Consider the following 72,089-nt stretch of genomic DNA (forward strand, 5'->3'; position numbering starts at 1 on the left):
TTGGAGCCAAGCGCAGTTCTGAGAATGTTAACACTAGTCAATTGAATTATCTTGTGAATTTCTAGTTGATAAAGCTTTGCTAGCTTGTATACAACACAGCATTTTTTGGAATACTTTAAAATCAATTACTTCCTTCAGTCTTACGAGGCCACTTACATGACAAGAGAAGGCCTACTCCTTAGTAGCTTGGCACATTTAGACGTTATGCTTTGCCAAAGGGGGCAAAGGTCTCTCTTAAGAAGCCAGCTTTTTCTGATTACAAAATTGAATGTGATTCAGTGCCTATCTATCAGTATCCTTTTTTAAATCACAGTGATTCATAGAGAGTAACGCCTACATTTTATATCATGAAATAGTTTTACAATATTGCCAATGCAAGTTAGAGACGTGTTGTTTGTTTCTGGTTTCCTCAAATCCCTCAAAACGAAAATGATCCAGGTTTGAGGTCTACTAGGGCAAGTAGGCATACTGAAAATATCAATATATGATCATTGTCCATGAAAATTCTATAGATATTTATTCTGATTTTTATATTAGCAATCAGATGATAGCTTATCTTTCAGATTTTTATGCTTCTGGGGATTTTTTTTTTATTCAACAGAATGAAATAATCACTGCTATTTTGAAGGATGGGAGGTATTTTTAAGACTTTTTGAACAAAAAACATTGAAAGATAAGTCTTTCATCAGGATTAATTTTAGTTTCACTATATGGCGCCTCACAAAGCATGGATTGCAGTTGCCTGTAACTAGAAAACTGTGTGGTTTTCCTGCTCAAGTATTTCCAAGAACAATTTGAGGGTCCTTTCCCACAAGCTTTGAATCTGAGTTATAGAGCAGCGATTATCTCCGCAGCTCAGTGTTCTGTCACTCTTGTGACAGTAGTAGAACATTTTCATTTCTATCATGGAGGCCAACACTATATCACTTCCAGCATTTTGTAGTTGTGTTTTCCATGATTTTGAAGTGCTGTTCCTCTTAAATCTGAGCTATCTATCCATCTAAGAAGTTTTTCAGATATATAAATCAGTATTTCTTATGCATCTCTCTTCCACTGTCCAAAATTCTCAATTTCTATTTAAACTGTTATTTGAGCACAGCCTTGCAATCAATTTCTTTTATATTCAGAAATAACTTCATCTTTCATCAATATCTATCCAGTATCAGAATGGAACAAACTCTACATTAAATAATTAAAACAGGATCGTAGAATTTATAGCATATCTGAGTAGCCTGTGGCATTTTTGAGTTAGTTTCTCATTTGCATTTATATTTACAATGGTTTATGTTGCTGCAAGGGTATAAAATGCTGCTATTTCAAGTAAGAACCTAGGCCATTTACCATTTTGTGTGAATTCCATAGGCACAGAATAGAAAATATATTTTAAATTAAACAGCTCTATTATTCCCTGAATGGGATTTTTTAAATTTTGTGTTTCTATTAGCAGCTACCTCCTAAACATTGTAGTAAATTTTATGGACTGTGCTTCTAGTGATCACAGCTTGTATTTATAATTCAGTTATAGGAATAAAATACATCTCCTACTGATTTATGAGTTGCTTGCTTTTGACCTTTTCAATTGTTTGGATTTACACTGTTTCTCAAGTTTCTTCTGATGTTTTACTGGGCAGCCTTGCTGGAGGATGAATGGGTTGACTCTCCCCTTTCTTTTCATTTGGCTTTTTGAAGGATCTTGGTGTCACTGTTCTCTGCAGCCCTTACCCTTGGGTTTCTCAGCCTGGTTCTTAAACTGTTCAGTCTCCAACACTCCTCCATGGTTTGCAACGTGGAGTTGTGACAGAAACTTGCATCTGGTGGCAGTGTTTCAAGATGTTCCTGGGATTATCTGGTTTGTTGTCACGCCCATAACATTCCACTCAGCCCCAGCTTATTGCTTTTCATTCTGCTATCAGAATTTTGGTCCTGTGCTGGTTCTGCAGGTTAGTACAGCAGACTGTAAAAGGAGACTTTCATTAGCTCATACCCCTCCCACTCAATGATTAACCCTTGAGGTGTGCTTGTTGGCTGCACCCTGTCACAAGTGGTGATATAGCCCTCCTCTTCTGCTTAAAGATGTAACAAAATTTCATCTAGAACCACTCGGCTTGTTTTTATAGCGAATGTTTATTCCATTATTTGAAAAGTATGTTGCATTGTCTATGTTGCATCTCTTTGGTATTGTCAGGTATCTTTCCTAGTGGTCATGTTTATTTTTGTGTCGTGTTTATATGGCTTGAAGGTTGCGTCAGAGGAACGGAGAAGAAAATGCTGTCCATTGTCTTGATCTTGTGCTTGGAGTCAGGGCTGACGTTAAAAGCAGTGCACCAAATCATCTATAAACTTACTTCACTAAGTCACTTGTTATCATGAAACTCATTTTGACACTCAACATTTGCTAGAGGTATTTTCTTTGGTTTTGGAGGTAAATCAAGGGGGGCAGGGAACTTTAGTTTAGATTTCTCTAATTAAAACAAATCCATAAAGGTTTTGTTCTTTTGACCTGCAGTGAGCTCAATTTTAATTCCTGTAAATACTTTTCATAAATTCATACTTGAAAATTAAAAAAGCAGGTCTGCTGAGACAGTGGTACGAGCAGGAGTGTGCTAGAGTCCAAGGTGCATGCAGAAGTACTTTTGTTCCTCCTACAATACACAGTTCTAGGGTAGGAAAGCTGAAAGCCAATACTGAGTTTTCAAAAACTGTTTGAATTTACAGTACAGAAATTTGTCAATACTTATTCTATCATTTGCTTAAGTAAGCCTGTGTCCTTTTTCCACAATCACAGTAATTTCTAATGTGTAATTTGTTTGGAAAAAGACTGCTTTGGCTATTCGAAGTCCTACCAATACACTGCTGTTCAGTGCACACGTCATCATATAAATGAAACGATTTCTGCTCTGAATTATACCAATACTTTGAATATGTGCATGGATAATAAAAAGAAAAAAATCCTTTATCTCTGCTTCTTGGTAATGCAAACATAACAATACAAATTCAGTAATGGAATTTTTAAAGCAAGTCTTCATAGCTTTTTGCTGTTACATTGTTTTTCTTGCTGCAGCATACTGATTTTGTCAAACACTGGATTGGGGGTATCAGCCAACAAGTCTCTTTTTATGTACTTTTTTGCTTGTTTGTTTGTATAAGAGCATCACGGATTGTGTCAGCAGAGTTCTTGGAAAGAGGTTTTTTTAGTTATGTTGTGCTCCCTCTGCTGACTCTGCAGCAACAGAACACAAAGTAGTACAGGTCCTACGTTATGGAGTGGTTGTTAGATTTAAGAACCTGCAGACCACACAGCAGTTGTTTTAATGTATGAAATGGACTATGTCCAAAAGCTTTGAGTCATTGTCTGAAATACAGAAAAAGTGCATGTACATTGGTTTGTCCAAAACCAAATTACTTTTCTTTTATGCAAATATTGCCTATTAGGTAAAGTCTGCTATAATGACAAATACTATGAATGAAAAATATGTATTATTTTCAGGATTGAAGATGGTATCTCCTAAAAGCTTAAACTAAGCTTAAAACTTCATTGTATTCAGACATAATCAGGAATATTAAAAATTTGTAGAGCCATCCCTGCTGAAGAAGGTTGCTGTTTCAGTGGTAACACAGAGAATAGGCAGGGAGAGAAAGATAATATTCTTTCACTGGACAAGTGGAGAACTGAGACAAAAGTCTAACTAGCAGCATCTTCAGGAAAAATTAAATGCAGTAAGATGATGCTATTTTCTCTAAATGACCAGAAGAACAATGAATAGGACAAAGTGATACCGTTTTCCCAAGTCTTACTAGAGCTGATGACCATTTCCACCCTCCAGAGACATTATTCACTTTCTGAACACAGTGTATCACCAGACCCTATGTGTCACGTTTAGGACCTGAAAGCAGCGCTGGTGAAAATGTTGACTTGAACTGCTTGTCCATTGCCACATAGAACTTCTGTGTCAGAGGCAAAGAAAGAACTGAGTTATTGAAAGGGGAATGCAATTGTTCTATCACGAGACTGTCCTTTTGCAGCATTCTTTTCTAAAAGATCAATGAAGGTCTTCAATTCAGTGGATGTGGTGCCATCATTTAGCGTAGATATGTGTGCCTTGCAAATACACAAAACACTTCACTGTTCCTCTTAAGCAGAGAAATAAATTTAATACATGGGGATATCAATCTGACCTTTACCATCTCTAAAGCTAGGAATGGTTGTGTGATCTTAACCAACGTATATGCGACATCATTTCAGAGATGATCTGAACCTGCTTTAATTAAATTATTTAGCAAAAGTCACATTAAGTTCTGCAGCACTTGCATATGAGTTTATCTGACAAACTCTGACACGTTTACACATGAGATGAAATTCAAACTATTTCATGAAATATGCTTTAAGTAAAAACAAAACAAAAAAAAAAAAGTCAAAACCAAACCCAACGAAACCCAGTATTTATATCACGAATATATTTGTCCATATTTATGTTCATGTAGTATAATTATACCATTGCCTTGATTTTGGTAATGTTTCAAAGCTGAGAGGCTTGAGCTATTTCTTTTTCCGTCTGATTTTCTGTAACTCATATGAGGCTAGGATGTTCTGGTTGCTTCATTAAATACCTCTAGGGTCATATTTTGGTAGTTTTGTCTGGAAATAGCGTGTCTAGAATGTAGTGCAACAGGCCTTTCAGGTTAACTGAGCACAGGTAGTGTTTATGGTAAAGAGTAGCTTGTGATCCAAGATGTTTTTCATACCATGGTAATCTCTTAATGTACTATTCTATGTTTTCCTAATATATAAAAGTGCACTGAATAACCTTCTCTGGAATTGGAAATCAATTCAATTTGCAATGGCTACTGAATGGAGTAACTTAATGATTATGATAGTTTTCACAGTCAGCACCAGATTAGCTAACTGTAAACTGCCACTACGGCTGACAGTTAACACAGACATGTATCAGATGAGTTCATGTGCCTTCTTTTACTTTGTAGATAATAGCAGTTGGCTACATGAGATTAAATGAAAGAGAGTTAAAACAACTAATATCCTATCTCTGTGTTTAATGTTATCTCAACACCACTCTCACTTCTGGTCTTTTGCTGGCAAAGAATGATTTTTGCACATGAAAATCTTCTTAGCCAATTAGCTATGTTTTTATTACCATTACTCATGCGTGAGTTTTAAGAAAGAATCCTGGAGTAGTCTCTTGATTGGACTTATGCTTTGGATGTTTTAGTGGGTTTTTTAAAAAAAGCCATGAGAAGATTGCAGAGATAAATGTTGGCATTAGTCTTTTATGGGGAAGAGAAAAGACAAAATACACAGCAGAAATCAAGTAAAGGTACATGCAAAATAGATCTGTAACTATTATACATAAGAACAGCTTTCATGTTTTAGTTTTCAATAATGCAACATTAAAACTAGCACATAAAAGGTCTTCTTCATTCTAGTATTTATAATATAAATTAAAACTGAACAGTAAAATTAATTTTGTTTCCAGTGTAATAGCAAATTTTATTAAGTTGAACGGGATATCCATAAATTGACTAAGACCTAGCAGTTGTTTGAAGATTCCAACTCTAAAACTGTAATGAAATGCTTTGATTTTTATATCCAAAACCTGATCAAACATGAAAATTCTCAGAATTCAGAAATGTTTATGAATAATATTAATGTGAAATCACTGATGTCTAGCTGTTTTGTTGTATAAAAAAAATATTATAATGGGCATCTTGCTATGCAGAAATAGAGAAAGTACAAAACTGCTGTTTGTGATTGATTTGATCTTAGATACTCTTACATACAGAATTTATTACACTGACATCTTCAATATTCTTTTAGCAACTTTGAATTTACTGACATCTTTGAAAAATAGCTATTGATTGGTATATTTGTATACTGGGTCACATTGCTGCTCCTTTTTTTTTTTTTTTTAACCAGAAAAAACAGAAATATGTGCATAATGAGAGAAAGTAAAAAATTTTAGTAATTTTGTTGTCATAAAATACATAAGAAAACAATCCTTTACCACTTCTGTTCACAGACATCACAGTAAGTAGCAGAAATATAGTCCCTACAGCTAGGAGAGCACAGAATTTGCTTTATTTTATACAGCAATGAGGAAAGCCAAGATTAGGTAGAAGCCACACATTCTCCATCTCTCTTCACATAGACATACATGTGTATAAACACACATCTTGTCCTGTCTTGTGGTGGTGTTGTCAGAGAATGTTACATCCCTCAGAAGGGATGTATTTCCTTAACTGTGAGGCCTGAGAAGCAAAACATTTCTCAGCTGTGGTCAGATTAAATGTTCTATGTTCATGAGCCCTCCTAGGTACATGCTAGACTGGGGGTTGAAATTAAAATCCATCTGTATGGTACAAAGCTAAGACCTTGTCAATTTAGATTTACAATATAGCCAAACTTAAATTTTTCAATGGAAGGAAAGCAGTTAAGAATGTACGTGAAAACCTTTTTATTTTGTATTCAGCAAATCCTATCTACTTAAGGCATTTTACCATGCTAGAACCTTTTATTTTAACAGAAGACTTCAGATACACACACAGATATGTGTATGTATATATGTGTAGTATCATTGCTAGGTACCTTTCTGGACATCTTACACTAAATTATAGACAATATAACAATTTTTCAAAATATACAATAGACATTTTTTTTTTGTAGGGGAATGATTGAACAAAGCCTTTTTAGTTACCTGAAGATCAGAAGAACTGATATTGCTAGTCATGGCATATTAACCTCTGGAAGGGGTGGAGTTTATAGGCTTTTGCTCAAAGAATTGTAAATGGTTGCTGATTCCTGATTTTATTACCTTAGAACAGAAATATGAGTAGCATAAAATGGAATTACTTTGTGACCCATAGTAGCTGATAGGTACACCCACAATTCTCTGTTCTTCTCTTCAGTGTAATCTTGGCATTTTTATTTCCTCTATTCACAGCGTAGAGAATGCGTGTGATGTGAACAGGAGCACAGAAAAAAACCCAAACTATTAGTATGGAAAAACCAGCACTCATGAAAGACAGTCAATTGTATTAAGTGATTGTTAAAATAACATTGCTTTTATTTACTTATTTTGTCTTTTCTACAACTTCATAAAAATATAAAACGTCATAGTTCTAGGCTAGAAATACTTTTACAATGGAAGTGCTCTGGCATTATTGGTAGACTTGGCTGAAACAAGTTAGCTATGCTGACTGTGAAAACAGAAAATTCCTATGAAGGAATTGCTACTGTACCCTCTTAGCTTTTGGAGTTTGTCCCTGGCAAGCCAGACCTCTGGACTTACAGGCTTATCTGAGTCTTTCTAAGCTGTACTATATCTGTACATACCGAATTTCATGCACACACTGTGTTATAATGACTCAGAATTTTCAAAGAATTAATCATGTTCTATATAATCAAATGCTCCAAAGCATCACAGCCATTCACTGTTATAAAGTGAAACATAGACTAGCTTTACCTTGCTGTTTAGCTCTCAGTGGTTTGCAAAGTGGTCTTTTAAAGTGAAAATACAAAGTGATAACACCTCAAGATTGCGAGAATATTTTTATAGAGTTTTTATGGATGATGTTGGAAAAATGTTTAATTTTAACATCTGCTTTGTATGTAATACACAAACTGAGATCAGTGGCAAGTGATTGTGTGTTTCTATTCAGCGAGTGATTAAAGCTTGCACTTCTCTTTAAGCATGTACTCAAACCTCTTCAGCCCCTTCTCTAGTGCAGGGGAGGTGTCTACGTGCGCGAGGGCAGCCATCAGTGAGTCCTCCTGCCTCCTGATGACAGGGTTTCCTGTAGTTGTTTCTTGGCCACGCAGTAACCTTACCGGCACACTTGTGCATATCGAGTCCTGTGGACTCCACAGGGTGAACTTGGGCTCTAAGGGGAACCATGCTTGGAGGCATCCCTCTCCTTCACCCTTGAGGCAGCCCACAGGATATGAAGTGGACATAACTCTCAGTATCACTTGATTAAAGGAGTATAAGCAAATGTTTAAATTTGAGGTAACTGTTGATTTTGTGTTTTTTAAAAAAGTGTCTGGTTAATTACAAAAATGGACTCTTAAGAAGAAGTCTATTCTATTTTATTGATTTGTTTGGAAATCTGTTAAAGGAAGACAGTTCCCAGTGTTGATGGCCAGGGATTTGCACTTCGTCCTTACAGAAAAAATGACTCATGGAACTAATTGGAGCGAGGGACTCTGACAATGTATAATGTACTTTCACCAGAAAACTTTCACTTGTGGCAGTTAGAAATTCTGTTGTTTACTCATAGGCAGATCTTACTTTCATTAAGGATAACATGAGACTGTACATCCCATCCAATGGCTGAAGCCTTTGGGAAGGCAGAGAGCTGGCTGACCATTAGGCTAACCTTGCCAACAGTTCATCCTTAAGCACTGTTTGCATTACAGAACTCTTATCAGTCACGTAGTAATAGGAGTGACAGTATGAAGGAGCTATGGGTTCCCCTTTTGCTCTACTAGGGGCAACGTGTATGTTGTGCAGCATGAGATATGGTAGCATCTCTCTTGTTACCACTGAGTGAGAATTTCTTATCTGAAATTTAAGAAAGATATTTTAAAACCTTTATTGCCGATGTTCAAAGTAGAAGAACTAAAGGACTGTGCTGTGAGTTCTCGAAGGTGGAAGAATGATGGTGACTTTCCTGAGGAAAGGTTAAGAGAACTGTAACCATTTCTATCCATTACTACCTTAGCACTTCAGCATAGTTGATGGGGGGGGTGGGGTGGGGACAGTCTCTCTTTTACTTACTGTAGGTCTATCAAGGTAAAGGATGATCTCAAAAATATAGACTAGGTCTGTTCCATTATATTGATTTTTGCAACAACAGTTTTCTCAGTGTGACAGTAGTTTTGGTTCAAAATAGATCAAATCAAAGTTCTTGTTATCTAGAGGTTAAAGGCTACTTACTTGATTGGGTCTAAAGTTCAAATTAAACAGCCAAAGTGACCAAGTTATTTTAGTTTCATAACATCTATTCTATTTTTAGATTAGAATGTTATTTTTATACATCATGGAAAACTAAAGACAGATCCTAGTTATATTAAGTGCTTTGCACTTGCTGTTACTTACAGACTTTGTCATAGTTGAAATATATCTAAATCAAGGATTTTGGTTCAGCTCCCAGAAGAGGACTTGGAGAAACATTTTATATCTCAATCTAAATTCACTTGATTTGGTCAAGATTTTTGCATTTTGAAGGTTTTTTAGTTGTCTACTACTTTCAAGATCTGCATAAATACATATGGAATTTGGAAAGCCATAAATTAGATTTCCTTGAGCCTTGGGTTTAAGACTCTGGGATAAAACTTCTGGCATACTTGAAGGATTTGACTACAAATTTCAGATATTTCTTGTTATTTGGAGGGAAAACACCACTACTTAATACCAACTACTTCTTTTTTTTTTTTTTTCCCTTAATATGAAAAAACTTAAGATTTTCAGACATTTGGGAAGAATGACGATTAGAATTTGAAAAACTGAAAAATTAATTGTGGAAGCCTTCTAATTCTATTCACATGCATGTTATAGAGAGATGCAATTAAAGTCAGTGTTATCTGTCTGCTAAAAAAAGTGAAAATTTTTTTCTAGTTATGCTTCTTTAATTTCACCTCATTGTGTTTTTTTAATGACTTGTATGCTTACTAGAGCACATAAACTTTCTATAAAATATACTATTAAAATACAGTTGTATTTCATCAGGCCATTCATAATTATTCAGATTGTTATTTTTCCCATATATATTTTTGTCATTTGTCTAACTGAACCATTGTTCTGTGAGCCCACTAGTTGTCTCTGCTGCCTTCTGAAGGACATTATCAGACCAGTTCAGTCGAGTAGCATACCTATGACAGCCATTCTGTTCTAAGGTTAGCCTGAGCCTGGATGCGAGCAAATCTCATTTGCTCTTATGAGATGAGACATTAGAGCTTTCCTAAGAACCTCAAAGCTGCATTAACTGCCCAGTGTTAGCCATGCAATGCTACTAATGCATTATATGGTGACAAACTCAAGCCTGATGGTAGATGGGGCCTAAACAGTCCCCTAAAACCTACACTTGATTCAGAGTTTGCATCTCAGCGTTTTGGACATGAGAGAATTGGAGCTCAGCTGGGACTCAAACTCATTACAGAGATAACTAGCTTCTTTTAAAACGTCTGTTTCTCTTTTTTTGTTTCCAGGGATTACAATGGTTGACACAGAAATGCCGTTTTGGCCCATTAATTTTGGAATTAGTCCAGTGGATCTGTCTGCGATGGATGATCATACACATTCCTTTGACATAAAGCCATTTACCACTGTTGATTTTTCGAGTATTTCTTCACCGCACTATGAAGATATTCCTTTTGCAAGAACTGATCAGACAAGCATTGATTATAAATATGATATCAAGCTCCAGGACTGCCAAAGTATGCTTTTAATTATTTTAGTATTTCCTTCACGTTCACATTTGCTTCATTCTCTGGAAAGTGTACTATCAGCAAAAGGATTTAGAAGTATTCACGTGCCTAAATACTGGTATCCTGTCTCATTGGAGATGTTCACAAGATATTCTTGCGGGGCAGATAGAAAAGATAGAATACATATAGCAGACTTTCACCCTTCCAGAGCAGCAGATGGAGATTAGGCAATGTCCATAAAATATCTAAAATGACATTAAACACTTTTTATTAGACACATGAACCCCACTGTTTGTTTCTGAAACCTCCAGTCTCCTATTCATGTGTCTTGTGTATAAAGTGTTCTTTGAAGCTCTATGCACACAATGCACAATAAATATAATGAATGTTAAAAAATGCCCCAGCATACATAGCATATTAATTGTTAATATGTGTAGCTTGTAAATTACAAATGGACTAAGAAACTGATGGAGTAGAAATGCTGGCTACATCTGAGTCAAAATGTTGGCGTAACTTTTATCAGTGTTCCTAATGCAGGCATAACCTTGGAGCTTCAAGTGCTAGAATTATTTATATACTATGAAAAATCTGGGGTTTCACCAGTTACAGTAAAAAGAAATTACACGGAACTCTTAAGAAAGGAAGTGACCTATTCTTAAATAAGTTGTTACTGCATTCTTGCTCAAAGTAGGAGTGTGAGGGTGCTGTACCTAAAACTTTTTTAAAGATCCAGTTAGTCTGTTAAGATCTGACATCACTTTTGTTTGTAGTCATCTGTACAGGAATTCTTGCTAGGAAAATTGTGGAATTTAATTTTGGTTGTACAGTGAAGCAAGTGCTGTGTATCTCTGGGTAATTTATCTAATAAATTAAAAGATAATTTTCCAGCTAATAACTTTTTTGTTTGTTTAATTAAAAATGTCCATAACACTTTAATAACAAGCTAAGGAGTGCAGTAGAGTTTAGGTAGGATAAATCCTCTTCTTCTTTACTTAGAGAGTTTTCCACTTTTTTTTTCTTCCTATTTTACATAGGAAATAAAACTTTCTAGTTTATATAATGTAGCCAGTCTGGGGAAAAAAAAAAAAAATCACTTTATCGTAATGCTATGTCTGTTACATCACTCCTGCCATGTGATCTGATGTTATGTTATAGTACCAAATGTCAGAGCTTTCTTCTATGACCAGTAATGATTGCTTTAAAGGTATCGTCTTTGTTTCAGCTTGTTCAATATTACATATTGCTCTCTTAATTAGAAACTTTCAGAAGAGAAAATTTATCTCTAAACTGCATCCAGAGTGGAACAGTGTTCCCTAGCAGAGAGTTAAATTTCTTTAACTATTCAATATTATCAAATATATATATATATATAATCCAATACATATATTATACAATAATATGCTATTCAATATATATGCCTATTAGATACTTAAATATATTTTTTAGACTAGATTAGAAAATCCCAGTCCATCTCTCTGCAGTAGTCCTGAACACCTGGAAGTAATACAACCAGATTAGGGACTGAGAAAAGTAAGGCCTTTCAAGTATGGGGTCTCTACATGTAAATTTTTAATATCTCTATGTTCAAATCATTCAGTGCTACAGAGCTGAGAACTGAATCCATAATACACTTTCTACATCAGAATCTGCTTCATCAAGGTTTTTCAGCCTATACACTGCCAGTAAAACAGCATCTTAAGCTTATATCCCTTTACATCCTTCGTTTACTACCCATTTAGTATTATGAAGCAGACCTGTGAATCTGTCTGTTTACTGTGATTGCTTGTGATTATTCCTTTCTGCTGCTTCTTTATATTTAATTATACTCTGAGTTTACTATTTAAATCTTCTTTATACACAGGTGCAATCAAAATGGAGCCTCCTTCCCCACCCTACTTTTCAGAAAAAGTTCAGTTGTACAATAAACCTCATGAGGAGTCCTCCAACTCCCTCATGGCTATTGAATGCCGTGTGTGTGGGGACAAGGCCTCGGGATTTCATTACGGTGTGCATGCATGTGAGGGTTGTAAGGTAAGTTGTCACAAATGTATTTTTTCTGAAATAAGTTTTGATACTATTTTCATCTGAATAATCACTTGGTAAAATCAGAGATCAGTGCTTTTTAAAAAAAGTTTTAGGTCTTTAAGTAAATTGTTTCACATATACTGTGTATATTTATGGCTTAATAAGTGGGAGTTTTTTTAAATATATTTTGCTTTTTTTATCATGTTGCTGATCTATGTGAATTTTTCGCACAATTCTTCTACATTTGTCAATTATGCAATTAAATTTCACTCTTGCTGTCTTGGAGGTCACTTGTAGAATCTGAATTCTCAGCAAAAGCAGGCTCATGCCCAACTCCAAAGCTCAATACACTGAGCAATTTAAAATTCAGACTCTGTTATTCTGACTAACTAGAGTTTCTTTACCCAGTTTACACATTTCCAGGTGACTACAGAAAAGTCTAATGGTATTGAAGAATGTGGCTTTCTGCTTTAAAACTCCACCAGCTTTTTTTTTTATATATTAATGGTATAAAAATTTACCAACCTCAAGAACAAGAAAGGAAATGCCAGAGAAATACATTAATAATAATTAATTGAGTTTAAAAAAAATATAGACCTTAACGTGAAATTCTTATCTTCTCTATTTGCAATATCCTGAGGAAGATAACTACTAGTAAAGATCCAATGCAGAGCTTAAATAAAATCTGTAGCACTGAATTAGGAACACACATAAATCAATAAGAATGCTGTTGATTACTTAAATTACAGTGAATTTTGTAAATAAGACTTGGCATTATGCTTTTATTGTTAATGTTCACTGTGAGGAAAAATTAATTGTTACAAAGAACATTTGTGATAAATTTGGATAAAATTTATTTAATTGGTTATGAGTAATCTGAGAAAGTATCTTTAAACTGTAAAAAGATAGAATTGTGAATTTTCATAATGATTTCTGTCTTCACAGAACTTCTGTGCAATAATTTCTGTGAGTTTGGCACCAAGTTTTTGGATTTTTCATGTGCCAAACTTGTAATATCCAAACAATGGAGATAAATTAGAAAATAAAACAACCTGGAAAACAGAACCCAGAAATAAATATTGCAAAATTAGTTCAGCACTGTGAAAAAAAAAAACAAAAAAAACCCCAAACCAATAGGTGAAATATTATAAATTATCTTTAAGCTTTCAGGCTCAAAAAGGAAAAGAAATATTTGAAAGAATTTTAAAAAAATACTTAGTTGGGCAAGAAAATCTAAAAAAGCAGATAACCCATAAGTTTTTTATTTACTTGAGATCAAACTGCTCTTGGCATAATTTTTAGTTTGTTGTGATTTATTAAAAACTTTCTACATTGGTAGTGAACTTGAAATTTTGAAAATTTAATGTTCACTTTTTAACAAATATTCCCATGAGCAGTGGAACAAATGGAATTTCACTTCCTTTGGCAGAGCATTTCTCATGCTCAGCACATCTGTAGAGCTCCCGACGTCTCTAAAGCCCACTGATTCTCATGAGCTTCCCCTGAAAAGCTTCCCCTCAAAAATTTGAGATTTTTTTCCCCCTCTGTCAGACTAGGTTGGAAATGGCTAATAAGATCAGCACAGGGCCATGCTGACAGTGCGGTTACATCAAGGAAATGTCTCTAAACCAAAGTTAGATTCAGTGTGTACACAGAAAGGTGCTTTGCATGTACAGAGAAGTGAGACAATGACACTGGCAATTTGTTGCCTCCTTTTACATGCTTTTGTGTTTACTCCAGGGCTTTTTTCGAAGAACAATCAGATTAAAGCTAATTTATGACAGATGTGATCTTAATTGCCGCATCCATAAGAAAAGCAGAAATAAATGTCAATACTGCAGATTTCAGAAATGCCTCGCCGTTGGAATGTCACATAATGGTAAGTGTGCGTAGCATATTTTAAAAGAATAATTTTAATCTGAAAAATAACATGAAATATTAATATGATTACCGAATTTGCTACTTTAACATCTAGAGTATTCTGTTACTTTAGGCAGTTTAGAAATGTGTATCAGAGGCATGGCCTCTGAGTTTAGGAGACTATGTATGTGACTGGAGATTACTTTCAACATAAAAATCAGTTAAGCGGAGATCAGCATTTATCGATGTAATACATAATATGAGTTTGTTTTACTCTCCATCATTCTTGCTCATTACACTGTTGGTTGGTCTTCCTGAACATACTCCGGGTGTAATTGTTATTTTTCAGTTCATTGTCACCTTTTCTGGCAAGACTGTTTTGCACATTGTAGTTTAATATCACTTTCCTGGAAGTGGAAAATTTAATTATGAAAAATGGACTAGAGAATTCACTGAAAGTTTGTGAATAACAACGACTTGAATTTGATGCATAGAACACCTATTGAGGACTGTTAGCACCACTAACCTATTGAGGACTGTTAGCACCACTAAGTTAACGTTTCCTCATACTAGAACACAACATACTTGAAACGAATGGGTCAGACCCTGTGCTGTTTTAAAAAAAAACCCTGTCCTCCTCCTTCCCAGGATACCCACATCTGGGCATAGATTCCTATGTGTGGTGAGTAGGAGTGCAGTGTTTCTTAGCATGCTCATTCGGGTGTCGGCCTCTCATCATACAGTGTGCATAGCTGTGATTCCTGTGTAATATGCTCTGTCTGACCTCTCCACCACGCAGAGGTGAATATCCCCCTCCATCTGTGAACTGTGAGCAGCGTTTCCATTTCAAATGTTGTAGTCTTCAGTTTGGAAAGGTGTTTGCAATGTGTATGGTTCTGTGGTTGCCTTCTTTACAGTAAGTAAGCAGATAGAATTAGGCATGTGGTGATACTGTTCTCTTGCACAGAATTTAGAAGACAGTTCCTCTGAACTTTAAAATTAACAAATCAATTCATGTGGAAATACTTATGAATGTTTGGACAGAAGGACATAATGAAGATTCTTTGCTGCCTTGCTTTGGCAAAGTTGAGTAAAAACAGGAATTAAATGTCATAACATAGAGACTTATGTAATTCTAAGGGTAAAGAATTGCAAACATGACTGGGAAAATAATTTCCCTGTGGTTTTTTTAGAACTTTCATTATTTTCAATATAAAAAATGAGCGTACTGTCCCCAAGAGGAAAGCTTAACTGTGGTTTGTGAAGCTAATACATGCACTGAATGTAAATTGGTATGGGAAATGTTTTGCTAATAGAAAATAAGGTTTTCAAGTTCCTGGGATGCAACAGTAACACTTAAAAATAAATCTAATTTTGAAATGCTACTGTGGGTATTTTTATAGTAATTCAGGAGGTTTTATTATTAATTTCAAGGTGCATGCCAAATTCTCTCATAACCTAGCGACACAGCTTCCAATTATGTCAATGGGAACCATGTGCAGTTCTATCAAGAAGGGGAAGGCCAAGACCATTCTCTTTGACTTAGTAACATAAAGGGCCCAAGAAATATTTTTGAAATTAATATTTCACCTGCCATTTCTTCCTGTTCGGCCACTGCCAAGGCAGAAACTGTAGCCCCAGCAGGGGCCATGGTTATGGGAGTCCAGGGAGGCACAGAGAGGAGGGGCAAAGGGCAAGGCCATTTGTCCCAGGGCTTAAAGGAACACTTTCATTTATTCTCACCATGAGCTCAACTAATACAGAGTTAGTAGTGTTTGTGTTCAAGCATTGGCTTCTACATTTGCCTTTTTGCCCACTCTGGTTACATTACATTACATGAAACAATACCCTCATTCCTTCTCATTTATAAACACACAAAAAAAAATTAAAAACCAACTAAATTTCAACTCTGAAGACACAGGCCTATATGAATAAGCATGCAGAAATGCACACTGGACGTTGTCAATGACACTGAGACATATGTTGAATCTACAGATTAAAGTTCATCCACCTGGATAGTGAAATTATCTGAATTTTAATGCTTGGAGTCAGAATGTGGATTATTTGTGCCTGAGGGTTCCAATCTACGACTGTCTTTGCATAGATATATTATTGCAAAATGAATGGGGCACTTATGAAAACGGGGAATGCAAGGAGACACTTAGCAGCTACAGTCACATTTTTTCACGTATAAGCACTACATACCACTTGGCTGAAGGTTAAAAAAGACAGTAGTGTTCTCATGCTTTGAATATTGTTTTCCTTTCCTTCTCTAGCCACAGTGCTGCTCTGTGTTTAACCCTTAAGTGCTCAGATTGTGTTCTGAAATACCACTAAACACAAGCTCACTTCTTTTATTTTAGAAAATTCATTAATTTTTTTATCTTCTACTTAATGTAATATTTATATAAAACGAACTGCTGTAATGGAAAAAAAGGACCACACATGGCAATATGTCTTTATTATCAGTTCTGGGAGCAGTGAATTGCCCAATCTGGGCACATGCCTCCAGTAAACTCAGGCAGGTATCCACCCGGGCTCTGTCTTGTGTTTTCTAATGTAAGAAACTGTGTTTATGGTCTATCTGGGGACTCATTTATGCTCAAAAAAAAAAATCTATAATCTAGACAATCAGAAGAGTAGAGTGTACTACAGAATAGCCTCTAAGCAATCATAGTGACTTCTCCAAGCCATAAAAAGTGGCATAAGGTTAAGAGTTGTAATTTTTCCACAGAAAGGAAAAGAATTTAATGTAGCGTGTAGTCTCTTACTATATGCACTATTGATTTTATATCACTGACTTTTGGAGAATACTGTAAATGAAAGTAAATACAAAACTGCCAAAGGAAAGAGAGAGATATCATATATTACAGCTGCAAGTTCATGCCCAAACTTTCACGGTCTTCAATTAGCGTGAACGAAATGGCCACGTGAACCCCTTCCACCCTTGCAGCATGGGCAGTGAGCCGCATTCCCAGATCTCTTATACCAGCTCGTTGTCTTGTCCCTGTCCTTCCCACCCCTACAGATCCTGCCTTGGCCCACTGCCCAGGCTTTAGGGAGATGAGGAAGCTGGACCTGCTGTGAGAGTAGATGCAGGAGAGAGAAGAGTAGCAGGAGGATAAGTGGTCCAGGGAAACAGAGATGAGGCCAGGGTCATGGGAGGGAGGTGGAGAGAGAAGCAGAAAAGTGAGATCATGCCAGCCATCCTTTCAATTTCCTCAACCACCAGAAATGCTGTGAACTCTTATCCACCCTGTGAACTCACCTACTTCCACCCTAACCTCTGTAAGCATCACCAATACTTCCTACTTCTCCTCTCACCCAAAATCCCACTTTCCAAATTCCTTCCATAAGCCTCCTGGTGCCTGACTTCCTGATTTTTGTCTGAGTCGCCTGAAAATGATAATGACTTCGCCAAAAGGAAACTACTAACTAGTACCACAAAATTGAATTTTGCCCCAAATTTTGCTTGCAATATGCTAATAAACATTAAACAGAATCTGCTGCAACTAATATAATATTTTTAAAATATATTCTAAACTTTAAAAAAAAAGTTGAAAACTATCCTTTTGCCTATCAAATTATGATAGGAATATATTTTAGGGTCCTGTGCACCTTATGTTTAGGAAACTTTGTTCTCATAATTCATGAATTACATCAGAAATCTTCCAAGACATGTATTTTCATTAAATAAGGACAGTGTTTAGAAGTGGATCATCAAAAACCCACTGCTGTTAGTAAATCCTAAACCCACACATTTAGAAAGAAACACACACATGCAGAAATGATAGATGGTTAATAAATGTACAATCCATACAAAAATAAAGATGCATAACAAAAATTTTACCCCAAGCACAGTTTTCGCACACTAAACACGAGAAAATATTATGAGATTCCCAAGAGATTTCATTATTGCCCAATTATTTTATGCAAAAGTCTGATATCATGATGGCAGGCAACAAGATGCACCCTAAGGATTTCTATAGTACAAAACCCAGTAAGAGCTCATTTCCATTCTTGGTGAAGTCGGTTTGTGTATTTAGAGGACTTGGTCCCATCATCTGCTACATGCAAACTCTACAAGTGTTGGTGGCTGTTCTGCTGAACTGATAAGACATGTGATCTGGTAGCTGGCAGTCCTGCTCAAGGGGGCTGTTAAATCAAGGATGGGTTTTAGGCCAGTAAGACATAATCCCCGCTAAACTGCTTTGACTATCACCTGGTGCCATTCTTTGATAATAATGGGTAGTTTGGGCCGATTTGACATTGATGTAATAGCTTTTTGTGCTATGAGTAATCTTCGTTTGTTATATCTAACTGAATTCTGAATGCAGCCTGCAAGCATTCAAAAACGGAAGCTAACGCTTAGAACCTGGTTTACCATATAACAACATATGTGCTAATTTTCTTTCAAAGTAATGTCATAATTTTAAACAGACTTGCTATATAATTCAGTGTTACCTTTGGCAGTAGTACTCATTTCTTTTGTTGTCTGTGTTTGTTTTTTTTTCCTTTTTCATTTGCACGGAAGGAATTTTAAATAATCTTTTTTTAAAAAGAAACCAGGAGTTTGATCTTGTATAAAAATTATCATCGTAAGGCCACATTCCAACCTATGCCAAATATTCCTTAAAAATATATAGCAAATTGCTATGCAGCTTTAATCATGTATACTTGATATAGTCTTCTTCCGTGTCTTTGGGCTTTAACTCCAAAATAGATTATACATAAGGATGCTTGTATTCATAAGATTTAGCACAGTGAAGACAATGCTCTGATTTAACATTAATGCTCACGAGGTTTTTTGATTGTATATATAAAAATTATGCAAATTCTCCAACACATGGAAGCAAAAAATTAGATATGACTCGAACAAGGAAGAGTGCTGAAACCAATAGCAAAGTAATAAATAATATTTGGGTTTTATAGCACTTTTCATGCAGAGATCTCAAAGCACTTTTCAGGAAAATAAGTATCATCTCTATAAGCAAAATAAAAATAAATTATAAGTGAAAGAAGGCATCTACTCTAGAACTATTAACAGTAAATGAAATGGTAATGGTATGATGAACTCCAATGCAATCTGTGAATTAATGGAAATAATTTTATATTAGAAGCACTGGAGCTTGTTACACATGCCTACTTTGCAAAGGTAATTTGGTATCCTTTGTTGGGGATAGATAAGCACACCAGAAACATGATTCTGGAACACCCTTAGTCAATCTCATTTTCCATTAAAAAAATAAATACAACGTAAGTTGTCATTTATTATAAATTCTACACCAGTGCTATTGTAAACTTTTAACAGAGAACTATCAACAATACGTTGTTTAGCAATACCAAAGTGCTAGCACAGATATTGTTATTGACTTTCAAGAGACTCTTGCACAGGAAAGAAGAGAGACTGCACAGAAATCAGGGTATAGGATAAGGGGCATATTCAGAAAATATAGTCTACATACTATGCTGTCATTTTATACTCAAAACTCAAAGTAAGCCTATTTTATACTGGCAGTGTCAGTGCAGCAGCAGATAGATACAGTTATGTGGAAAATAGCCATAAGTTTTTTATGAAAAGAAATAATCCCCCTCAACTCTGTCAAATTTACTTGAAAAAAACCAGGCACTAGTCTATTCACCCATGTATTAATTTCTAGCAAGATGTTTGTTCCCAGTCTAGTTTCTGTTCTTCAAAAAATACAATAATACAGCCTAGTTGTTCCCTAGTGACAAAACAATGTCCGTTTTGAAGATCCCTGATCTTTTCAATAAAATCTCTAGATTAAATGATTCTATTTCGATAATCAGTGTCACTGCTAGTATATACATTGTGGTATATCGTTAAGAATGTTCTAGTAGATACTTGACTTGAGGGGGCAGGGAAGGGAGGGAAAGGTGGAGAAAAGAAAACAAATTCCTATTGTTTTTAATGCCTTGGAGAAGTGTGTAAACTATTTTAAAGCTGAGTTAATATTAAAACATAGGAAGGGGAAGCAATAGCTATATACTGTCCCTCTTTTTAATCATAGATTGTAAAAATAACCTTGATGAAAGAGAGTCTATGCCAGTGAGATTCCAGATGATAAACTTGCTTTTGCAAACGCCAGCTCTCAAGAAAAGGCCCACAACAGAATCACGTCTCCTACTGGTGTTAAGTCAGGCTCCATTTCCATAATACTTAGTATGCTAACATCGGGCTGTTAGGGATGCATAATTTATTGTAAACATATTATAAAGATATTATATATAATGTTATGAATGTATTCCATTTAAAATGTCAAAATAATTTACAAATAGGATTTATCATAACAAAATATTTTCTGGCCCAAAGCACCTAGATCCTGATATGATTGTGAAAGCTCTCAAAGGACATGTTCCTTAGTTTTCCTAAGTATTTCTTACTATGTGTTAAGAAGTCTTCAGGTCATCATAAATTGCACTTCATATATTTCTGGAAGTGATCAGCATTTTATAGACATGGGCAACCCTGATCTCTCTTTTTTTTTTTTATTAACAGCCCTTTATATGAGGCTAATATCTGCCTTGCCTACTATCCAGATTTAAAGGTTCACTGCAATAGACTAAGAAGTCTTGCTAGACTTCACTTAGCTCTTCATTTGCAAATTCTTCCTCAAAAAAAGATGGTGAGAAGTTGAATTTGTTGGCAAGAACCCAATCAGAAGCATCAATGTATCACAACTTTTTTTTTTTCCATTGATGAAGCTACTGCAAAGTGCACATTTGAAAATGGACAAATTAATCATAAAACATAGCCCTATGAATGTCACAGATTTAATACTGAATTAATATTAAATCTGAAACCAGGTTTAGTGAAGAACATAATATCTTTTAATGAATATACGTAAAGTCTCGGCACACTGTTCAGTGTGCACTTTTATTTAACCTTTTATTTTTTATTTAACACTTTTATTAGCTATATTATTAACACTTTCTTGACCCCGCATTTTTGTTATATGTGCTGTCCCTACTTAGAATATGTATGTAATAATATATTTTAGCTTTATTATGTTGATGACAGTTTGATTCTTTTTATTGAATCAGTCCTTAAGTATCAGAAAAAGAAAATCTGTAAACGCTATGAAATATCTTCAGTGAGTTTTCACTCTATTTACTGCATTAAATACTCATACTTCATTAATTTCACACCTTCAAGAATTTCTAAAATGCAGATATTATATTTTGGGTTTAATGTTATCAACAGAACTATAAATTAAAAAAAAAAAAAAAAACAAACTCAAAGGATTTTTGTTAACTACAAATAAGAATTTTTGAATAATGAGCGAATCCATTTTAACTGCAAAATGAAAATACTAAAATAATCTTGATTCACAATGTTCATGGAAGCATATGTAGCTGAACTAATTCCTTTGTAATTATGCTGAATTTTTTCATCTTTTTATTTAGGTTACACTAAGTAGAAATATGAAATCTCCTTTTGTTTCATATCAACTTTTTATACATCACTAACTTTACAATATATTTATCTATTCACATTATTTCTTTACAGAATGGTGTCAGTCTCTTTGAGCCATTATAGTATGTCACGTAAACTAATATGAAGTTAATAATTTTTCAAGAATTTTGCTCTGAGAAGAAAGGAGGGCAGTGATATCTCCCTGAAAACTATTATTAGTAGCTGATTAAGAATACTTAGTGTTTCCCATGAGAGAGAAAAAAAAATACATATGCCATGTGTATATGATCCAAACCAAATATCAGTTGGCAATTATTCAAAATTTTCCATAGGAAAAAATTATTAGCAACAGACATTTTCTGGGGGGCAAAAAATAGAATATGTTAATTTGTACCTATTGAACTAAGTTTCCTTTCATGGTGATTTTTATTCTTGCAAGTTAACTCTAAGAATACCCAAGCAAATATGAAATATATGACATGCATCACTCAGACTAAGTTTGCTGAAAAAGAAATGTAGTACAGTTTTAAAAATAAACAACCTTGTTCCTACAACCATGAAATAAGACAACTAATCAGTAAATATAATATGCAATTTATTTGGGGGAGGGGCACAATTATTTATTCTTGAAAAAAGGTGTCATATTTGTTCATCAGCACACTGCAAAGAAAACTTAAAAAAGGAAAGTGGCTGGTCATTTCCAAAATAAATGTCCCTGGTATAATAATTTATATGTATGTTCTTAACAGCACTTTATCCAGGGAAGACGCTAATCACTGAAAAAATATTTATAATATTTCTATTTCCTCCTAAGGCCAAAATGCAAACCTTTATTTCTTCCTTCCATAATTTGTTTTGATGCTCTTTTGTTCTGTTTTGCTTTTGTAAAATAAAATAAATACTGTTTACTGAAATATCATATAATAAATCAGTCTTATTCTTGATGGCTCATTTGGAATACTTTCCAAGTCGGTCCCCATATGAATAAATAGTGTCTTGGATAGTAAGTACGTAGGTGTAACAGGGGTCCACAGCCTGCCTTAAGTTGGTATTGAGTAACTGTGAGATCATATGACTAGGTAGAACCATCTCCTGTTCTTTCAGTACTGTGTGCACATAGAATTAACATGAAGAACTGAACCTTTTCTGGCTTTTTTATTCCCTGCACAACCAACTTTCTCATTCCTTAATTCTTTTGGTAACATTTTATAGCACTTGCTACATTAAGTTCTGCTGAACTATTTGGGAATTTATTTCTGCAAGCCATGTGAGTGTTTTGTTTCTAAACAAATGAAGAATCTGAGATCCATATGGTGACTTGCCCTCAACAATATAAGGCTGAAAGGTGGTTCCTACCCTAAGCCAGCAGAATTTTAATACCTTAAAGATTCTTTACATTTTCTTTAGGTTGGAGGTAGAATCAGTGATTTTCACCAACTTTGTCAGGTGAGCTGGCAGCAGGTTTACATTTCCAAGCAAGATATTGGATTCTTACTGTTTGGGCACAGAGTATTTCCTCTCTGAGAGTTGTTTGTTTACATTTCTTTAAGGCACTTGAGCTGTTTTGCCTGTATTACTGGAGAAAATAATCCTTTTTTTTTTACTTGCCTAAGTACTGTTTTAAGAAAAACTTCAAGGGCTCATAACAAAAGGTGACATAAAAATCTATACAGATATGCTTTTTTAGGTGTAACTGTAGCCATAGTAATCTCTTGTCATCTTCTTCAGCCATCAGGTTTGGGCGAATGCCACAAGCGGAGAAGGAGAAGCTCTTGGCAGAGATTTCAAGCGACATCGACCAGTTAAACCCTGAATCTGCTGATCTACGAGCGCTTGCCAAGCATTTGTATGACTCATACATAAAGTCCTTCCCTCTGACCAAAGCCAAGGCGAGGGCGATCTTGACAGGAAAGACGACAGACAAATCAGTTAGTTCCCTCTGTTTTGTTTTGTGGTTTTTTTTTTTTTTTTCTTTCTTTTGAGTAAATGATTTACTACATCGACAACACATCTTTTTTAAAAAAAAACTTTGCTGTTGGCAGTTCATATTTCAAGCTGTGTCTGAAACACAGGAAATGTTTTTAGATAGGATAAGTAAACATTATTTGAAAAAACTCCAAGTTCACCTAATAAAATACTTGAAACCAGGACAAGAATTTGAAGGTCATCTTAACCTTTTTGTACTCTCTGATCCACTCTTCCCGTTTTCATTCTCCTTCAGCAAAGGTTATCTTCCACACTATCTGTTTAAGGTGGCTATCTAGCTGTCAGGAATTGGTTGCTATACTATTCGGGCATCCGTATCATAGCGCATTATCAGTACTAGCAGTACCCAAAGGAATATTCTTTTTTGTAAGTGTCAAATGATTCCCAGTAGCAACACCATCACTAGCCTTAACTAAGGTGCTTATTCTTATGATGATCTGAGGACTTCCTGCATTTAACTGGGTTATCTTGGATCAGATCAGTACCCTGTGCTGGTGCAATTTGAATTTTAGGAGAATGTAGAACAAAATCTTTGAAAAGTAAGGAATAGAGATATGTGTATTTCTGGGTTGCTTTGGAAACTTCACTGACAATACATAACAATCTTCTGTATTAGTGAGAAGGAGGATAAATAAGATCTGATAATTATGGTAGGTTTTTAATTTTGTCATTATTTTAATAGCTAAAGAGCAAAACAGTTTTCCAAAACTTGTAACTCTTAGTTTGATATATTTTCTAGAATCATCGGCAGAAATTTTGTCTGGATTACAACAGAGACTGTATTTTATTTTCTTTAATAATTTCAAAGTCAGGAAAGAATTTGGAGGTATTTTATGCTTTCTTTCTTTAAAGGCAGTTAAAAATCCTGATTTAAATATTGTCTCTAATTTGGTTGTACCCCTCACATCCAAACTTCAGATGTGGTGGTCACTTACAATTTGAGTAACTTTTCATCATGGAGCATATAAAGTTTGAACGAGCATAAGTTTGTTTATTCTGGAGAAAGCTGATATGCTAAGTCCACTTGAGGGTCATTGCTTTTTCCAAATCTCTCCACAGTTCCCTCTCTCTATCAGGAACATACGTTACTGGGAAAGAATTAATAGAGCAATTTAGGTTTTTAAGTGTGTTCTGTTTCCCTATGCAAGTACATAGTTATTAAGAAGTGGGGTGTTTAATTCTATGTCTTCTTTACCCCTCTCATCCTAAAAATATCACCAGGAGGCCCGCTTCTTTTTTCTGCAGCTGCCCGCTGTGCCTACTCTGGAAGGTGACAGAAGTTTGGGCAGGGTTACCTGAAGTGCTCTCATCTTCTGTTTTTCCAGACATGTGTTTAGAAATCTGGGAAGTTTGTTTCTGAGGTCTCAAGTGCATGCACAAATCCTGCTTTTGCCCTGTAACATTCTATGAAGTTGTCCTAGAAATCTGCTGGTGTGAGGTTTGCTGTGCTGGGTAGTCAACAAACTTCTGGGCTTATGCAACTTGGTCATGTCTAAAAGTTACACTAATGCAATACTCATGCGGTAAATATATAGTACGCCATCAATTACGTTCTCCTTTTTATTGAAAGTTTTAAATCTTTGACAGATTAGAATATAGCAATAAAACAATAAACATAAAATTTAGCTTTTCATTACTGCAAATTTTCACATCATTTAAAAAAAAAAACAAAACCAAACAAAAAAAAGAACACTAGAAGAGTGACACGCAATATTTAATTGTTACAACTTGTATCGTATTTGCACTGTAATGGACTTTGTGCTCTGGAACATCAAACTGTTTACAATGGGCATAATGTAAATTTATGTTATTTTTTAATTGCTATATCATGTGCCTTAACTGAAAGTGGTTGGATATGCTAAGTGAGTGTGTCAGAACTAAAATGTCTAACTCATCCTCTTCTGGAACATATAGTGCTCATCTGACATAAGATTCTACTCACAGAGTTCATCTGAATCTTTATATTAAAAATTTCTGTAGCTATTTTGAACTCTTTCTTGATTTTCAATTTTCTAAAGTCAGTAGGTCAGCGGCATAGCACAGTCTTTCTAAAGCACATGTACATGCACAGAATAGATGAGTTTTTCCTGTACTTGGTGCTCTCACTTAGGATTTTCTAGAAAGAAAAGAAAGGAATGACCTACTAGTACTAAAACATGCATTTTAAAAGCCTTCTCTACAGTATTGTTATTCCACTGTTTCACACGTGCGTGCATGTACATATGTACAGATATGTGTAAGATGTCTTTTCTGCTGCCAAAATAGCATTACATCTTAAAAAATACCTTACCCTCCAGGCTTTTCTCAGTGCGGTGTGTTTATTTTTTCAGTTTCACACTGAAATTCTAGAGCAATTGGAAAAATAGCATCATACCTCACACTCTATTTAAGTGAATCTCATGGTCTGGAGCTCAGTTTGCCTGTGGTTACTGTGGAAGTGAGAGCACTAGTTTCATTGGTCTTGTAAGCATCAGAATATTGATTTAACTAAGCCGTTTTGAAAGCTGAATTCCTTTTGTGTGGATACTGATGCTTCAGTTCACGGATAGACCCCTGTTTTCCAAGCTGTATCAGTTAAAACTGTCAGCTGTCTCCTCTCCCTCCCTTCCTAGTGAAAGGGTCAGAGCTTTGTGTCTGACTTAGCCTGAAACAGATGACCCAACATTTTCACAGCCTCCATCTGCAGAACTATGGGAGGTGGGAGTAGTAACCTCTAGCTGGTGGGTACTACTGGGATCTGTGGGCAATATCCTCTTCACCCTCTAAAGAAAGTGGCTATCTTCATTTGTTAAAATTCCATAATCATTTGGCACTGAATAGACTCCAAAACTGGTTTAATCAAATAGGAATAGAATTTTAGGAGTTTCCAGAAGCTGATTCTGTGGGAGAGGGCTGCTGACTACTATAGGAAGGCTTTGATTATTTTTTAATCTGTTCTGCAGCATATAGTGAATATAAAACCATGAGAGTGAACTCCCATATGAATAAGGATTTAGAATCTGTATTCATAAGGGATCCTAAATTAAAAAATGCATTTCTCTAGTCTGATTGTTGGTATATAATTCCTTATATTTTCATTATTTAATTAAATATATTAACAAACCTATTAATATCAGTATATATTTGTTCAGTGTAGCAATGAACTATTTAGCCATTTATCCTCTAAAGAAAAGATTCTTCAGATAAATTCAAGAAATCCTCACTTAACCACTTCTATAAAACCGGGAGCTTCTTCTGCATATTCTGCAGCAGATTGTTTCCAGTCCCTAACAAAAGTTTTCCTGGCACTACTTTTTCTAATCTGCTTTCAAAATTGATTTATTCCAGTTGAGTTTATTTCACAGTCAGATGTGTTCTTGCGTTCTGAATTGTGCTGCTGTAGTTTGTGTCATGCTCTCTGTGTTTTCTTTCCTATTGACAAGGTATTTGAGTTTAAATATACCTCAATCTGTTATTTTTAAAGGAATTAAGAGTAAAAGGTTAAATTTATCAGATAATCAACACCAGAAAGTTGATATTACTTGCAGTATTTTCTAGAAGGACAGAACTTGGAAGGAACATGATAGTATATGAAATAATCAAACCATTAATATACTCTGTCTTTCTACAAAAAAGTTATATCATCAGACGTGCAAACATGTCACTGTACACTTGCTAGATTATATTTTATAGAAGCCATCAAAATTCAGGTAATGGGAGTAACATTTTAATGTTAATAAGCATTTCAAACTTCAAATTCAGGTATTACAGAACTTCTGTAAAATAAACGAACAAAAATAACAAACAAAATCAGAGGTGAAAATCATGGATATTTTAAAGTAGTGTCCGTTATCCCCCTTCCCCAATTATTACAAAAAGTATCAGCCAAAGTCCTATCTTTAGAATGTGGATTCACAGAACATATGAGAAGTCCTTAAGAACTGCTTGTCCTTTCTGTAAATCATTTTAACATTGTGGGTATATTTGCTTTAATAGTTTTATGAAGATTTAACCTTTTTGAGTCGACTGCCCTTGATATATTCCTCATAGATTTCGAAGTGTTTTCTGATGAGTTATTCCTCTGTAGTATGCTACTTCAGTTGCTCAGGAGTTAAATGTACATAGAAAGGGTATTTGAAAGTAAATTGTCTTTTCCTCTCCTCTTTAGCCATTTGTTATTTATGACATGAACTCTTTAATGATGGGAGAAGATCAGATCAAGTGCAAGCACGCGTCACCGCTGCAGGAGGAGAACAAAGAGGTAGCGATTCGCATTTTCCAGCGATGCCAGTTTCGCTCAGTGGAGGCAGTGCAGGAGATTACAGAATTCGCCAAGAACATTCCAGGGTTTGTGAATCTTGACCTAAATGATCAAGTAACTCTCCTGAAATATGGGGTCCATGAGATCATATATACTCTCCTAGCTTCTCTGATGAATAAAGATGGAGTTCTTATATCTGATGGACAAGGATTCATGACACGGGAGTTTCTGAAGAGCCTGAGAAAACCTTTTTGTGACTTTATGGAACCCAAGTTTGAGTTTGCTGTGAAGTTCAATGCACTGGAATTAGATGACAGCGACCTGGCAATATTTATAGCTGTCATTATACTAAGTGGAGGTAAGTGCTCTCTTATTTAATACACTATTTTCTATAATAGAATTGACACTTTTAATTCCTGTCCAAACAGGAAAGTGCTCAGCACTACATGATGGGTATGAGTTTATTTACACATAGTTTTTTATTAATTTTCAGCTTACTTGATGTTGTTTGCCCTTTTTTTCAGTTTCAGGCAGAAACTGAAAATGTAAATGTCCTGATATTAATGATGGAGCTGGAAATGCCTGCTGAATCAGCAGTCCATTTAGTTAGAAAACAAAATCAGGACCATCATTCTGAAAACAGGAAGGGTGGAATTTCACTGGCAAGAGCTTCTAAAAGTTAAAATTCTGCATGAGGGTTTTTTAAACCTGCAATTAGATTGTGTGGCTTGCTAATTGTACACAAATAGCTTTGACTCCATACCAATTTCAAAATATATGTGGCATTTGGCTTGCAGGAATGTTACGGTGTTTTTTTATTGTTGTTGTTTTCTTCATTTGTACAAGGTTTTGTTTACCTTTGGGGGAGGGGAGAATGCATTTCTCAAGAAAACGATGGTGTCCCAATGCCTGAGAAAAATAGGCAATGTGTGTCTGCTCTGTTCAGATTTTCTGAGATGCTCTGTTTGTATTAATCTCTGTGCATTATGCTTTGAGGAAAGCATGTATCTGAAAGCCCAGGTAGCAGTCTACATACATTCTACAACTTCATTAAAAAACCCACTGAATTTTCAGCTTCTTTGAAGACAGTGTGTTCTATCTGATTCTGAGGTGATGTAGCTATTCAATTTTGTGAATTAGTGGCTGCTACCCAGATTATAGTTCACTTGGAAACCTTTCCACAAGAATCTGAGACATCAGATATACATTTCAGGCTAAAGATCTCTTACTTTGGCCAATACTATCAGGTTAGTGATGTTGCACAAAGAAAATTTTACCCTACTGATTTGTGTGTGTTTTGGCTTAGAATGGTACTGCAGATATCAATGGGAGGAATGTGCTGAATGCTCTGAATTTGGATCCTCCACAGAGCAACGCGGAGTATTTTGTTATTAAATTATGTTGGAGCAATCAAACACAACAACCACACGCTATTGTTCTAAAAACATTCTGTTGAGTGCATTGTTATGTATAGCTTCATTTAAAATCACTTACTATTACTTCTGGCATTGTGTTTCATTCAGTAAAAATGTGGTATCACAATATGGTTTATTAGACTAACTAAATCCACTTCAAACAAGTCCGGTACCCAGAAGACATTTTCTTGTGCAAACCTTTGAACACAGTGATCCCTGAGGACTCTGAATTAATTCAGGAAGGGAAAATACATTACTGGTATATTTTTGGTTGGCTTTGATGGGGGAGGAAAAATTATACAAGCCTATTAGAGCAGTACAAAAAACATGCCAATATTTTGCATTTTCTAATATAATGAAATTTGACAGATGAGAAACAGGCCTCTCACAATCCACTCCTAATTGAAAAAAGGAAACTTGCTATCTGCAAAGCTAGGTCTGCTATGCTTCAGTGAGGTTTGGGTTACGTTAGAGGAAATAGGTATGATGTAACTAATCTTACATTTTAGGTCTCAGGAGGACAGAAAAAAACCTGACCATGTTGAACCAGATTTATCAACAAGGTTTTGGGGTTTTTTTTCAAGAATAATTTGTAAACATAGATCTGTAAAGAACTACTGAATTTTAATAGTTCTTAAATAACTCTGAAGCAAATCCATATAAATATATAAATCCATATAAATATAAATCTGACCTTTCTAGGAAAATCCATTCATTTCTTGATAACAAAGGTCTCTCACTATCTTTATTGAGAACTTTTTTATTTGTTTCAAAAAAGCATGATAGTTTTTTGTAAAAACTGAGTTTATATCTTGAAAACAGTTAAGCTTTGCTGCCAATTAGAGAATACTGTCATGTTTGAGTCACTTCAAGAAATCCTGCCTGCAAATGTCTTAAAAAGAAAAACAGTTTGTGAAAGAAAAGAAGATCCTAGCCAAACACTTTAATTCTAAGTGAATCTGTCATTGCCTAGAGAAGTTATGCTAGTTCTGCTGGCTCCACGGGTGCTATCTCTCATGCAGCTCTAAAAAGAAGAGAGAAGGGAAAGAGAAAGATAATTCCAGCTGGAACATTACTTGTAGAAAGCTTTTCATTGTGAAGTAACTGTTTGGAATTTGCCACAGATCCTATAAAATGGTTCAGCCTTTTGATATCGAAACAGTTGCTTTTGCATTATATGTAAGAAGCCAAAATGCCCATATAACAATAATGAGAAGCTGACAAATTAATAGCAACAAAATGAAAGTACTCCCACTTCCACAGTCAATCATTTTATTGTTTCTGAGCTGCTCAGTGCAGCTTCACTCTGTCTCAGTGATTCAAAACGTTACTCTGAACTCATTATTACAAAGCTGAAGAGTTGTTCTTAATGTTGGTATATTGTGCTTTAAAACAATATTGTAAGTGGCAAATGAATTCTAGTATTCTGAATTTAATGCTGACAAGACAGAGAGACTGTGTGTGTGAGCAGTAGGACATTACCTTGTTTTTACAAAAGAAATGCTTTATGCCATTAACAGCAATGCCAGACTCTCATTACAACATTCTTTTACTTATGGTAACTTTGAAAAATACACCTCGGTAAAATGAGATTTTTGAAAACTTTTTTCAGTGAGATATTATTCCTCCCTGTTGTATTCTTCTGTGCCTCTCAGCCAGTCGTAAGTGCCATGGTATACATGCTAAAGAACTTGAAACATCTTTAAAAATATTATATATACCTGAGCTGAAAATGTAATCTATTGTCAGAAGAAGGTTTAGGGAGAACAAATTGAATGTCTGTATTTGTGCAGGAAAGCTAATAGCCCAAGACTTATTGGGATAATCCACATTTATAAACGGAGCAAACTCACTCAACAAGTTGTTAAATAAAGACAAAGCTCAAAAGGTAATTTTGTAACATGTTTACATATCATGGATGGACTGGAACAATTGCATATTATCTTCCGCAGTGCTTGGATATGGTGGTGTTTGGGAAGTGCAGCAGGGTACACCTGTGAAGAGCCAGACTCTGCTAGTCAACATGCAGCCAAACTAGTATTTGAATTCAGAAATGTTTCTACCTTCACTTTTTCTGTTTTCTGAGTGAATTCTTTACAGTAAATTTTGAGCTGTGAATAACTGCAGCTTGTTTAAACACTTCAATAATTTTGCTACAACCTGAGGGTTTTGTGAATTTGAATTTTTATCACCAAATTTTTGAAGTTTTATCACCAAATAGTACCAAGAAATAGTTCATATTTGACTGCTACACAAATCCTGCTCTAGCATACCTGTTAGAACAAAGAAATGCTTCGTGAACAGACCAAGAACTGCAGAAAATCACTGTGGGCTTTGAACCAAAATCCTGGTGACTACAATACATGTGACAGTCTCAGAAGAAAAATCTCAAACTGCTGAATCATATCTGCTTCAGCAAAAGAAGTAGCACAGTTGCTCAGTCAGCCATTTTGCCTGATTTATCATATTATTATTATTTTAGAATGTGCATTTAAATACAAAATGCACTTAATCAAAGATATTAAAATATAAAGGTGTATGTAAAGGCATACAGAGGGCAACGTCATATGTGAGGAGCAGACGAAAATTATAATTACTGTTAGGAACATGAATGAATCCAAATCCATAAGTAAATAAGCAGAAAAACTATTTTTCCCTGAGATCCTGTAGGACATCAATTTACACAAAGTACACACTGTTGATTCTCAAAACGAAGTGGCTATGAGCCTGTAAATATTTTCTTACTTAGAAGAGCTTCCTGCAGAATTTTCAAACCCAATGAATCAGCCATATGACAATGAATGAAAACCTAAAGAAAAACTGAATAAAGAAAAGTAATAGTAAAATGAGAAATGTAGTACTCTCTTGGCATAGTCTGAATGGATAACAGACAGGTCACAAATAGCACATAAAAACCCTAAACTTCAATCGACAATCTTCTGTATTTGTATGGGAAAGGTTTAAAAGTGGTGTCCAATTCACTTTGAGTTATCTCTCACCTTAATCATTTCACCTCTTTCCTCTGGCCTTCTGTAACCTAATTTCATTGTACCATAAGAATGTCCTGCTACAACCATTTGTTTTTGTCTGTCAGTTCCCTCATCAGTTCTCTTTGCAGTTTTCTCTGTGAGCTATCAAACAGCAATTCTGGTTTAGGTACCCTCTTCAAAGGCCACCACCACAGTGTCACACCTAGTTTACTCCCATTTCTGCTTCTTTGTATTCTCTATCTAAATTTTCCTCAAGGTTTACTGTTCATCTTTTCCTTTGTATTTTTTTTTCTACAAGCCACATCTATCTGCAGCTTTTTACTTCACAAAATACACCTTTTGGTACAGTAAACCAATGAGTCTGCATCTTAACTTGAAACATACCATAATACATGTATGTTAAAATTTTTGCCTATTTCCTTTTTTTTTTTTTTTTTTCCGAATTAGATAAGTTACTTGGAACAGAAACAGAATTTTTTGCTGTAAGAAATTTTTACTGAGAAAGTATAGCAAACTGTCAACACCCAAAAAATAATGTCCCTATCCTGAAGTTCTCATTCATGAAAAATCTCTCTTGCCTTCAATGGGAATTTTCCTTCCTCTTGAATTGGCTTATTTAAAAATAACATCTCATGATCTCCTAGGCTTTTGTCATAGTCATCTTTTCTGACTCTAGTTCCACTGGGTCATTATAAAACCATTAGACTGGGTTTTTCAAAGGAGCTTAAGGATTTTAGGCACTGAAGTCTCACTGAACTTCAGTTGACCTCGGGCACCCAAATTCAGGGGGCTCCTTCGTCGGTTGCGGACTCAGTACTGCTCTCCTGGGTTTGCCTCCTGGACTCTGAAGTTGCGCTGGGGAGCACAATGTTTGAATTCTGTTTCACTTCTGAAAAACTCACACCCTAAAAATTCCCACCATAAAAGAAGCAGGGGGCAAAAGGAGATTAATCTCAGAGGAAATCAAGGCCACAGTCTTTGTGCTTTTTGATTTTTTATATCACTGTACACTGAGTCATACCCAGCTAGTTCAGAGTTCATCTGCAAGACAGAAGTAAAATTTAAAGCTATCGCAACCCAAAGACAAAATTATTAACAGCTTTTTGACGTACCGAAATTTGGGAACTTTCTGAAAACTATAAATAAGGTAACTAGATTTTGCAACACGTGCAATACATTTAGGTAGTCAAAAATTTATTTAAAAATCTCTCTTAAAAAATGTACGTGATAATAAAAAGGAGCTGTTTGTTTAGAGACAATTTTCTGCTTGCAGATACTTACAGACTTTCTGAACCATATTTTATGGTATTATCAGTTGAATGGTATAAGTAAGCAATCTCTGCAAGACAAGCACAGCTTATGAGTGTGAAATATGGAATGGAAAGAGTGGCCAAATAGGTCACCGAGTCCAGTCACCTACAACAGAAAGCAGCCACTTCATAAAACCACCATCAAATATCAAGCTCCATATTCAAACTTGCCATTACTCCTTTTCCTGAAAAACTATCTCCAAACCTCACCTCTTTGAGAGTTAACTTTATTTTCCTAATCAGTGACCTACATGTAATCATGGCTTGTGTATACTCATTTGTTTTCATGCCAACTTTGCATTTTAGTTTACACTGCAATTTTTAGTCTGTGAAGTAAAACCCCAATGTATTTATAAGAGCTTTGTTTCCTCTCAGCCTTTTTTTTCTAGTACACAACACAAGCCAAGCTGACTTAGTAAAGTGGATGCACAGAAAGGTTACTAAGGTCACAGGAAATAACAGCCTATTTTTTTAATTTTTAATATAGATCAACTTCTTGTCCTTTCTGAAAGGGAAATATTGCCTTAGAGAAGTAATTTAAGGCTAGCTATAGGCACTGCTTTTTATTGATCAACCTATGAAATTACTTTCATACATACACAGCAAATATTATTTAAATTATTGACTGTTTTTTCATGGAGTATTCTGATAATCAGGATGCGTTACCCAGTATAAAGCCATTTAGCAGTAACAAATTACTGGTGGTGATTGTCATATATGTGAGTATTTAATAATGTTAAGCAATCTTATTATCTTTCATGGCTGTAGAAATAAATACTTTATTACCTCAAGTTAGAAAACAAATGTTACAAATTATGTTAAATACTAATTGCAACCACTTAAGAAGGTAGTTCAGGACAGTTAGAAATAATGTAACAGCTATTAGTAGGAAAGATAATAATGGTTTAAAAAGAAAGATTTTCATTCTTGCTGAAGATATGCTAAAGATAATCCTGGACTCTCGCAGCTGTGGCAGTGCAAGTAGCTGACTTTGGTTGTAAACATCCATCCCAGATTCCTCCATATGGAGGAGAACTCCCTGTTGGCATGAGCCCAGAAAAGGCATTTTCTGCACAAGCCACATCTATCAGTCTTCCACTGCCATAAGCATCTGTGGCTAAACTGATGAGCTGATGCTAAAAGCTGTCATGAGACTTCTTAATAGCAACTGGAACTTCAGTGTGGAAAAGAACTGAACCTGTGATTTTTAAATCTCCTAGGTTAGTATGAGTGCAGAAGTTTAATTTATGGCTTTTTTTGGATAAGGTTAGCATCCACCTTAGCAGGAAACATTTCTAATGGTAGCAACTACATGCAAATCCATCTGAGTATATGTTGATTTTCCAAAAGTGAATTACCCGATACAGATTGTTTTCTTCCAACTATATCTCACTCTCCCTTTCCATAATCACTCCCAGTTTATTGTGGAAAATGCACTATAGTACTGTATAAGCCTGTCTCTGTATCTGCACTACACAAAAATGCTTGAACTGTTTATTACTCCAGTTCTAAAACTTCATTGAGCAAATTCTAGTAAAATCTTACAAATAAATACAATCAGAAATTGTCAAACAGTTCTCAAGAAATTCCATATGTAAATGTTTAATATACTAAGAAATCTTTAAGAAATTAATTCATGAGATCGATGTTTCCATATTCTTCATAAACTTACAACTCCCACTTTTGTTTCCCAGATCGCCCAGGTTTGATAAATGTGAAGCCCATTGAAGATATACAAGACAATCTGTTGCAAGCTTTGGAGCTCCAGCTAAAGCTGAATCATCCAGAATCATCACAGCTGTTTGCAAAGTTGCTTCAGAAAATGACGGACCTCAGACAGATTGTAACGGAACATGTGCAGCTGTTGCAAATAATAAAGAAAACGGAGACAGACATGAGTCTTCATCCACTCCTACAAGAAATCTATAAAGACTTATATTAATGACCATAGTAGTTCTAATCCGCTGACATAATGTATGTTCTTCAGATTGCACTATTTCTTTGAGGGAAAACTTTGCATACCTAAGAAATTACTGTGAAACAGCATTTAAAAAGAGAGAGCTTAGTATAGTAGATCTATTTTATGCATATTGTTTATAAAGACACATTTACAATTTACTTTTAATATTAAAAATATCTATATCATGAAATTGTTGGCAGTATTTTCAGAATTAATTTTTTAAACTATCTTATTTCTTAAAATTGCTTGTCCAGTGTGATTGATGCTTCACTGAAGTTGGTTAAACATGCAGTTAAATTTTCAACTTAAAAATAAAAATCTTTCTCCTTAAACATTTCTAGGGAAATGTTTTAAGTATTATGTTTGATTTTGTGCTCCCAAGGCAGCAGCAAAATAACAATAAAATTCAATCACAGATTTGTGTTGCTTCCTATGAGAGCTTAAATGGCAGAAGTTAGAAATGTCAGGTCTGACAATATTTGTGCCTACTGTAACACAGTTTTACGCTGACAGAGCTCTATAAAGAGGCCTTAGTGTAAGTAAGAATTAGGCCCACAATTCGTGGGTAAACCAAAAACTAGATGCCATTTCAAGAATTAACTAATGAAGGAACATGCACTGCTCATCACCCTTGGGCAGCAGAGTCCTTCCGATCGCCCTGCGAGCGCGAGGCCGGTGGAGCAGCTGCCCCCACCACAGCCCCCGATGCGAGTGCTAGTGCACCCTGCAGCCCCTATGCTGAGTCTGTGCTTGGAGTCGGTTCCTACAAACCACTGGGCCTGAGACCTTCCCAAATTATTGGATGAACTATCACATTCAGTTAGAAATGTCATGGAAAATTGGAATAGCGTGACTCCTCCTAAACGAAAGCAAGGTTTGAATTCATTCTTTGAAACATAAACCTGTAACAGAAACCCTACTATGTTAGCTTGACTTGAGCTATCATTGTTTATCACTGGGAACAAGAATGCTTTGAGGTGTTCACTGCTGTTAAGATTGTTAATTTTCTTATATATGTTGCCCTGTAACATCACATAAGATTTCCACTGGGAGCAAAGCATAGGAGAGTAAATAATTTTCACAGAAGGTAAATTTACTTACACTATCTTCTTTCAGTATTCTCAGGAGTGATGTGAGTTTCCCTTAGATTCACATTTAGCCTGCCCACATTTACTGTTTGTGAATGAGACCCCAACAAAGTCAAGCAGGTGTGATACACACTGGTGGACCAGAAGAGGGAATGTTAGAAAAAAAAAGCCACTAGTTGTCACGTATATATTGAAGTAAGGAGCAGTCCTCAGTGAATATCTTTGGTTTCCTCACCATGTCCACCTTTTATCTATGTAGCAAAAAGTGTGCCTTAAACTTAGTGAGACAAATTTGGTGGACCAAGAGGTAACATAGGTGAGTAGACTGGATTTTCAGAGAGTATAAATTGGCCTTACTCCCAAGGTAGACCTTGAAAATCCAAGTTGCTGCAAATTATGCAGTAAAGATGCTGATGGAGGCAAATATTAAAATAAATCCTTAAGGTCATGCCTTCCACACATGAAAATGTTTCCTACTACTTATTTCAGATAACCTCTGGGCCTATGGTCTGTAGTGAGCATTATGCCCACCATGAAGTTTGGAGAATTGGATCATTCAGCCTCGAGGTTTAAAACCGACAGGTGAAATTGCACTGAGGTGAAGTCAGTATGAGGCTAAATTCAACAGCTTTGATCTTCACTAAGTTCACAGTGAGATCATTTCACATAACTTAGAAACGACTGCCCTAAAGCAAAGGGAATTTTACACGTTAATGCTCAAGATCGCACGTTTCCTTTATATTTCAGGATTGACACACTGTGCTAGCTGAGCATCAGATTCTGACAGGGATTACATGCACACTTCTTTGTGGTTGTTACAGTTCAAAAGAAAATATTCCCCCCTTCTTGTTTTAAGTTGTTTTCCACTGGATCCTGGCCATCTGAAATTTTGCCATCTGTCACTTAGTGGGAGAACCTCTATTTAATCGCAGAGTTCATCGCCTCCTGTAGGAGGATGTATCAAAGATTAACTGGCACTGAGATGGGCCACAGCTCCAACACTGAATTCCTATAATAGTAACACACAGCAAAAACTATTAATCTGAGCCTGCATTTCTTATACAATCCAATTTCACATTGGCTTCACTAAAAAAGAGTTCAAAATTAGTTTTAAATAAAGAATTCTAGGGTATGTTCTTATGCAAGTAATATTATAAATTATTTGAAAAAGACAGTGGAAGAGATGCACTGACAATGAAATTAAGTTCATTTCTTTGTTACAGGAAAAAAACTTTGTGTAACCAAGAAGCACATTAACTCGAAGAGCTTAATTCTACTTTATTGCAAGTGGTAATATTTTTGAAAGTAGCAGTTTAACAGTGACAGTGTCTAAGCCATTCCGTCCAATATGGATATATACAATCCATATATTTTGAGAATGGTAGCATAATCATAGTCATAATGGTCTAAGGATAAAAGAGAAGACAGTTTTGCAGGAACAGGTGTTATCCTCTATTAGGATGAAGGGACTGAATGTCCCAAAGCCTATACTTTTCTTTCAACTGTATAAGCTGCTCTAATAAAATATATTGTTCTCCCTAAATCCTGTCTTCTCTTACATTTTGATAATTATTCATCATGTTTTCCTCAAGCCATGGAAAATGTTAATTTTTATGTGAATTACTAATCACAGAAATGTTCTGATTTTAAATGGTTGCATCATGGTTAAGAAGTTTTGCCTAAAATACTTTTCTACAAGAATAGGTCTTAAGGGAAAAATGTTCATTTAATGGACAATTGCTATGTACTTATTTAGAACAAATGACTGTTAAGAGGATATGAAAACATTTTCTCAAAAAATAGCATTTTCTCTTGTGAATTATATTCAGAATTTTGATCTAATTGTAAATACTTTCTGTTTCTATGGGACTTTATTTATTAAAAACAAAAAACTTGCTAATGGGAGTTTATAAGTAGGTTGTAATATTTTCAGACTCTCTAGAGTTTCAGTTAGAATGGGCCATGCCATAAATGAAGAATTTGGGTTTTGATCTTCAGTGCTACTAAAAACATTTAACAACTCAAAAATAGAAACAGTTGGCAACTATAAGCCTTCCTTTGAAGAACTTAATTTTGCTTGTGTTTTACTGTCCTCCCTTAGTCATCTGTTCACTACATCGTAACATCTTCAGAGGTGATGTGCTGAGCGGGATACTGGTACATTACCACAGGTTTTAAAACTTTCGAGCTGTTATTCTGCATTGTATTTTACACTGATCTGCTTTTTCAAAGAAAAATGCTGGAAGTAAATCTTGTCCAGAGAAGGTAATCTGGTATACCTGCACAGATCCAGCAACTATCTGCCTATTTCCTTGCTGTGTCAAGCATCAACTAGTTATCAAAACATTTCTTGTAGAAGCTCAAAGTTCTCTGTTTTAACAGGAAAAATTGCCTTCTTCAGACAAAGTTCATTGGTGACCATTTCTATAGAAAATATTGCTGTGAGTGGCCTAAAATGAAATTTTAGGTGAGAGAAGAACACTTTCAGCATCACCATTACTATAGCAAAGGCCGCTGAGACCATTTCAATCGCTGTTTTCATAACAGCAATGAAAAATTGTTTATCCTACTAATGCAGGTAACTGACTGCCTTTCAGCACTGCATGAGAGGAAGCAGTTGAGTTGTGAGTTCCTAACACAGTCTTTTCCTAACAAGGACAGTCCTTCAGTAGTCTAAAATACTAACGCCTAGAAAATGGACTTCCTGACAGTTGTTGTCATGACTTGTGTTACAGAGCTTTAGAAGTGCCACAGGCCTGCCCTGCCCTGCCCTTTTTCTTTAGCATACACACTCTGGGTTTCAATTCACTGCTGGTACAGTTAAGCCCTGAGGGATCAGGATTTAATATTTGATTTGCAATTGTAAACGCTGTCTTGAAATTGCGTGCATTTTAATGGGACTTTTTCCTTTTAAATAAGAGGTAATATCTCTCCCTTAAACAGAGGTGACATCAACTTTGTAAACATAAGCAGTACAAAGCTGCAGCTAGAGATTTACAGAAGGAAGAAAACAAAAATTAGGAGAAACCCCCTCACAACAAATTAGCCTCCTGGATCAGCAGCTCAATCACACATCCATCAAATGCTTCAGGTTTTTATTCAAGTATTGGAAAAAATTATGTGCCTCGTCATAAATCCCATTCCAACTGCCTGGTTAAAAATCAGCTGCAGAGGTGTGTGTCTCCAACGACATGAATACAGCAGTACATTTTCACACTTGCCAGCACTAACTAGCCCTGAAAACAAATTAGTTAATTGTGGGAAAAAGATTTTCTGAATTTCTCATTTTTATGTTGATACACAAGAGTATAGATACAAAATTAGACCGGAGAAGCAGCATATCTTAAATATTGTTCACTGCCTTTAAGAAAACAATCAGTAGCCAATGACTGACCCAGCAACAAAAGGAAGTAAGGACAAGATTCCAAGAGTTCAGATGCAATGTAATATTATTGTATATGTGTCTGTGCACGTAAGCAAGGACATACATAACATTCATTTATAGTATAGCTCCTAACCAGAAACCATCACCAGTAATCTGTGGGTGAAAGAACTCCAGGCAGTAAAAAATAACTGCTACTTGTTACCTTTTTGCTTATACATTCTGAGAGTTGCCTCGAAGTATTTTCCAGTATAAAAAGAATATTTTGATATAAGTATTTTTGCCTCTGATCAACTTGCACTGCCATCTGGCCCTCTGTTTCATCAGTCCTCTTTTGTCACACCTGTACGTTCTAGCCGTACAAATTCAGCAGGGTTTCTCCTCAGAATGTGAGCTGTTGTTTGAGATCTATTTCCTCATGTTTCAGTATTGGAAAGGGGTACGAGCCACTGCAACTCAGGGTGTGGAGATGGTGCAGTTTCACTACGTCTGCTCATTTATCAGACCTGGCAAATACATACTCTGTTTCAAGGACTGTACAGAGTAACCCTTTCACAGGGTTTGTCTCTGGACCTTCATGTTCTGTATAAAAGCTGCACACTTGGGAAGATATCAACTCTTCTTCTCAACATGTACTGTACGTAATCTTGGAGATGTACCCTAATCATACTTATTTGTGCGCAAGGCACCTGAAGTTCCTAAACGAGATTAGAGAGTCCTGCTATACTTGCCCTTATGGACACGGGCACTGTTCCAAGTAACTCTCACACCAAGACAAGCAGACAAATGCAGAAGCAGTAAGTGAATTTTATGCTGTCCTGTTCAGGAGCCGCAGGCAAGAAAGAACACTCAGCTCAGCACCCAGGCCAATTGCTTAGGCTGCCTCTTACAGGTTTTTACATTTGTACTTTGCAAGAGCCAACTGCCTTAAGAAACTTGGGGTTTGCAGGAAGTTTTAGTGTAACAAAGCCAGTAAACAGTGTCAATACATCGATAGGCTCCCAAAATATGAACGGTTAGTTCTATTCACCGTCTCTTTCACGACACGGGTCTTTTTTGTTTATGTATCAGACCCTGTGCTAAATTACTGCAGGAGCATAGTCTCTACACCATAGCTTATCTAGATCATATAGCAGGAATTCTCTGGGCAAGCCTTACTCTGGGCAATCCTTACTCAAGGTAGTAACTCTTAGATCTTCAGGGTTGAATTCTTTGGGACATTTTAAATGTGAAATTGATTTACTTCAATAGATTTTTGCAGATGGCTTGAATCAGTTCTCAGCTCTCAAATGGGACAAGTTTCTAATTATGATTTTGCTAACTGAATATAACTTTCAGCTCTGCTTTAGAAACGGGCATGCATGGTAAGGCGGAAAAAGAGCCTTAGCTGCAAATGAAAATAGCCCTTCTATTGAGACACATATTGTTTAAGGACTTTCTTTTTAATTATTAAGCTTCCTTATTGTGCTGGAAATGGGCAGCATTTTCATAACAGCATTGGCCAAGAGGAATATCCATTGCTCATTATATTATACGCTGTTACCCAACAAGGTTTTTTTAGTTCAGTGGAAACAACAAGGGAAAACTCTACTCTCTAGAGGCAGGGGAGGGAAGGAGAAATACGCAGCACCATTGGTTCTCACACTGGGAAGAGCTGGCAGTGCAGGAGAAGATCTTGTCCTGCTTGCTGCAATGATGATTAAAGCATTCTGTTGTGTCAGCATATCCTCAGTTTGTTAGTGCTAAACTCTCAGCTGGCCATATCCTGCCAGATTTGCAAGCAAAGCCTGCCAAGCCATCTCAACAAAAATGTAGCTTTAAATATTATAAATGATGCTGCATTTTGCTGTGGAAATGTTTCCTGAAAAGGCTGTTCCAAAACATCCTTTATTGTTGGGGGAGGGGAGCAAAAGGGGCCTGGGAGAGGGAGGAGGGAGGAAAAAGAGCTACTTTTAATAGACTTTTTTTTTTTCTTTGGAGGCCAGAGATTCATTTCACATCATTCTGTAAGACCAAATGGATATTTTTTTCCCAGTGACTATAAAACATCACAGTAATAATTTTGTATGTAAGTTTTGGCAACTAAGCTTGGGGTGGGAGGAAGGACAGAGGGCATTTTATTTTATAAACGATTGCAGTGAGGGATTTTGCAATTGATCAGTTAGTAAAATCTTTTTGGTGGACATCTGCTTGCTGGCAAAGGAGATCTCTCTTCTTCCTGCTATATTAAATGAAAAATCACATCAGAGCAAAGGAGGTGGCTCTCACAGCAAGGGCAAGGTTTGAGCTCTAGACCAAAAAAAAAAAAAAGATTTGGGTCTCAATCTGATAACAGGATAGTATCATGAACTGTTCAATGAAATCTCTCCAAATCAGCTGTTTTTGTGGAAGTTTGGTCCCTAGGTTTCTTTCTTTTTATGTACATGACCCAGAACTGAAACCATGGGGGCTTATCTACGTGTCGAGTTCCAAACATTTGTGCAGAAACACACAGAAATCCAAAGCTGTTCAAATTTGAAATTCCAACTGTGGCCCATTTGTATGGGGAGGGCCTTTTAGAAAGAACATGGTCTCACAAAATTCCTTCACAGTTCAGCCTCCAAACAGAATAAATCGAAAGGAAGACGTGATTAGAGTCATGCGGACAAGGGGATTCTGCTGTGCCCCATCTAATAGTCCACCCTAACGTGCAAATAAGAGTTTCATTGCAGTGTGTCTGAATCCAGGTTACACTTGCTATCTCATACGGAACTTTAATCAAAAGATCTAGTAGCTCTTTAGCTAAACATTTCTACAAATCTTTCTTTTCCTTTCAATTTTACATTTTTCTGCATTTTACAAGGATGTTTTTTTGCCAGATGAACTCTGGAGTGCTAGGCCATCAAACACGTAATAACTGTGCTCTTACGGGCACGATACAATGTCATGCAGGCTCTTCTGCATCTGGACTCTGCACATATAGATTGAAGGTACAAACATTAGGTATTTTAGTCTATGCATTTTTACAATTTAATGTAAATAAGTGTATTAAAGCCAGCTTCACAGAAAATTGGACTTTCAATTTTCTAGCATGTTATAGTATAAAATGCCCTGAGTCTTATTATTAAGCTTGCACTTGAAGTCCAGTGGAAAAAGATATTGCAAATGACTATCAAAAACAGGGGGTGGTGTGTGTGTGTGTGGGTGTGGGGGGGTGTGTGTGTGTTAATTATTAGAAATAAAACATATTAAATACTTAGTTAATTTATATCTTTTTTATTTTGCAGTTGTTATTGAGAAAAATTTAAATGTACAAAAATAATGGAAAATTAATACACTGGGAGTTCTTTACCTTCATTTCCAGGTGAACTCCACTAGAAGTGATTATCACATTTACCATTGTGATGCGAAGGTCCAGAGTCTGCTTGTAAGTATAATTCAAATCTGGTATAATGTTGTTAAAGACAATGGCATTATACTAAAATGAAATCAGTGTGGATGAAATCATATTGAAAAAAGTATTCTGAAAACACAACAGAGTTGTGAAGGTGGTATGTATGAGCTATTTGGATAGTCTAAGTTCTGAAGAGGGTATTTTGGCACCCAGCAATAAAAACCCTGTGCTCATAAAGTTGGTATTTTCTGATGTAAGTTATTTTTTTCAATCTGCATAAGCATAACCTTTAATTTGCTCTTTGTAGATGATTGTGAGGTGCTTACCTGCAAGGCACAATGTAAGTGCAGCGTATTTCTACCTTGTGCTACCAAAGTAAATTGTCATTACTGGAGATTATACAACTGAATACATATATTATGAGGGAGGGAACAGTGGGCTGTAAAGTATTCACTTATGATGATTAGAGGTAATCTTTCATCAATGTTCGCTCTTCACTGCACTTCCACTTGTATGTAGTAAAGCTGTATACATTAACTGGCACCCAGCCTGGAATGTAACTAACCAGGTCATATAGAGTTTGACTGAAAACCTTCTGAATCCAAGGAAAAGTCTCCAAATCTGGGATCAAGCCTAGAATGTAGTAGCTGTTTGCATTCAAAGAAAAATCACATTTGTATTATATACGACATGGCCTAAGTGCTCATGGTTTGGACCCTGGCAGCTCTCACTCAGACAAGATTTCAAGTGTGGTGGAATGGATACAGGCTGTTCTATGCCAGTTGGCTTCAACGCTTCAGAGTTGGGCACTTTCGATTCACTAGTATAATCACCGTGTAATTCGGATGTTTCCTTATGTCGCATCCCATTTTGCATTTCCATCTAGATCAGCTCTCCTGACTATTGGAAAGGGTCTGCTAGCAAAAGGGAAGAGACAATACAAAAGAACACCAGGTATACCACTTTTAAAAATATTCCTGTCTCTACCCAGTTCTATGTTGCACAGTCCCAATGAAATTGCCTTTGAACTGGGACTACTTGTAGAATTGGCCTCCAGAGAATGAAATGTAATAATGAGTTTCAGGGCCTCGACTATTACCACTCACTCATCAGTCATGTATAAAGAAATGCTTACTGTGCAAGCAAGACAAAGCAGGTTTTGAGAGCAAATCTCAACTCCAGTTGTGTCAGAAGCATTCTTTAATATCCATGTTGCTTTTTGATATTATGTGCAATGTTTCCCAAAGTGCTCCAGAGCCCATTGCAGGCAGTGAGACTGCTCACAAATGGTACTCCCCATTACACCATTAGTGAGGTGTTTGGGTACTGTCTGGGTACTCTTAGTACCCAAAGTGAGCAGGATTCGATCCTAAATGGAAGACTGACGATACCTGCCCCAAATATGTATAAAAGACCTTCGAAAAGAGGAGTGAATAGAAAGTATTTTTTAAAATAAGTTAGACATTAAAGACAGTGAAAATGAATTTTCAGTGCCATTACCACCCACTTAGGAGCAATACATCCATCCTCAGTAATAAGCACCATGTGAATCTCTTGCCAGCACTCTCTGGGCTAGGCTGAAACCTGGCTGATTTTCAGTGGCTGAGAAGTTTCCTTCTATAACAGCAAGAATCCTCTAACTTCCACTTTCAGGAACATTAATATTCAGCTGTGGGCATTATTCAAACAAGAGGGAGAGAGGAGACTTTGTTGTACAAAGGAGTGTGCCTGACTGGTTTTCCGAGTTCACAGCTTTCCATGAAGAAGTAGCTGCACGAGGACCTGACTCTCAGTGCAAACTAGAGGACAGCTTGTGGCTGCTGCTGCGCCCCAGATTCTTCCCATTGTCCCCAGTTCCTGTTCGCTGCATCCGGCCTGTGCCCTTGCTGGGTGTGAGTGTCTGTCTTGCTCAGAGTTATGATAGTTTGGTTAGCAGCCAAGGGGTTGAGGATACAAATTATAATAGCATTTCCTTCCCCAGAAACCATTGTGCCAGGGGATGGGAGCTCTGCAGACCCAGCTGTTCCTGCCTTCTGCAGCTATCCTGAGGTCAATGGCAACCTTAAAGCATCTCGGGAAGACCATCTTGCCAATTCCATAAGGCAGCAAACCTTCTCCCCAGCAGTTCTGATTGTGAGAGAACTAAGGGAGAACTTATAGGCAGTTTTCCTGCTGAGCATGAATGCATGATCTCGATTTTTCAAAATGATTGCAGTGGGGCTGAAAACAGGAGTGCACTTCTGCAAAAGCAAATGCAAATGTAATCCACAAAATGAGTTCCTAGTCTGCACGGAGACTAAAATAAGACAGTTCAAAACTTCCATGACTGTATCAAGAAAAGCCCTTGCAATAACCCAGGTTCAGACTCCCATTCTTGAGTCACAGTACTGGAATCTAGCTTTCCTCAGCTCTGGCAGGTATCTTGGGCATTGCAGTCAGTGTCTCTTCCAGTTTGGTGGTTTGGTGTGGGTTTTTTTTTTTGATGGACCCCTTCTACTTTGCAGAAATCAAAGCACAGAAAGTTACAGTACTCACCTGGAGGGCAGTGAAGGGAAACCTTTGTCCTTCACATTAGAGGTGAGTGCTTTAACTCATTGGCTTTTCCTTGTCCCTTGTCCCTTGTTTGGTCTTTCTCTGATCTGCATTTAGTCAGATGAATACAAGGTCTGGGATTCAGAAGTGCTGAGCAACAAGCAACTGGACTCTGAATACCTAAATATAGATTGAGGAGCCCAACTTCAGGCATTAGTTTTTAAATTCTTCTGCAATTCACATTGTGAGATAGAAACATTCTCCTTTACATTACAAACAAGCCTTAAATAAGTAGTAGGTGGGGCCATTACCCAATCTGTTATGGTCTTTGTTTTTTTTTAAAAAAAAAGACATTCCAAGGTACCCTACAGATTTTTGGAAAAATGTCTTGTGCACATTTTTTTTCTTTTCAGTAAACTGACAACAACAACAAAACGAATGAGTCCCATGTTACAGATCAGACAATGTTTCTTAACAGGGTTTTAAAGCTTGTTGTTACACAAATGCAATTCCCACTGCCAAGAGTAAGCTAATATATTCTTGGCATGCCTGGTAAGTCTTAAATCACAGACAGTGGGTACATTCTGCTTGACATCCAGAGGAACAAAATTTCACTTTGATAGCTGCATAGTAAAGAACTTCTTATTCAAAATAAAGCCTATTTCACTGAGCTTAGACCTCCTCAAGCTCAGCAGGCATTTTGCATATGTTAGGACTGCAGGGCACAAGAATGTTGTCATATGATTATATCTTCTGATTTTCTTAGAAATTACCCCAGCTGCGTTTTAATGCTGCTGCTATAATTTCAAATGAGTAATTGCTCAATGGATTAAGAATCCAACATGTTTTATTGGGCGTTTTAATATGTCTTTCAAATGTGGTTTCAAAGATAAAATCTCAGCCTCCAAATTGCACCTTTACCGAAGAAAACATGTTGCTCTATTCAGACCATTCTCAGCTCTCTGGTTTTACAGCACTACGCATGACCAATCCGATGGAGAAGGTTAGTTCAGGAGTGGTCTTTCAGCAAATAGCTCAGAATACTTATAATAATCAGTATCAGCTAGATTCATTTTACTGATGGGGGAAGCTGGAGCACTGGGGTTGCAGGTTAGCCTGAGATCATTCAGAAAGCCAGCTGCATACTAAGTCTCATTCTTAATCCCCCTGTCACAGTATCTTCTGCAGTATTCCTAAAAAGTTTTCTTTTTTCCAAGGAAAAATACACTGGTTATCTTATAAAACACAACCAGAAATATTTTAACCTACAAACAAAGCTGATCTAGGACTGTTCCTTTAAAATTTCATTTCCCCAATTGTGTGTTTGCTTTCAAGTGAGCAGCTCTTTTTTTTCCTCCTAGTGTGTTTGTGTGCTACTTTCTCATGTCTTATGGAAGAGCAGGGTGCCTGGATAACATGAGAAGAAGCACCACTCTAGACCACATCAGGTCAGTGTAGATGTTTAGTAAAAAATAAACCAAAATGAAACTATCGAATGATGGTCTTGAACCACCGTAACACATCTGGACACCGAGCTAGAGCATTTCACTGGAGCTGACTTTGACAGGACAGCGTTTTTCCTACTATACACATGTTCTAAAATTGTTTCTTTTTTGTTGGCACAGAATTATTAAAGCTACCCATGATGGTAAATATCCATTGGTGTTATAATATTAAAGTAGAAAACTACGGTTTGCAAGAGACATTAAAGGAGATAAGAAAAGATTCTGTACATTGAATTAAAAATAACAGAAAGAAATTGTAGGGGTCCAGTACTACCAAGGGAAGATGAGGAAATAACAGAAGACAAAGTAAAGATTAATTGTTTAATGTCTTCTTTGCTTAAGACTTCACAGTAAAAGGTTAAGTCCTACCAGATGCTTAGAATAATTAAAATTAGCAACAAACTAAGCACAGGGAGTAGGAAAATAATAGGTTAAATATGTTCAACTGGGTTAGATATATTCAAATTAGCAAGCTGTAAGGAAATTTACCCTGGAGTATTTAAGGAAATAGCTGAAACAATCTGAACCATTACATGATTATCTTTAAGAACTCATGGATCATGGAGAAGTGAGGTCCCAAAGGACTTAAGAAGGACAAATTTCTTTCTTCTTTTCCTTCTTAAAAGAAAGGTCCAGGAGAATTACAGATAAATCTAGCTTCAAATATCCAACTGGTTACTGATTTGTTCAAGTAACTATCCATCTTAGAATATCCAGCCAATAGTAAGATAATAAGCAGTCTGCATATTTTTGTCAAGAGTAAAGTCATGCCATGTTAATTTAATTTCCCTTTTTGACAGAATTATTGGCCTTGTGAGTAAGAGGGAAGCAGTAGCTATGCTGTGACATGACTTTGTGCAATTGAACATAACATTCATATATGCAAGCTAGTGAAGCATTGAAAGATGAAGCTATCATAGGTGCAAAAATCAATTTAAAATATTTCTCAGTAGTTTGTTGTCAAACTGAGAAATCATACCAGCTGGGATGGCCAAGAAATTTTCTGGGTACTATCTGCTTTGAAGTTTTGCTTAATGGTTAGGATAACAAAATATATAGTGCACTTAGAATACTTCTAAATCACATTACAGAGACTTAAGCATTCTGGAGCAAAAGATTTTAATACAACCTGATCTAAACATATTGGAATAATCGTCTGGAACCAACTCAGTAAGGTTCAGCAAACATAGTTGTGAAGCTTTACCTATACAAAAAGACCTCTAATATGCCACTACAAACTGTGGAATAATTGGCAATGTAACAGTGCTGCACGACACGAGCATCTGGATAAAGCAAATCATCATCCCAATACACAACAGTATTATGTTGCTGTTGCTAAAAAAGGCAGGCACCACTTGGTAGCCAAAACATCTGTTTGGCTGACGAAGGACTCTTACCACCACTATCCATGATTGTTATGTCCTTGCCTTGAGTTTGATGGCACAGTCCTACGATGCCTGAAAAGGAGATAGGGAAGGACAACCAAAAAAAAAAAAAAAGCACTTTATTTCATTTCTCATGTAGGATGTGAATCTCTTTCCATAGGAAGACCCTGTTTCTCGGTGAGGAAAGCCATCCTCCCAAGCCAGTAGTAAACCAGCCCCTAATACATTCGCTCTAGTCCTTTCTTGATGGCATTTCAAACATGTCTATGTCAACACTGGCTGACAATGCATGCTTTAAATCCAGGGTATACTTTAGAGACAGCAGTACTCTTTCGAAAGACATTTTGAAACCAGACGATTGTATTAATCTGTCTCTCCCTCTCTAATAGACTTACACTAACCAGTCTCTCGTGCATAGTCTACTGTTCCCACGAATTGCTGGAGACTGAGGACTTGATGTTCCCCAGTTCAAGAAAAAGCCTCAGGAAATTGCAAAAAGTCCTAAAAACCCGCAGTTTGTTTTCATAACATTCTTTTCCTTTTAGAGAAGTAATGGATTTATTTTTTTTTAACATTCTCTCTGATATTTCAGGAGTTAATGGACAGTAATGATCTAAAAACTGCAGAAGAAGCTGTGGCACAAAACTCTAGAAAGACAGTTTGGCTAATTAACCGGGCTTCATTTATGCAGGAAAAAAAGGATATGTAAGTTACACTAGATTTTTATTCTTTTTTTTTTGTCAGCATCTGTCTCTGAATGGATTACTGGGTTCCCTCTAGATCCTCGCCTCTAGCTATTTTACTATTTACAAGGCAAAATTGTGTATGTATACTATTGCTTGATTTCATATTACCTGATTTAAGAGTGTCTAAAAGCCAAGCATCCAAGTAGTCACATTCTACAAAGCAGGGAGATCAGCATGGCATTAACCTCCTGCTAAGATCGATGTTTCAGGCTGTGATATGGCTTGCACTCGAGAGATGCTGCTCCTTCTACAGGCTACGGCTGTGAATTTTAGATAAGTAAAAATGAGACAAATCATGGCCTATAATATGCTCCACAATAATGTGACACCCTATATCTTCTTTCCAGTCGTACACAGAAGGCTTCTTTCTCTCACATAATATACGACTTTTTAAAGGAGTCTTCTACTATAACTAAATGATATCATATATCCATGGAACCTAGCAAAGTTGATGTCTTTAGTTCACTCTCCTGTTTCTCTTCCTTTCCTTCCTCTGGTCTCCTCTCTTCCTTCTCACCTTCACATTCATGAGACTTACAAAATAACCAGGACACACTTTGTGTCAGGCAAAGGAAACCTGAGGCACAAGAAATTTTGGGTCTGTCAGAAAAAATCTAAAATTATACTCTATTATACATCCCCTCCACTTGATGTGATTGTATATACTTCTCCCCATACTGGGATGTGGTTGACAAGATCATTTCCAAGTCTTCAGGGTGCCCAAGCGCTGCAGGGATTTCACTTCGCTGAAGACAGTTGTCACTGGCTTTTCCTAGGGACCTTGACACAGCCTTGCTGAAAGTGTTGAGAGATTTGCTTCACCCAATATACACTCAGTCCTGCACACTGCTGAGCTTCTTTGAGGAGGATCTGTGTCATTCATTTGCACTATATGCACAAGAAGATGTTAAAGGGCATTCAGTATTTTCAGAAAAAAAAAAAAAAAAAAAAAAAAAACTAACTTTGAATTTAGAGCTCTTCTTATGAATCCACTCACCTGGAAATCTTTGTAAGAAGATCAAATTGAATTTGTAATACAGGTGTGATCTGATGATAATATTTCTCTTAATATTCAAGAAAAAAGGCTTAAATTTGCCTTTACAAAAACATGGTCCAGTCTTGCCTGGGAGCCCATTTCAAAATACACCATGCATGTTACTGGAGCCCCTGCCAAAATGTTGGGTGCTTAGAACTGGCTGTTCCGGGTGACAGTTCTCCTCTTTGTTTTCAGCTGTTGCATTTATTATTAGAGGACAAGCAACAACAATACATTAAAAGTTTTCTTAATGTTTGTTGCTGTTAGGCAATTGTATTTGCCATGGGGATAATATGCAATCAGGGCTGGAAGAGGCATCAATGTTTGCAAACTACGGGTGGGTGAGATGAAAATTTTTTAGTGGGTGCATCCAAGAACAGGAGAAGGGTATACAAGGCAGATTTTCCATTTAAGTGTGGTCCAAGAATTCAGATGTGGGGAACTGCTCCTTCAGCAGAAAGTATAAAATACCTTTAACAGGTTGGACTGAGCAACAGATATCACATGATCAGCTGCTGCTGCTGCTAATGCAACTAGGGCTACTATGTTTGTCCCTATACATGAGCTAGTTAGTTGTTACTTCCAAAGAGAGAAATGCTTATTCTATACATATGTCCATACTGTTCTCATTAGCAAAGGTTTTTCCACTGAGAGAAACAGCTTACTATGTAAATGCCCTCACCAATGTCCTCTGGTAACAGGAGCTGAGAGTTAATTGTGTTTCATCAAAGCGTTTCTTTTATTTAGCTTAAATGTGTTGGGTTTTTTCCATTTCACTGGCAACAGCATTTTCAGATCTAGAGCTGCCAACAAAGCCTGCAAAACCCCACCTTTGAGACAACAAACTGCCTAACTGTATGTTTAACTACCTGTGTGAATGTGCAATTCACAGGTTTGCTCATAAAAGCAAGAGATTTTGCAGGAGCACAGACTACACCTGCTATTGTACAACAGCATCTTGTTGCACAGTTTTGTACATTTGACCTCAAATAAACCTCATTCAGAAAAAGGGAAACTATACACAAATACTTGTCTACAGCAGTCACTTTCAGATACTTCTGCCACCAACTTCTATATTTTCCCTTCACTCTATCAGGAATAGTTCAAGACACTCAGCTCCTGCCTTGCAACAGGAGAATGGATCAGATGATCTCTTGGCCCCTTCTAGAAGTATTCTTCTCTTTCTCCATTTCAAACTGCGGTATTCAGGTCCTTCTCCAACCCCTCCACCTTGCTTTCCTTAAATGCCCACATCTAACTTTGAGATCCCAAGCGCTCTTTGAATTTCTGTCCCTTTGAATTTCTGTTCTTCAGAGCTGAGAACAACTTGATTATTCATTTTATCTGGAGTAAAAGTGGACACGGTGTAAAATACAGTCTTACCTCAAATCCTTTATTTTACTGAGTTTTCTATGTAATTTCTGCTTTAAAGTAACAGAAAATATAACAAAAATGCACAGTGGACTCATTTAGCAGAGGCTGAAGGTTTCAGCCTACTAATCACCATAGATTTGCTTTGATTTAGATGATAGATTTCAACACTTGAGGGAAGAAAATACAACTATAAGAAAGAAATCATCCTTCTGACTGGATACTCTTGGAAATCTGTTCCTGAAGTAAATCAAAGAAATCAGTTCTTACCTATTTTTCAGCATAGCTATTTTGCCTGTTATCAGCTGGCTGAAATATGTGTACAATAACCTATAGCTGAAGTGAGCCTCCAGTCTTACTATCAGCTTTTGCAGTTGCTCCTAGAAAATATAATGATCTTTCATTATTACTCCCACATTGCCCTGAGGTCTGTTACGGAATGTACTAACACTACACACCGTTGGCCAAGGTATAATAGAAAGAAGCAGGTGGAAAAATAAAATACAGTTTCAATTTCCTGCCATATACTAATCTTTTACTATACCCAAAGCAAAGGATTATAAATAAGATCTGACTTTTTGTTTGTCACTTGATTGATGAACTGTTTAAGTAATTCTCACTAAATGTATTTGAAACATATTTTTCCCTGCCACAATGTGCTCTTGGATTTCTACTCTGGGAACTTGTGTTTACAGAGCTTTGCAAAGCCTAAGTGCTGTAGCTGAGCTAGCAAAATTCCTTGGCTTGCTTATGTAGGATTGGGCATATAGACAAAATACTGGAGTGACAATCTGTAAGCAGAATACCACTGCTTCAGTTACTGCCAAATTGATAGCGGTGGTTCACTGCCAGATGATAAAGAAATGACGAATTTATCGGCCAGAGAACTTTGTGACTTACAGACTGTACTGATGTCTGATTATTACTCCAGTTGAGGAATACACAATTGGGTAAATGTGTAACTACAGCAGAATCAAACCAAACCACTTGGCGCTAGCCTGGAGAAGCTGGTCATCTAGAAGGAGTCGGTGACTGATTAACTGGGGAGCAAATGCTGTGCTAAAGCAGATAGCATAGAATGGCCTCTTGCTGTGTTTTTGACTGCGCTGTGCAGCTCTGTATTGACTAAGGTAAGTCATATTCCAATGCCTATTCTGAAATAAGCAATGCAGAAATGGGCATTATAAAAAAATGCCCAAACAAAAACAAAGCAAAGAAACCCCACAAAACACAACAACCAAACCAAACAAAACCAACCAAAACAAACCAAACCCCAAAAACACCAACGTGATGGCTGTTTCCAATAGATGATCCACAGTGTGCACACTCCTGTCACCTACATGGCAACACACCTTCCTTCATCAGTAACTCTACAGAAAACAAGGTGAACACTCAGAGAAAAATACTGCTTGGACCTTGTATCCACACATGAGCATTTCATCTCTGGTTAACTGACTGACAATTAACTCAAAGTAGATAATCCCCTTATAAAACCTAGCTTGGACACACCCCAAACATTTGTTCCAGATGGGTAAACTTTTCTCCTTGTTCCGACCCTGTTTGGGAGTAGTATATCAACCCCACACATATCTACTGTAAAGGATCTCAATCAAATTGCTTTTTTTACTTTGTTCAGAAGTGCAAGGTGCAGGCAGCTTTTCACAGGCACAGCATTATCTCTTACCAGCCTGAGAAAGAAAGTATATTCTATTGTTTCATGAACTGCTTCCCTAGGCCAAAGTCATGAGGGAGAATTTCTCTCCACCAAAATATGAGTGTTCTTACAGTCAGGAAAAACTAGTGAAACACAAGCATTTTTAATACAAATAAATGCTGCTTTTATTCCCTGTTAGAAAATTTTCTGCTCCTTGAAGGATGGAGTATTCTGTGACAAATGTTCTCATCTCTCTTTTATTTTTAATCCAAACTCCCAGCTGTAATTGGCCTCAGGTCACATACTATTTGCGCTGCCTGAACATCCTCAAATGATAGCAGAAGTCATTGTGAGTCATTTTCTCACAAAGAGAGGCTACATTGCATATTCTGTCTGCAAGCCAGTCAGAGTGTGGAAAAATGCTCTCAAACGTGGCAACAGAAGATAATTCACTTTATGCTTTCTGTGCACAGAGAGGTAATTCATCCACCTCCTTTCCCCACAAATTAGTCAGTGAAGATGAATGGGGCAGTGGCCTTGCCTGGTTGCTGACAATGAGAGAAAAGCCTGTCCTGACATCAGAGGAAGGGATCGCAGAGCCTGCCTGAGCTCACACACAGGAGAGGCGACATGCCAGCCATCAGTGAGAAGGAGCTGGAATAAGCAGAACGACAGTGTGAAGAGTTACTGCCATCCTTCTGAAATCTCAGCAGTATCCGGATACACTGGCTTTGAAAATACCAGTCAAATAAGTGTTAGGACTCACATTTCTGAACAACTCTCTGCAGCTACCTGTCTTGACTTTTGACAGTTCATTTTCACTCTCAGTTATTTCAGCAAGCAGCTAGATGATATCTAAACATCTTAAATGGGCTATGCGGCTCTGTTCCCTGGAATTCTATTCCTGCCTCCATGTCCTGGAGGCCTGTGAATTTTTGGTGACTGGTCATTAAGTCTCACCTTGGTTTATGGCTGCCTCCAAACAGGAAAAGCCTCTCCAGAGACTGAAAAGTAAGGACCATTGAACTGATGGCTATACGTCACTGTTCTGTTAATGAAGATGAGAACAGTATAACTTATTTAATTAAATACTTGCTATTTTTCTTAATTCGACAAAATTGTGACTCATTTTAAACTTCTTGTGTCATCCATACTGCCTCTGAGCCAGCACCCTTTCCTGCAATCAGTGCTCCAAGGTAGGAAATTACAGGGTCCTTCATGTTAAAGAATTTGTCTTTTGACCCTTAGTCTGAGCCCGCACTGACAGCATTCTTTCACAGGGTATATTTTCAGCCTAGTCCTGGAAATGGCTACACATGCACCACCACAGCATATACACAGAGTTCTCTTGTTTTCCTTTTGTGACTGGCAGCCACATCTTTGACAGAGAGATTCTAGATATCCAATATACCACATGTAACACCCCGACTCTACCTCACAACCACCCAGTAGTTTGGGATATTAGACAGAAAGAATTTTTATTTTCACAAGCTCTATGAAGTGTAATAGGTAGGATCAACAGCCCGTGTCATCTGCTGCTTCTGTCACATTCCTCCAAGGTTTTAAAAAGAATGGCTGGATTTATGGAATCCTACTAGGGTTTTGTTTTACCCATTTATTTCCTTCTCTGTTGATACATATGAGATAAACTAAATCTCTGGAGAATTAAGCCTATTTACTTACAGAACAGTACCCTTCTGGTAGCAAGACAGTAAGTCCCTGTTTGTGAAGTCACTAATGTCTACAGCAGTAGCCTGGAAAGCCACTTCTAAGGGTGCATGGTTATGTAGCATTTGTAACCATTCACCCCTCATCTTTGCTGAGATAATCAACAACAGGGCTTACTAATTGACTGGGTCCTTTTTCTATATGAACAGGACTAAACCCACTTTTATTTCTGTCAAGTGCTATGCAATACATATAGCTTCTGTCCATATTTCATAACCTTTGCACTGTTCAATAGTTTTGCTGATGTATACGGAAGTTCTTTTGGTTTGTGTTCAATACTCAAATATTTTTCAAGAAACATATCATTTGTATAAAGCAAAAATAACACCTGCTTCATGATGCAAGGTTCAACAGTGCTAGCATTAGCATATTTTTTAACATCAGGATTAAGTTCTGGAATTGTTGTAATTCAACACAGAACTATTTCAGAAATCTTTTTGTAAATGAACACAGCCAGTATTGCATTTACCAGTTTATCAGACTCTCATGGGAACCACAGACGTTTGCACCAGCACCGAATTTGGACCCTGAAATTTTGTATACTAGAAGCTGCAGATAATACCATAGCTGAGCTGCTGATGATTATAGATAATTATATACTGGTCAGATAATTTCTATAGCAATTTTTAAGCTTTCACAGGAGAAGAAATGGAATAATTTCTTGTCTGAGCAAATGATATCTATTTGCATGCAACTGTGTTAAGGGTAGCTTTGCATTCAAATTAGTAACCTGAATACAGCCTGAACTATGAGGCAATGTGTGGGGATGGCAGGATATTAATGGAGGGAACAAAATGACAGATCTCCTTCCTTTACATTTTATCCAGCAGTTTAAATACAGAGAATGTAAGTCACCTTATTCTTCTGAAGAGTACAAGCAAAGAAATTGCTGTATTCTGACTAGCCATAGAAGGGGATTATCTTTTGCAACTGGTCCATGTCAAGTAGTGTACCTAGAAATAAAAATTAACTTTTTACAAGCACTTATGTAAGCTGTGTCTTGTCACTACATGGGTGACTCAGCATGGCATCACCTCATAGCATCAGTATGTAAAAAGAGGAAGACACTGAGGCAAAAAAGATATAGGTGTCAGATGACATACTTCTGTAGAAACATTTGCTTGTGGTCACACAAAATGTGTGGGTCAGCATTGCATAGACATTTATGACAGAAGAATGCTTCTGGTATGATAATCTTTCTCAGTGCCATAATTTATTCTGAAATATAGTATGGAGTCTGTTTTAATGCAGAATCATCCTGGATGAAGTTGAAGAGTTTGCACAGAAAAATTTAAAATATCCAAAACTGTTTTAAAAGATGACTAATTTTCAAAAAAAGATTGTGCATGAAATAATACCCAGGTTACATCTTATCTGCTTATGCCAAAGTTGAAAAAGAGTTGTGGCAGAATGGTTTGTTCCTTTCTTTCTGTGCTTCTTTGGGAGAACAGGGCAAACACCAACTGAAGAGTGTTCTGGGAAGGAGCAGAGGTGAGCAGGGTATCATGTGCTTCTGATACATCTATTGTCAGAAGATCTGGAAGCCCCACTTGTGTCTTTTAGCAAGCTTGCAGCCTTTAATTCAAATTCTTGGTGAATCCTGATCTCAGTAGCCAAAAAAACTCTAGGGACACTCTTGGAATAATTCTCGAGCTGTAGAAAACTAAAGGATAATTCTTGGCAGCGTGCTACCGTGTTTTAAGAGAGCCTTTCCAATGTGCATGGTTTATTACAGACACTGAAATTGCTATATATTCCTCTTCCTTCAAATATTATACCTCCACATGTCTTTATAACAACTCTTTTATTCACACAATGGTGAGGCTGTCACATAAATCACACATATACAACAAGTAGAATTAATTATAGCTCCAGAAATATGCTTCCCACATTCCCACCCCTCCACAGCCCACAAACCCTCATGGCAATTAAAATATGTGGATTATTGGTTGCTTCCCTAGGGTCACTGGAAAGCTAAGGACAGATGCTTGGAATCCTTCTGCTGTCAGTAATGCTGCTGCTCTCTTAGACATTAGTACCAAATAAATAAATAATCTAGGGCCAAGTTGGTTTTACTATATTTTGAAACCTCATGTTGATGCAACAGGACCTTGCAGTGCTGCAATAGGCCTGTGTTTGAAAAAGGCAACAGAAGTTTCACCTCATCTCAGTACCAGACAAAGCCATATGAAGTTCATGGATAGCAGACGTTTGGTACGAGTCCAAACTGGGAAGACCTGCTTGTTGTACATTTGCCCCAGGTGCCCTTCACATGCCTTCAGAGTGATGGGAATGAAGTATCATGACCAAATGTTCTATGCTAACGTGTTAGAGAGCATTTGTATAGAGAGGCAAACAAGGTTGTGTGCTTGCAAATGCAACTGGAAGTAATAGAACACAATTAAGAAAAAGAACTTTGGGTAAAAAATTAAGGAAAACTGAGAGACCATAACGGAAGAATATTTTTTCCATGGTAAGTTCTGTTTGTTGGGATCTTAAGAGCAAATGTACCCTAATATTTAGGGTCAAGCTTAAAGTTACCTTAATATTCCTGGGATGCCTCTTTCTCACTTCAGGAGTTTCTCAGAACTAGGGAAGATCCTAGTGGAGGAGTAAGGACTATATTCTGTAAGAATGTGGTGAACTGCAGGGCAGTCCTGGCTTTTGTCCCTCTTCTTTCCCCCTTCTTTCTCTACCCATTTCTCTTCCCTCTGAAAATTCTCTCCTTTCTGGCAGCCACGTGAAAAGTGAATCAACGTGTCTGAGCCAGGAAGGGTAAAGGAGACCAAAGGCTGCACACTTAGACAGTACATAGCATAGCCGTGACTGTCTGCCTGGGTCAGTCACATTGTTACAGGAAAGAAGGGAACAAATTCTAAAAAGGTGGGGGAACACTGAATTGTTGATTGTCTCTTTATGACGAGAAGCTCTTCTAGGATTTATTTTACAGGTTATTGTTCTTGCTTTATGGGAAGTTCAGCAAATCAGACCCCCAAAAATATGCAGTTGCAGACTTTCTAGCCTTGAAAGAAGTTTAAAAACATTGCATAAAGGCAGACTAGGAGATGATTCAGATAGGGTTTACTTTCAAACCCAAAGTTGTCTATGATTTTCTAAATTTTAACAGAATGGAGGTATTTACTTTAGGATCATCAGGATATTTAGGTTAAGGACATACTTAATTTTAATGAACAGTACAGACCTAAATATAGGGTAAATAAAATGCTAGCAATTTCAGTGTATAAAACAATTCTCTGCGGGCTAACAGTATATTTTACCCCTTTCATCCCTTTTTGTGGTTGTAAACATTGTAGCACTAGTTTCATAAAATTAAGGTTCTGGCCATTCATGAAAAAAACTCTCCTATAATTAATGATATTAACATTGTTCCTAGCCAGTTTTAAAATATTCATTCTATTGTATCTTATTTTGCATTGCAGTTGATGAAGTGAAGCTTCCCTTCTTCCTGGAAGACTTAGCTTTGCTTTACTGCCAATATGAGCTGACTGCTACTGGAACATTTTCTCCCAAAAGTGGCTGCAAACAGGTAGTAAGTTATGACCTCCCCTTGGATTCCATAGAGTTACATATCCTGATAATGACACCAAAATATTGTATACCACAGTCAGACCCAATGACACTGGGTCGTTTTGTTCAATGGCATTAGACAGATAGCAGTGGGGTATCTCTGAAGAAAACTAGTACTTTGCCACCTCCTTTTTGTTTTGGCTATACAATGATAAGATACAGCAGACTCCTGTTTTTCTTACGAAGTAAGTTGATATCCCCTACCTCCTTTCTCCACTGATAATTAGAATCTGCTAATTCTGAATACATACTGCCTCACAAAAATGTAATATAGGTCACACCTCTTAACTGTTCTTTTCAAATAGCAGTTAGCAGCCTGAATCTAGGCATCTTGTGGTGTAAATAGAAGTTATTATATGCATCATAGGTAGTAAAGTACATGAATTTAAGTTACGTGTGCACATTGAGATTATTTAACTTTGCAGCAATGTGGCAGAGACTAAACAGTTGAATTTGCCTTGAAATTCTGATATGTGAAAGAAACACTGGTGAGTTTATCTACACAGATGTTCTAGGCAGAAGTCTAAATTACAGTGATGAGCTCCAGATGCTTCCTAATCCTAAACCTCTTATCTAAAAAATGAGAGGTAAAAAAATAACCTGAATGACATTTAGCCTTTTGGCAGTTGCCCTGCGTGTGGTTATTTTGCACATCTCTGAAAAGATTGCACATGTGCAAGCAGCAGAGAAGCAAGGGTGGCACTGGGGGTCTCAGACCACAGATCTAGACCCATCTCAGTTTGTGTGGCGCAGCCTGAATGGGAGCCACTGTACTGCTGCATCCACGGCTTCAGAGCTCGTATCCAGGGGAGGATTTCTTTCCCCTGAAACCTAATATAACCTGGCTATTTCAGTTGTGTGTTGAGAAAGGGATTACCTCTTCAGAATGAGTCCAAACCCGTGAAGTTTAGGTCTTTACACATCATACCACATGTATTTTTTCCACAACCGTGGTTATCATTTCAGCAAATACAGTAGCTTTTGCAGAAATGCAAGATTTTACATTCTTTTTTCACATCTTCCTTTGAAGCAGGAGGAAAGGTCACACTGAAATACATGCTACCAGGCTAGAAAGACTTGGGGCCTGATACAGCTTATTAAGTCCTAACTTTTTCTGGCACATTAGGCAATACTTAAATTTGCTATCCATAAAAATACGTATGGAGTTGCATGGGAAGATTTTGATTAGCAGAGCATGGGTTAATTCACCTCTCTGTTCTGATTCAATGTCACCTGTAATGTAAAATCAGAAACAATAGAAGGCAGAAGCAAGGAATTAATTTTGTGTGAATATCTGCCATGTTTTAACTGATAGAATAATTACTCGGTGATGTAAACAAATGATGGTCCTCAGACCCTCTAGAAATGATGTTACATGAACAAATACAAGACTCCCATTTTATCAGATGCCATGGAGTGGCATCTATGGTTTGGAATCTGAACTTCTGCCATTACTGCTGGTTTGGACTTGTAGAAGTGAATGAACAGTTAAATTCTGTTCTAAAAAGCAGTTTTACATTAATCCACATTTTCTGGGTCTTTCCAATTTGCTGCAACCTGCATACAGACCATGAGTGTGCATTAGAAAGCCTTTTCAGATTCCTGCTGCTCACCTATGAGACCAGAATATTCCTTATGGAGTAAGGAGGTTTATGGAGATTTTAAATATGCATTATAGATACTTAATAGGATGAAGGAGTAAATTTGCATTTAGATAGATGCTACTATTCCTATGAATACATAATCACTTTTAAATGAATTTTTGTAAAAGAATTGCTTTTAAAGGAATTATAAGAAATAATAAGTCTTAAATAACAGTACCATTCTCTATTAATATCAAAGTAAGGGGTATGTAAGTGGCTTCACTCCATTTTGCAAATAAGGGTATTGAGTAACTGAGGTGTTATTTGTCAAGTGCATGTCAGAATAGGGAATAGGACCCAGTATTCGTATTTGTACTCTTATCATCCTGTCTGCCTAGACCATGGTGCCTCTAAATAGCCTGCTGGAAAGGTGTCAGAAATGTGGCATTTTTGTGAAAGTCTATGGGGAAAGTATATTGAGCTTGCATAATAGTCAGTTGCTGGTTTATTTATTCCAAGTATTCAAATCCAACCACGAGTCATTTTTTAATCAGACAGTGTTGACTCCAGGGATTCGTACACCCATTGCAAGAATTGATGCAATCGGGCTACAGTCTTGCAATGAGTTGTGTTAATAGTTTGTAGTCCCAAGACTTTCCATTAATATATATTACTGACATTGGGTTGTCATTGGATAGCCATGTCATTAGTATATATAGTATCCACCAGCGCGCTCAGAGATCCTAAGATTTTTGCAAGCATCCATGGGTATTTACTCTGTGTGATTTCTGTAGCAAGTAACAAGGACCGATACATGCGTATGACTATCGTGTGTTTGAGGACAATAGGCATGTAGATTTAAGTGTGTAAGAAGTTATGCTGACTACAGACATTGCAGAAACACTTTTTTGTCAACTACAAGCCGGCAAATTTAGCTTCAGTTCTGGAATACAAGATAAGAATCTTTCAGGTTCCCTGCATGTGTACAAAAGCATAAAGTTCTAGAGGTCAGATTAGGCCCTCAAATTCATCCATGTTATTCCCCATATCAGCAAACTACGCCCTCAGTGACCCGCCTGTCACTTACTATGACTTTGTACAGGTGTAATTGATTGTAACTCAGTAAACAACTCTGTTTGAATTTTCAGGAGATGAACTGTAATCAGCAGTTCACTTGCTCAGAGTTGTGTTAACTCCACAGTATGACGATGAGTGACAAAATCAGATTTTTTAACTGGTCAGCTGATATGAACAAAGGACAACTCTACTGAGGAAGCAGCACTGTATGCAGCCTAATTTTCAGAGTAGAGTCACGCTTAATTTAAAACAGACAACGTATTTACCAGAGATTATGCATGGATCTCAGAGAGCTCCTCAAACACTAACTGACTTAGTCTTTCAACACTTCTGAAAGCTAGATGACATGACAGAGAATGTTCTGTTCTTTAATAAGGTAATGAGCACTTCATGCCGACTGTATCAGAATTATTTTCTCTGTTGATGTGTTGATTCAACAAGATGGAAGCAGAAGGGAGAAGTAGTAGCTCAGCATAAACTATAGTTTGGTAAACAGCATTGGTGGACACAAACACCTTCAAGAGCAAAAGAAAAACATTCATTTAAAAGCTGGATGTCTTGAATGCCTCAATTTAGAATAAGGTGATAACATGCTCAGAAAAACTGCACAAACAGCCCAGCAGGCATCTAAAAAGTTTAATTCTGTCTTTACTGGTTACCAGGTTGTCATCTGGTGATGTTAAACATTTGGTGAAAGACTTGTTTTGAACTATGTTATATATCACACATCGAGACTGATATTTTTGTTTTAAAAGGGCGGTGTGGTTATAGTGCCCACCACTCATCAGACTTTCAAAGGGAATACTACTAGTTGCCAAGCAGTTCTGCTGTTAGATTGACAGGCAAGTTTATAGACAAGAAGACAAAATTCCAGCTCCACTCTGAGCCTTAAAGTACTGCAAAATTCAACCTCAGTAAAACCAAAGGCGTGAAGCTTAAAAACTGAAAAATGCTTTCAGAAAGATAAGAAAAAGGATTTAAGGCAGGTTTATAGCCTTGGCAGGTGGCTACTGAAAAGTTGTTTCTGACAGAAAGTTAAGCTGAGCCACAGCGAGATGAATGAGTTGACACCAAGAGTTCAAGTGTGTGGCAGTTTATTTAGCATAAGACGCCTTGATTTTCAGCCTGCTGTCTTAGTCTATACTGTTCTTGTGACTAAAAATAAACCTCCACCCATAGTAAAGAAAGGCATTTACTGGCAGTTGGGCCCAATTTAAGAATTAAAAAAGAAGGAAACATTAGTTGCATTTCTGTAGAAAGCACTTCATCAGCAAACCAGAGTTCCTTTAAAACCTCAGTATGTTTAATTCTCCTTCCTTTTACTAAGCAGTCTTCCCCTTCAAGCCTCAATAATTTGTTTCCCAACAGAAGACAGAAATAGTTTTAGAACAGCTTTTACTAATGTTTACTGTGGCAGATCATGCTTATAAAATCTTTTTAATATGTAACCATTTAACTTCTCCTGGCAAGATAAATTCACGGTGATAGATATTTTGTAAATACCATACTAATTTAGCATCTGAGTCAGAGCAGATTATAACAAAGTGGCATTTGAAATAGACCTGGGTTTGCAATGCAGTAAGGTATCTATATTAAGGAAAAATTTTAGGATGAACTGGAGTTCAGTATGTTCTTTATGGTACAGATGGCAACTCTGTGCCCTCAATTTCTGTGAGGGTATTGCTGAGGTCATCAGCTATCCCATGGGGGAAATGAATCAGCAAAAGCGTAAGTGATTTCAACACCTTTGTTATAAATTCCATAGATTAGTAATATGAACTTTACAAAAGTTTTGCTAATCTAGGACCTGTGAGACTTTCCACTGAGTTACTTTAGCTTTAAAAAATTATACACACTGCCGCAGTATTTGCATTAAAGCAGCGTTTAGGATTCAAGCAGCAACAAGATCTTACTTTGCTGCTCTATGGCTGCATTTGAAAACAGTCCTTGCCCCTGAAAAGGTTAAGGCAAGACACAAACAGCTATTATAAACTAAGTGAATGAAGAACATTAAGAATGAGAATACTTACATTATTGAGACAGAAATACAGAGCTATTTACACCACAATTCAAAACTTATAAAAAACCAGTTTTTACAAAGGTAGATACAAAATGCAACTGGGAAATGCATACCTCAAGGTGAAAACAAAGCTAAAGAAGCAGTTTTCAGGGAAAAGGTATCACAGACCTCTAGGATCTGGTAAAAGAGTAAGGAAAGCATGTGTGGTTTAAACTGTAACATTCTTCAGAAGTCAGCACAGAAATTTATATCTGAAGACTAAAGAGAATTGTGTTTTCAGCCATCAGTAATAAAAGCAGTGAAGTTCAGATGTCATTACATGACTATGGTCTGTTAAACGCAATGAATGGCTCTTTATATGACTGCAGAATTAGGCTCCAGAATTGCAGCAACCCCCTGACAGCAACTTGCATGTCATATGAAGATATGCAAAATGCAGATATGAAATACGTGTGTCTTGGAGACTGTCTGTTGACAATATTATTCTATTATCATTCTCCAGATGATTCTTTGTATCAGCACACCATATGGACAATGGTATGACAAACCAGGAGGTTTTATCCCATTGTTCTAGCCAGCCTATATTTTAAAATCATACAATTATATCTAAAATAAACTGAGTATGTGTAATTTGTTCCAGACCTTAAACACTTTAAAGAGCATACATGTGAGCCTTCTCAGAGGTGTATTCATCAGGGTGCTCTCTAGTTACATCCTAATCCAAAATCCAAATACATAATCCAGTGCCCTAAAGGCATTTCACAGAATTGTGATTCTCCTGAAGGATTTGTGGGTATAATACAACGAATGGAACATATTAATCTATAGATGAGACAGGTTGAAGGTGTTAAACAATTCATATATCCCGCATTTTTCTCTAAAGTTTCAAGACAAAACAGAATGGAAATCACTTATATGAAATATGATAAATGTTGAAAGCCAATACATTTTAGACCGGTAAATTATGTGGTAATTTCTATCTGCTATTGTCAGGGAAAGGATATGATAAATGGTGTGTTTATGTATAGTTTTGCTGTGACATTTAATTATAAGTGTATGATTTGCATGTTTGTATCTATTGTTTTACAAATCGGAATACCAATATCTACTAGTCATTTGACTGTTAATCAGCTTCTTCCCTTGTGATATGAAACCCAATCATGTCATAAATTGCACAGTAGGTTTCATAACATGCTGCAATGCAATGACAGGATTGTTCATATTCAAATACAGCCACCCATATTGCTTGGCCACGTGCCTCTCTTCTGGATTTATATACGAAGTAAAAGAATGGTAGCTTGTTGTAAATTTTATCATGTGTGAAAATAACCTTGCAGAAACACAGAGTAAGGACTCAACATGGCTGCTAAAATGCTATGATTTTCACTTTGCAGCAACTAACGTGCAGAAGCAATGCTGAGGTGAAAGCACAGTGAAGACCAAGCAGTTCAGTTTAGCCTTGAGTTAAATCACCAAGGTCAGCTTCAAGTGTGGGTCCAGATAATAGCACAGTTACATCGTGGTAAAAATAAAGTGATTAGTCTTCTCTTTTTACTTTAGAATATTCCAACAAGTTTTTTATCCAAGGTGTAAAAGGCTGCATTTTGAGCAAGGAAAACAAAACCTTCTGTAATATGATAGCTTCTGTATTAGTTCATCCATTTCCGAGTCAAGTGCCATGTAAAATGCCCCTTTTGACAGGTTAGCAGAGGTCGTTGTCAATCTGCAATGGATCCTCAGAGATCTGAAGCACTGTTGACTAGCTGTACTACTCAGAAAAGTCCTGAGTAACCAGTTCTGTCCTGTGCCAACCTCTTTAATTCGCTCATGTAGTTAATATGATCTTGTTAGCATGTTCATTCTAACACAGTCGCTTCTTTCAGTGACCATGATCATGATCAGGGATAATATGCTTATATTTTTCAATTCTTAGCATAATGTAGAAAGTTTTTCTGGGCCATCACCTTCTTTTTCGCCCCCAGATTTCTGAATCATGTCTTGCTTACGGAGCTCTCACTACTAAATAACGTTTAAATTTCATTTGATAGACTTAGCATCTTCCTACAAAGACTACTCTAGATGAAGTAGCATGTCCATATCTGCATGCAGTTTTAAAAGGCCATGCTTGATCTACCCTTTCTAGTGATAAGTGGTCACAGTCATCTGAGTTATGAAAGGTGTTTCCTAGATAAACTAACTATAGGTAAACTATCTCAGATCAACAGCATGCCTTTTTTATTCAATGGCTGTGAGACCAGTCATTTTTAAAGGAGCGGTAATGATCCTAGTTTTCTGCTGAATCTCATTTTAATGACAATAATTAGGAGATCGATATGATCAATCCTGGATCTCTGAGCCAGATGTTTACCTCTGAAACCTTGGTGTCTGTGCCAGAGATCTGTTGTGTAGCTAAGTTAGTGAAGATGCAGAACAACTGCGTGAAGATCACACACCCTCCCCCAACTATGACAAGTGTATAAGATGTCCTCAAAGCCCAAACCCCAGTAGCCTCCATAAAGCTAACCATTCTTTACAGTATTACTGTCCTTTACACAGCTTGACAGATGGAAACAAGATTTCCCTACTGTTTGCACTTCCTTTTATGAGTTATTTACTTTTTTTTTTTTTTATCTGAAGCGTGGATTTCAAACACTACTGTGCCCACAGTTATAATCCTAGGGAATCCAGTCACTAGCTGTTTGTAGCTTACTCATTGTTTAAACAAGCCCACATCATGTTATAACTATGTGAAGAGAACTAGTCTATTTGATATAGTTTGGTCTATCCTACAGCAGCAGAACTATCCTACTTTTTAAACATGATTAAGCCCAAATTTGCTGTAGTTACTGAAGTTGCCACAATAGAACAGGCAAGGCCAAAATAGGTTAAAGTACTTCTGTAAGAAGTCTCATGATCTTTGAAACTATTTGTCATACTTTCTTTCAGAGTCTAGTCTAAGGGCTATGTACTTAAAAGGCAGCTCTTCAGTTTTAGGATTCACTTCTCCATGCTAGTGGCAATCCTTATCCTATGGATCCAGTACCAGCTGTATGACAAACCTTTAGCCCAATGTTCATTAAGGCTGAGACATCAAAAGAAGCAGAGCCCAGCAGGTAATGGGGAAATGAAAAAAAAGGATTTAATCTACACTTGAGTTCAAAAGGTACAGAGAGAGGTAATGATCAGAACACAGGAAGGGCAGGGACAAATGAGCCAAGGAACTATATAAAGAAGTACAAATGAGACACCAAGCCATTATAATATGCTCCTTGGTTTATGATAGGTGATTGTTTGCCTTTGTGTGCTCATAAATGCATTTAAAATAAACAGAACATTTCCTAGTATAGGCCATGGCACTGTTTTTTTCCTGGTAGAAGTTTTAAGGATGCCATAGGTATATTAAGATGCTGACATGTAAAACTCAACAAAAGAGCTGCAAACCTTTTCCTGTTATTAAACAAACGGAAAGTAAATATTCAAGATTGGGATATATTCCATAAGAGGATGTTCTGGGGGGTTTTTTTGTATTTAAAAACATATATACTTTTGGCAACGAATTGATTTATTTGGTTTATTTCAGGTTTTAGGATGTGATGATTTAGGGATTTATCTTGATATGCTTGTTATTTTGTCCTTTTGTCAGTTATGACACATGAACCTAGACAGCATTTAGGATGAGCTTTGAGACACATTTCAGATAATGTCTGAATCCAGCAGGATTGTTTATGTGCTTAAAGGCAGACAGCCATGTAAAAGCAAATTCCTGGATCAGGCATGGCTTAGATTAAATGGAGTGACACCAAATTTTAATTTTGTTATACAATAAAAATAAAACCTATTCTGTTCCCTTAGTACTATAAATGAGGTAAAAGTGTTGGAGACAATTCGAGATGTTATACTCACATCTATGGGAATTATAAATCACTAGTGCCTAGTTTGCATCTGGTCCTGGAAGCTGCCTTAAAATGGTCTGCTACATAGTATTCTCTAAAATCTGTTCCATCCTTACATTTAACAAAACTGAAAATGCCTGGGAAACCAGAAGATAAACAGTGAAAAAAGTCTCTCTTCTAGGTTATTCCTAGAATGGAATTCAGTAATCTTCATTTCAGATCCTTGGAATTCCCTAGTATTTGCACTAAACCACAGGCCTATTATTAATGACCTATTATTAATCTCTGGCCTGTTATTAATGAATGGGCATGCAAATCATAAAAACATCACAGAGAACGTGAACTGATACCTCTGTAGTCTTACAGGTAATCAAGGAAATATGCAAGAATGTCACCAATTTGGCAAGATAAAGGTGACTCTAGATTTGCTGAGAAAATGAGCAGAGTGATGACAGAGATCCTCTTCTGCCAGTGCACACGAATAGGTATTTGGAGTTGTAGCCTGGCGCTTCCCATGCCTCCACACTCACCGCTTTGGCAGAAGATGAGCACACACTTAAAATGGAGTGCAAACCTCGCTCTTCACAGTTGCCATAAGGTTCCCTTGCCCAGCCAAAGCAGTGAAAAGCATCTTCAGTAAATGAATACCAAGACCAAAAGGCTGTCTACATACAGTTTGTTTAAACTTGCAAGCATAAAAGAGAACATGTGCTCAGTTATCGTACTTACGTGCACGCGAGCATAACTATGCTTTCCAACACCCATTAGATACCCAGAAAAAGTAGGTAAATATTAGACATCAATATTTGAAGAAAATGTAATGAGCAAAGCAATTATTTTACAATTATGCAGGCATATCTAAAAATCTGAGCCATGGTTTTGGAATCCGCTTACATCTGAATACAAAAAAACCCCTCTGCATAGAAAAACTAGAAGCCAAACTGAAAAAAAAAAACAACCCACACTAAAAATCTGAAAGCTATTTCCAAATATTTATTCCTACGAGTTAATACGAAGCACATAATAATTTGAAAAATAATAAGAGAGGCAAGGTTGTAAACATCCAGAGATCATATTCAATATCCGAAACGTCTGACAGGTTTACAGGACCTTTTTCTGAGAGAATATGATGTACAAAGCGAAAGGTGGGGTTTGAGTTCTTTGTACTATTCACTGCCTTTTTAGATAAAGAGCCAGGTGCATAACTTCACTCAGTTGAAAATCTATCTTGTATTTACATCTTTTAATGGAGCATAGCATTTTTATGTGTTCTGCAGCTACCGTCATTGAATTTATAATTGAAAATTGCTGAAATATGGACATCTAGTGGAGACATCTAATTATTACAGTTTTCTTTCTAGTGAAAATGCAACAAAAATTAAATGGACTTTTACCGATTATCTTGCTGGAGCCTGGAGTTTTGTGGTTGCTTTTGACTGCCTGGCTCATTGCTTAGTTGCATGACGTGAAGGTGACAGAGTCAGAATCTGCCAAAACAGAAGCTGTGCGTCATTTAACAACTTACCTAGGTGATTGATGAAGCAGAAAAACTAATGACCTGTGAAGGAACAAATGTTTCTTCAGCAAGAGGTAAATAAAGCTGATATGGGAGCTCAAGGGATGGGCAAAAACCAGAGGTTGTAAGTGCCCCTAATTTCCCCTGAAATTGCAAGCTCATAACTTTTACCTTAGCTTTGATGGGGAGAAGGAAAGCAATAATTTCAGGGGTGTTTAAAGGGTTGATGCACTGAAAATGAATGTTTATATTTTTAAACACATAGAGTTTGTAGAGCTAGCTGTGAGGACAAAAATATGACACTGCACTGCAATGTCTGCAGAGACCCTGATGTGATGGGATGTCAGCTGGATCACAAGGTTTTATAAGAATTCCTCATCAAAGTGTTTAATCTCCAAGAACACAAAATCATTTTCCATGTCTGAAGTAAGTATGCTAACTACATACTCATTTTTAATGTTCTCTTTTCTCATGCTATTCACTTTATTGCTGTCCACCTCGGGATTTCTGCTATTGTGGGATTTCTGACTGGGTTGATACTTGGCCAATATTTGTCTGACTTCTCTTTTTTTGTCTCCTGTGAAAACCATCTGAAACTAAGCAGAAACTAACCTTGATTTATTTCTTTAATAAACAAAATTAAGATACTGCATATTAATAAAAATGAAAACTATTCCCTAGTTGGTTTTTTTAAAGTTTCCAAAAACAGTCCCGTATCTCTGTCAAAGTTAATGTAACCAGAATTTCCATGGGAATTTCTGTCAGTCTGGGGAAACGGGAACCAGCTAATGTAAATAACTACATCCCATCCTCCTACTACTGTTCAAATCACCTTGTGAGAAAGGAAAGAGCTTTATTGAAAAGAAAGTGTCATAATCTTTCGTGGACTACAACTAGTATGGGGTAAGAAAACTTTACAGGAACTTTCTGTGCAAACCAGAGACAGAAATTAATCTAATGACAAATCACGACTTGAATTTCATGGGATTCTATGCAAAAATAGTTTTTTTCATATGCAATCCAAAATGACCTAAAGAATTACCTAGGTAATTCTTTTAGGATTTTATGACTATTTCCTTGAGAGTGCTACATAGGCAAATAGTTTTGCAGGCTGACATTTCTGTTTCTTTTAATAAGCTTAAGAATGTAAAATATGTATTTAAAGAGTACCTGGCCTGTATGTTTTGGCTGAGATAGGACTGGGAATTAACTTCCCAACTCCCTGTAAAAGTCTCCAAACATCCAGAAAACAACCACCTTGGATAACAAAACTCCCTAGCACTTTCCTGCATATGGCAACTTAATTTTACTGGCAGTAGAATCGTCATGGCATGAAAATTAGTTAATATTAGCTGTTAAATATTAGTTAATATAGTATTAAATGAGCTCTGATTGCATAAACGGAATATTTCCTCTCAATTATTCCAGATGAACTTTGTAATGAAACAGTTACAGTGGAAGGACATAATAAACCACACAAAGGCTGAGGGTACATGATTGCAAATGCTTATGCAGATTTTGAAGTATATTACCACATATGTGGTCACAGAAAGAGTTTAATAAGCCCGATGGTGGGTGCATGTCTTTCCACTGTAAATATTCTTCAGTTCTACTTCTCTACCACCGACTGAGAAATCCTGTAACAACACGGAGCAGAAGCTAGCAAATTTCCCCTGGGTTAGTTCAGGGGGACTACTGTGCATGCACTAGTGTCCCCAGATGGGACAGTGCTATAGGAAATTCTGGGTATGGCAATGTAAACAACAGGACACTGAGAGTCAGGCAATGGACATCTGAAAATCATGCAGCAAAGGCAACTGTGTCAAAGTTTAAGGCAATGCATTTCTAGAACTGAAGGGTTACAACCAAGCTATTCTCATCATGATTTGAAAAAGAGAGTCATATGAGTCTTTTCAGAAATCTGACATTAGTTTGGACCTTAATTTAATAAGGAACAATGGAATAATTCAGCAGAGCATCAAGAAACAGTAAGCAATCGAGTACTCTGCGTTAGAAGCCATGAATTGACCAGAGCCAACATGAAACAGTCTGTTCTCATAATGACATTCCTGAACCAAAAGACTGTGAAACAGAACTGGAAAGTTGAAAGATGATTTAACAAAAGCTGCAGGCTTTCGGCCTCTGTAGGACAGTACAGAGTATTGCATTTTCTGCCGCACTGCAGAGAGATCAGAAAAGCTCCTGGAAGGATAAATCCTGGAAACTCCCATGAAAAGTCTCTTCGGTGCTTTTAGTGTGGTCCTTTCTCTGACGGCAGGATAACTTTATTTGAACTGTTCCTGAAAGATGTTTGTCTAACCTGCTCTTAAATTTTCCAGTGGTGGACATAATACAATCCTCCTAGGTAATGACAGTGTTATCCACACCTCACCGGTGCCATATTATTTTGCAATTATAATCTCCTTGCTCCTCCTATTATTTCCCAGTGGTCATGCAGAACAATGTATGTCTCCCTCTGAAATGGTCTACTTTGCCCATTTTACATTTTCTAGATTTGAGTTATTTCAGTCTTTTCTCAAAGGTCACTCTTGTCACTTTCTTCTTGACTCTTGACAGAAGTATGACATTTCTGATTCATTCCCAGTTTGTGATTCACTATAATCTTGAGGATTTGCTTTTCAGAGCTACAGCCTAGTCATTTAACTGCCGCCTTGTCATTTGCTGCCTCATCATAAAATAGATCCATATATTTGTGAAAGTGTCTGTACAATTATTGATATTCTAAAAAAAAAAAGGCCATGACTCATCTTAAAGACAGCTTGTCCTTCAGATAGCAAAACTTCTGGCTGAAGCACAATCTGGGTTTATAATCAGAAATGAGAGCAAATATCTGGTTGAAGAAATATGAGTGTAATTCACATGATGGACTGAATGGCGTAGGCTGCGGTTTCCCCCTCAAGGTTGTATGAAGATAATGAGATGTGAAGGA

General features: G+C 36.7%; 1 protein-coding gene across 1 annotated transcript; it reads left to right on the forward strand.

Annotated features, from left to right (window-relative positions):
- Positions 1-10,221: 10,221 nt before the first annotated feature.
- On the forward strand, positions 10,222-38,508 carry PPARG (peroxisome proliferator activated receptor gamma). Its single transcript, XM_026857720.1, has 6 exons — positions 10,222-10,447; positions 12,300-12,469; positions 14,204-14,342; positions 23,490-23,689; positions 27,895-28,345; positions 35,397-38,508. Exons 1-6 carry the CDS (start codon positions 10,228-10,230, stop codon positions 35,642-35,644), a joined length of 1,428 nt encoding a protein of 475 aa, XP_026713521.1. The 5' UTR covers positions 10,222-10,227; the 3' UTR covers positions 35,645-38,508.
- The last annotated feature ends 33,581 nt before the right edge of the window (positions 38,509-72,089 follow it).

Source organism: Athene cunicularia, assembly GCF_003259725.1.
Source record: "Athene cunicularia isolate RWA chromosome 12 unlocalized genomic scaffold, athCun1 chr12_part1, whole genome shotgun sequence".
Classification (NCBI taxonomy): Eukaryota; Metazoa; Chordata; class Aves; order Strigiformes; family Strigidae; genus Athene; species Athene cunicularia.

Bases quoted from the DNA above. Each gene is read 5' to 3' on its own strand.
- PPARG (XM_026857720.1), top strand. From the start codon at position 10,228: ATGGTTGACACAGAAATGCCGTTTTGGCCCATTAATTTTGGAATTAGT. The intron at 10,448-12,299 runs GTATGCTTTTAA...CTTTATACACAG, and splicing joins CAAGCTCCAGGACTGCCAAA to GTGCAATCAAAATGGAGCCT. The intron at 12,470-14,203 runs GTAAGTTGTCAC...TGTTTACTCCAG, and splicing joins ATGCATGTGAGGGTTGTAAG to GGCTTTTTTCGAAGAACAAT.